Source organism: Castor canadensis, chromosome 14 (genome assembly GCF_047511655.1).
Source record: "Castor canadensis chromosome 14, mCasCan1.hap1v2, whole genome shotgun sequence".
Lineage (NCBI taxonomy): Eukaryota > Metazoa > Chordata > Mammalia > Rodentia > Castoridae > Castor > Castor canadensis.
Genome location: NC_133399.1, coordinates 95,611,550 through 95,682,078, shown reverse-complemented (window position 1 = coordinate 95,682,078; position 70,529 = coordinate 95,611,550). Strand labels below are relative to the sequence as shown.

Below are 70,529 nucleotides of genomic sequence, written 5' to 3'. Positions count from 1 at the left end.
GCAGCAGAGGTACACATTTTGTGGGGTTCTAGTGAGCCATCTGCTATTTTAATGTGGGCCTCAAAACTTGAACTCTTGGAACACATGAGGCAGTGGGGCAGCAGCAGCTGCAGAGGGACCTAGAGCTTGTGGCCAAAGGTGGTCATGTTTCTTCAGTATGGCCTCAAAAAGAAAGGAGATGGAGTCTACCGGCCAGCAGACCTGCTCAGCTCATCCTGTCGGGTTCCCCCAGGATGACAAGTACTTGAGACACTGCAGGGAGCACTTCTAGGTGCTCATGATCCATCAGTCACACCTTGTCCTCTGAGAGTCCTCTCAATTTCATGTCCGCTCCCCTTGGGAGAGGCAGCAACCAGCGTGAGGTACCTCCCCCATCTGTGAGCCTCATCATTGGTTTTATCAGCTTGTGATCATGGTGATAACCTCTTAAGAGGGAGCAAGTTTGACTCTTTTGTATGTTTTGAATTACTGAGAGGTTATTAAATATAAAATGACTTGGAAGACAAGAAAAAATTGAAATCTTTCAGCTGGGGATGTAATTCAGTAGTAGAGTGCTTGCCTAGCATGTTCAAGACCCTGGTGTGCCACCCCCCAGCACCTCAAAAAAAAAAAAAAAAAAACTAAAGGAAAATAAGAGAGGGAGGGAAGAAAAGGAAAAAGAAAACTGGTATCTTAGCTGGCCGCTGGTGACTCACACCTGTAATCCTAGCTACTCAGGAGGCAGAGATTAGGATTAGGAGGCTCTTGGTTCAAAACTAGCCCGGGGAAATAGTTTGAGACCCCATCTTGAAAATACCCAACATAAAAAAAGGACTGGTGGAGTGGCTCAAGTGTTAAAGAGCTTGCCTAGCAAGTGTGAGGCCCTGAGTTCAAACACCAGTGCTGCCAAAAAAAAAAAAAAGAAAAAGTTGGGAGTCAGTGGCTCATGCCTATAATCCTAGCTACTCAGGTTTTGTAATCCTAGTTACTCAGGAGGCAGGGATCAGGTTTGTAGTTCAAAGCCAGCCCAGGCAAATAGTTCAGGAGACCCTATCTTGAAAAGTCCATCACCAAAAAGGGCTAGTGTGCTCATGCCTGTAATCCTAGCCACTCAGGAGGCAGGGATCAGAAGGATCTCAGTTCGAAGCCAGCCTTAGTTGGTGACCCTATCGAAAAAAACACATCACAGGGGGCGGAGGGCAGGGGGAGAAATGACCCAAACATTGTATGCACATATGAATAAAAGCAAAAAAAAAAAACCACATCACATCACAAAAAAGCAATGGGAGTGGCTCAAGGCCCTGAGTTCAAACCCCAGTACTGCAAAAACAAATTTAAAAAATTATAGAAACTTTTTTTTTGGCTGTACTGGGCTTTGAACTCAGTGTCTCATGCTTCCTAGACAAGCACACTACCACTGAAGCCATGCTCCAGCCATAGAGAAACTTCTTAGATTAGCTAAATCTCCTTCAGAGTCTTGGCAGAACGCAGCAAGTGCAGTGGATGGCGGCATCGGGCATCACAGCTGGCCAGCGAGCCAAGCCAAGTGAAGGTCCCCGGGAGTACCAGCCAGCCAATATCTCCATAATCCTGCTCACAGTGACAAAGGGTCACACCTTGCATAGACAGCACGGACCCCCACCCACAAGATTATTACTCAAAGTGGTGGTTATGGTGAGAAGTGCAGGGAAAGAATCCTCCTTGGGGATGGGCTACAGGGTGGGACTGGGCAGTTTCCAACACAACCCGGGGACTGCTTGGTTTGTACCCGCACCTGCCCCATCCTGCCCACCCCATGCCTGAAGAGGCAATGCCCTGACTTTCTCATCAGCTTGCCCAGGTGTGGGGCAAGAGGGGAGCAGAGAAACAAGCCCTGAAAGATTCAACAGCCAGACAAGTGTAATCAAAATCTTTATTACAAGCTTCATTCCAAGCACACAGGAGAATACAGCCAGCCCCACAGAAAACAGTCACCCAGGCAGTTCTATCATTCCTCTCTGACAAGACTGATTGTCAGACATTTGGAAGAATACTTAATAGAGAAAAAAGGTACAAGTGTTTCTGTAAACTTACTAGAAAAGTTACACAAACAGGATCTGCTGATCAAATTATAAAATGAAACCTCTCCCAACTCATAATCCAGAAAAACGCCAAACCGACTAACCTGCTGGTCATGCTGTGAATTTGTGTCCTGCTCAACTTGCCAACACCCACTGTCTTGGTAAGGCAGCATAAAACGTTTAGAAGACAATTCATTATGCACTCCTAAGGACCATGAACCTGTGCCTCTTACTTCTACCTGCCAAAAATATCTCCCACTTTTAAATCTCTCCTGACTCTGAACAACTGCATAAGAAGAACTTGAATAGAGAATAGAGTATGGGCTCCTTGCATCTAATTTCACACTTTTAAGATCTTTTGAGATCATAAGAGTAGGGTGGGCCATTCGTCGATTTAATGTCAAATCTACCTGAAATGTGCTGATCATTTTTTGCAGACCAAAAAAATGTGGAGGGAGAGGGCAACTCTCATTTAATTGATAAGAAGAAACAGCTGGAGGTCTTATGTTTCTGTACCTGCTGTAAAGGTTTCTAACCCCTCCCAGCAAATCCAGATCTGTTTGCAAACACTTGTCTCTCATTTCACTCCATAGATTTTTCAGGGTGGATATGTGGCCTGAAATTTCACTTCTGTTTGCCTCTAGTTTTTCTTCCCCAACCTTCACTTTAGAAAGTAGCCTGGTCTTTACGGCAACTTGTTGCCTTCCCATGAAATGGTTAAATTGTCTGAATTCCAGTTGTAATTTCTTCCTCCAATTTCGAATCTTCAGCATCAGTTTGATGGATTTTGAAACTTGAAGTTCACACTCCATTTCAGCATTTTCTAATTGCTTCCTCAGGTGACACATATGGTTTTTCAGCTTCTTCTGGTAACTCGCTGCAGCTTTGCTAATAGGTATCAGGTCATGGTTGTAGTGATCAGAGACAGCCCTGCACTGGGGGCACAATAGCTCCAGGTCGTTCTCACAGAACAGGTCCAGAACCTCACTGTGCCTCTCACACAGAGGTTCCTTGATTGGAGTGGCCGGCAGCTGCATCACAATATCAACTATGTGACGTAATTGAGTGTTGGGCTTGACAGTGTCGAAGCAATGGTGGAGGCAGTCTGGGCAGGGCAAGATATCCTGGAGACCTTCCCAGCACTGCTGGATGCAGGAGCGACAGAAGTTGTGTCCACAGTCAATGGTCACCGGGTCACTCAGGTAATTCAGGCAGAAGGAGCAGCTGGCTTGCTGTTGGAGCTTGGCCAGGGAAGATGCAAAGGCCATCGTGCAGTGAGGATCTGTCTTGGAAGACCCTCAGTGGGTCTGTCCTCCAGGAACTCAGAAAGGAGGAGCTAGTGACTCCTTAGCGCTCTCTCTCCTGAAGTTTCTCAGGGTCCCCAGGAGGCTGTGACCCTACAGACCTGTGACTGCTTCTTTCCTTCAGCTCCAGAAGCAGGAGGGATGGCCTCAGGCACTGATTCTCGAAACTGAACCTTCCCACCAACTCAGGCTTGGTTATTCAGTCTTCTTCCTCTGGACATAGAAAACTTCCAGAATTCATGGAAATTAACAACTCTGTAGGAAATTCCACTGTGGGACACTCAGAGGATCAACTGACCACGCTTCTGCAACAGAAACAGAAAAAAAAAAAGTAACTAGAGTAGAGCAATGAAGAGCATATATATCAATCAGAAATGTAACTCTGGGCTGGGGGGGCATCTGCTTAGCAAGCACAAGGCCCTGAGTTCAAACTCCCAGTGCTGCTGCAAAAAAAAAAAAAAAAAAAAAAAGACCCCATTTCCAAAATAACCAGAGCAAAATGACCTAGTGGTGTGGCTCAAGTAGTAGAATGCTGGCCAGCTTTGCAAGCCTAAAGCCCTGAGCTCAAAATCCCAGTCCCACTAAAAAAAAAGTAGCTCTAAGGGGACTGAGGTTATAGAAATTAGATTCTGTGCCAGGTGTTTGACAGAGCTTCATTCAGCACTATGTATATTGGAGAGTGGTTCTGTACCTTACACACAAAGGCTTCTGCATTTACACATATGCATGCTTGAAAAAAGTTGAAAGGAAGGGCTTAGTGATAGAGGGCACACCTAACATAGACAAAGCCTAGGATGCTATCTCAGGATGAACATGCCAAAAAGAAAGGAAAAAACAAACAAAGCAAACAAAAAACCCAGCAGGGCTCAAGCCTGTAATCCCAGCTACTCAAGAGGCAGAGATCGGGAGGATCAAAGTTCAAAGCCAGCCCTGGGCGAAAAGTTTGGGAGACCCTATCTCAAAAAAGCCATCATAAAAATGGGCTAGTGAAGTGGCTCACGTGTAGGCCCAGAGTTCAAACCCCATACTGCCAAGAAACCAAACCAAAACAAAACAAAAAAACACTGCAGTGTGTGGAGGCAAATGTAATCTCAGCACTCTGGACACTGTAGGATTGGGAGTTCGAGGCTAGCATGGGCTACATAAGGAGACCCTGTCTCAAAAACAAGAAAAAGAAAGAAAGAAAGAAGAAGAAAAGGATGACACTGGACACAAGTGGCTCATGCCTGTAATGCTAGTTACTCAGATGGCAGAGATCAGAAGGATCTTAATTGGAAGCCAGTTAGGGCAAATACTTTGAGAGACCCTAACTTGAAAATACCCAACACAGAAAAGGACTGCTAGAATGACTCAAGTGTTAGAGAGCCTGTGCAGCAAGTGTGAGGCCCAAAGTTCAAACCCCAGTACTGCCAAAAAGAAAAAAAACTTTCTCATAGGCCAAATGCATGATGCACAGAATAAAACTGAAGATTAGAATTTTGATGTGAGTCTGGGGATGCAATTCAGTGCTAGAATGCTTGGCTAGAATAAAAGAGGCCATGAGCCAGAGATCAGGAGGGCTGTGATTCGAAGCCAGCCCAGGCAAATAGTTCCATGAGACCCTATCTCGAAAAACCCTTCATAAAATTAGGGCTGCTAGGGTGGTTCAAGGGAAGGCCCTGAGTTCAAGCCCCAGTTCTGCAAAAGAGAGAGAGAGAGAAAGAAATGGTTTGAACTAAATAAACTCTGTCCTACCAGACTCCACAAAAATCTAAATCCCATCATGGTGAACACACCCGTAATCCCAGCAGTCAGGAGGCTGAGGCAGGAGGATCAGAATTTCAATGTGAGAAAAACTTAGAAACTCACATCAACCAATCTTTGAGGTTATTAGCAAGCTACCATCCAGTAAAGATTTGTAGGCACAAGATCCTGACAAGGACAGGAGCATTCTTTTCAAACACTGACTCATTCTGACCTGGAAGCTGAGCAGATAAAGCAGAGCTTTCAGCTAACAGCCTGGGTGGAGGGAACAAAACAGCCCCCAGGGAATGTGTCCTGGTTTATGGCCCAAATTAAGATCTCAAGGTAGAGAGTGGGTGGAGTCCAGTGTTCAGTGACTTGAACGCTGGAAGAGGACCTTTTGGGTTTGATTGCTGAAAGGAGAGGGCAAGTGTGCAAGAACTGGGGAATCAGTGGATGACTGAAGGGACTTGCACAGCCAGGGGAATGTAAGTCATACAAACCAAGGGACAAGTGGACAATAAAGAAGCAGATCGTTTCAAATAATTCAGAGCTGGATCACCTGCCTAGCAAACTCCAAGCCCTGAGTTCAAACCAAAAATAAAATAAAATGAAATAATCCAGACAGGTGAGAGATGACCAGGAGAGACTATTCTTCATGCCTTAGCTGATTGGCAAAGGTTTAAAAGATTTTGAAAATAGGCAGTGGAGCAGGAGAGGGAAGATGGCAACAGGTGACAGCAGGGACTCAGAGCAACTCCACCAGGGCTGAAGTCCTGGTGCCTCCATTTTTGGAGCTGGGACCTGACTAGTCACAAAGGACTAAGAGGAGGGGAGATGTTCCCACTGCAGGCCTGGTACACAGAAGGTGCTCAGTGGTTTCTAGTAATACACATACTACTTGTCACCACTGCTGTCCTCTCCAAAGTTACAACCCATCCAGGGACGGCATCTGCCACTCCACGGGGTCTTGTCCAGTCAGCTCTCACGTGGATCTGATCATGGCCTCTCCCATAGTGCTTCTCTCAGCTCCAGTGTCCCTGCACACTGAGCTCCCTGCGGCTGTCACCTTCCTCCACCTTCTCTAGGCCCAGCTATCAGCAATCTCCTCCCCTCTCGCGTGCTGTCATCAGCTCCACATCATTTCTCACTCCCTCCTGACCCAGGCAGCCCTGACATCCAGGAGGAGTCAACTCCTCTACCAGAAGGTCTCACGTAAGTGAGGACAGTTTGATGAACAGTCCAGTCTGTTAGGACTGTTAGAAATTTACACATATTTCAAAGTGGCATTTTGGCATTCCCCAGTAACTGGGACCCCCATGTTAGGCTGGCCCATGAGTGAGGTGCTTAGCCAGCACCTAATAGACAAATGTTGCCCAGGTTCGCGAGTCTCTCTAAAACTGAATATCTGTAAGCAAGCTTGCTGGGTAGAGGACGGACACCCGCCCCCCCAAGGCCCCAAGGCTCTTGCCTTCATCACTACCTGGGTACAAGTCTCCCTTGCTGCCACATCCTGTAAGGTGAGTACACAGTGCCTTCAGACCAGCACCTGTGTGAGGATGGACAGATTTGAAAGTTGGTTCTTCTCTTTCCTTATCCCACCACCAGAACAGGGCAGGATCTGGGCAAATATACTTCAGCTTTAACTGTTACTTTACTTTGCTGGGCAATGGTCATGAAGATCCCGAAGCCATAATAAACAGCATGAGTTTAATTGAATTAATTTTTTCCTGGTGTTGTGGATCAAGCCCTGGACCTCTTCTGTGCTGAGCACACACTCTACCTTGGCATAGCCTTGAAAATAACTACATCCTGACTTTGAATCCCTTTCCAGTAAGATCTCTAGTCAGACACACTGCAGATACCCACCCACTTACCTGGAGCAGGAGGCGCTGAGAGGGTCTCGGAGGTGGGGCTCCCGGACAGGTCTGCAGAGCCAGTCTCGCACCACAGCGAGTACTCGGCGCCTGGCCTGGCCTTATATGCAGGGCCGGTGGCTCCTCCCTCAGAGGGCGGGGCCTGACAGTGACGGAAGGATGGGGGGGCAGGGGGTCGGGGGACGCGCCTGGGATCTCGTCAGGCCAGGTGGGTGGGTGTTGCTCAGATGATCTCATTACCGCCTTGAGACTCCCCATTTATCCTCTCATGGCTGATGAGGAAAATGAGGACCATAAAGGCTGACCTGACCTCTGCCCTCGCCCCCCGGGGATGTGCCTCCCCGCAGCCCACCGCACAAACCCTCCCTCAGCCTGCGGTTCCAGCCCTGTCGCGGTCCCTCGTCCCGCTGCCCCACATGGCTGGAAGGACTTGAATGGGCCCAGGGCGCACGTCTTTCCTTGCAGCTGGAACCTAAGGTGACAGCTTGCACCACTCCCTCTTCCTTCCTCAGCAGCCTGTGACCTTATGAAGGTCCACAGCATTTCGTGCTCACACCCCACAGGCGACCTTCATTCTAAACCTGAAAGGAAGGACAGTGGCGCATGGTGGCTCCCCACCAGAGTGACTGAAAAAAAAAAATCACAATTCAGGACAAAAGAAAAAAGCGGAGTGAAAAGCAAAAGAAGAGGGAAAAAAAAAAAAAAAAGACCCTACCTGACAACAAAAGGGGGGAAGGTTGGGGTTGTAGCTGAGTGCTAGAGGGCTTCCCTAGCATGGCCGGAAGCCCTGGCTTCAATCCCCAGCGTGGCAAGGAAACAATAAAATAAAATAAATAATTAAAATGAGCCCGACTGCTGGTAAAGCACAGTGGTAAAGTACTTGCCTAGATAGATAGATAGATAGATAGATAGATAGACAGACAGACAGACAGACAGATAGATAGTTAGTTCTGGGGATTTCACTCAGGTTTTGGAGCTTGCTATGCAAGTACTCTGCCACTTGAGCCCCACTCCCAGTCCTATCTCAGTCATTTAAACACAAGCCCTACCCAAAATACACTTGAGTGACTCACAGATCACAGATACATACACGACTGGTAGCAGTAGAACTAGCAGGAATGAAGGGCCATAATGAAAGAAAGTAAGCTGATTTTGCCAGAATCCATAAATATTTAATAACTTAACAAGTACATTAGTGTAATTATGTGGGTGGGGGAGAATGACAGTAGAGAATGTAATTAAAGGGAAAAACTAAACATTAAGAGATTAAATTCAACTGGGCACCCATGGCTCACGCCTGTAATCCTAGCTATTCAGGAGAACTGAGGTTGGAGGCCAGGCCAGGCAACTAGCCTGCAAGACCTTTCTTGAAAATACCCAACACAAAAAGGGCTGGCAGAGTACTGCCAGAGAGAGAGAAGAGAGATTAGTTTCATATACACGCATGTTTATTATTTCACTATTGACAATAACCAAACTGTGGAATCAGCCTAGGTGCCCATGAATAAATAAGTGGATACATAAAATGTGGTGTATATATGTAAGAGTTTTATTCCTGCCATAATGAAAAACAAAATTATGTCAGTGGCTGGAAAATGGGTGAAAGTGGAGATCATCAAGTGAAGTGAAAAGCCAGACTCAGAAAGACAAATATGGCTGGGAGCCAGTGGCTCATGCCTATAATCTTTTTTTTTTTTTTTCATTTTTCTTTTATTATTCATATGTGCATACAAGGCTTGGTTTATTTCTCCCCCCTGCCCCCACCCCCTCCCTTACCACCCACTCCGCCCCCTCCCGCTCCCCCCCTCACTACCCAGCAGAAACTATTTTGCCCTTATCTCTAATTTTGTTGTAGAGAGAGTATAAGCAATAATAGGAAGGAACAAGGGGTTTTGCTGGTTGAGATAAAGATAGCTATACAGGGTATTGACTCACATTGATTTCCTGTGCGTGGGTGTTACCTTCTAGGTTAATTCTTTTTAATCTAACCTTTTCTCTAGTACCTGGTCCCCTTTTCCTATTGGCCTCAGTTGCTTTAAGGTATCTGCTTTAGTTTCTCTGCATTAAGGGCAACAAATGCTAGCTAGTTTTTTAGTTTTTTAGGTGTCTTACCTATCCTCACCCCTCCCTTGTGTGCTCTCGCTTTTATCATGTGCTCATAGTCCAATCCCCTTGTTGTGTTTGCCCTTGATCTAATGTCTACATATGAGGGAGAACATACGATTTTTGGTTTTTTGAGCCAGGCTAACCTCACTCAGAATGATGTTCTCCAATTCCATCCATTTACCAGCGAATGTTATCATGCCTATAATCTTAGCTACTCAGGTTGGCAGAGATCAGGAGGATCACAGCTCAAAGCCAGCCCCGACAAATGGTTCAAGAGACCCTATCTCAAAAAAGCCCATCACAAAAAGGGCTGGCAGAGTGGCTCAAGGTGTAGTTCAAGCCCCAGTACCACAAAAAAAAAAAAAAAAAAAAAAAAGAAAAGAAAAAAGAAATGTCAATGGAGGTGGTAAATGAGTTCAAAATACGTTATATGTGTGTATGAAAATGTCATAATGAAGCCAGTAACTGTGGCTCACACATGTATCCTAGCTACCTAGGTGGATGAGATTGGGAGGATTGAGGTTTGAGGCCAGCCTGGGCAAATAGTTGTCAAGACCCCATCTCTAAAATAACCAGAGCAAAAAAAAAAAAAAAACGAGAGCAAAGAGCAAAGGACTGGAGATGTGGCTCGAATGGTAGAAAGCCTGCTATACACAAAAAAAAAAAAAAAAAAAAAAGGAAGAAAAAGAGACAATTGAACTTGAAGAAAACACCAGGCATTGCATATTATTTTCAAAACTATAGCAATTCAGATATTTAAATTGCATAATGGTGATTCTTAATATCCTAATCTTCCCTTACTAGTTGATTTTGTAGCTAGAATTCCCTGCCCCTTCTCCCCCCCCACCATTTTGTGGTGCTGGTGATTGAACTCAGGGCCTTGTGCATGTTAGGAAAACATTCTGCATGCACACATACACCACTTTTGGTTTGCTTGAGGGTACTGGAGCTGAACTCAGGGCCTCACACTAGCTAAGCAGGTGCTCTTACCGCTTAAGTCACTCCACCATCCCATTTATGTGAAGGGTTTTTCGAGTTAGGGTCTTGGTGAACTATTTGCCCAGGGCTGGCTTCAAATCCCAATCCTCCTGATCTCTGCCTCCTGAGTAGCTAGGATTACCGGCCTGAGCCTCCAGTGCCCAGAGAGCCCCACTTCTGATGCCAATTGTGAATCCACACCTCCTATGCTTCTGACCAGCCCCCTCTAACCTGTGAGTTCCCATGACCCCCTTGTGTCAGACAATTTGCTACAAGGGCTCACAGACCTGAGGGAATCATTTTATTTACATTTACCATTTGCTATAGAAAGCACAACAAAGGAACAGCCAGGTGGGAGATGTACTCAGGGCATTGTGTGGAAGGGCCGGTGTGTGCCTGGAGCTTCCATTTCCACCTGGGTGGGATACCCTCAATGTGTTCACCATCCCAAGAGCTCATCAAATACCATGGTTGAAGAGAGCCGGGTGCTCGTGGCTCACGCCTATAATCCTTGCTACTCAGGATGCAGAGATCAGGAGGATTGAGGTTCAAAGCCACTCCAGACAAACAGTTTGAGAGAACCTATCTCAAAAACACCCTTCACAAAAAAGGGCTGGTGGAGTGGCTAAGGTGTAGGCCCTGAGTTCAAACCCCAGTACACACACACAAACACACCCCAAAAATAGAGAAAGACTGTGTATATGTAGGAGCCAGTCATAGCTAGAAATCTGTAGTTCTGAAAGTAAGGACTTCTCAAATATTCAATGGAAGCAGAAAAGCTGAACCCTGATTAAATTGGAAGAGTTTCAGTGCAAGAGAAGGAGGTGGGAATGAAGGACAAGGAGCCAAATCTCCAACAGCCTCTACAAAATGTGCATCAGAGAAGAGGTTGGGAACAGTCCTCAGAAGCCAGTCACTGGAGTGTCCAATAGCACAAAGAAACTCTCTAAAGGCTTATAAACCTGAATGGAACCTGATGTCACCATGTTGGCGAGCCACCTGAGATTGTGTGTGTCTTCTGACCTGGATTGTGGGAGTCACACTTGCAGTCCAAGGACAGAAAGAGCTGTAACCGCTGGCAGGTGGACACAGGGCATTCGAGCTCCACTGCTGAGCCACACCCCCAGCCCTTGTCTCCCCATATATGAAAATCAAAAACAGGCAACCCCAGACTGTGATGGTTTTAGCTGCAGCCAGTATTTTTGGGGAGAGTGGCGGTATTGATGGAGAGTGACCAGGAGAGTAGTGTTTTATTTTCTGAACTGGATGGTGGACACAGAACTGTTCTCTTTATGTTCCTGCACTGAGCTATACAGAATTCTTGGTGTGTGCATTTTTTCTTTCTTTTTTAAAGTGGGACTGGGATTTGAACTCAGAACTTCATGCTTGCAAAGCAGGCGCACTGCTGCTTGAACCACACCTCCAGTCCATTTTCCTCTGGTTATTTTAGAGATTGGGTCTTTCAAACTATTTGCCTGGGCTAGCCTTGAACCACAATTCTCCCATTCTTGGCTTCCCAAGCAGCTAGAATTACAGGCGTGAACCACTGGTACCCAGCATGTGTGCATTTTTCTGAATTATGCATTCTTCAGTAAAAGTTTATTAACAAGTGGCAAAAGGACAGAAGAGACAGCATGTCCAAGCTGCAAAGGACCTGAACAGCACAGGAAACAGGTCTAAGAAATGGAAAAGTAAAAGAAAATAAGATTTTTCCAAGCAGAAATAAGAAGAGGGGCTGGGGCACGGCTCAAGTGGTAGAGGGCTTGTCTAGCAAGTATGAGGGCCTGAGTTCAAAACCCCAAGACTGCAAATTAAAAGAAAGAAAAGAAAAACTGGAGCCAGGTGCCGTAATCCTAGCTACTCAGTAGGCAGAGATCAGGAGGATAGCAGTTTGAAGCCAGCCCTACAGAGACCTTATCTAAAAAAAAAAAAAAAAAATACATAAAAGGGCTTGCAGAGTGGCTCAAGTGGTACAGTGCCTGCCAGCAGAGCGAGACCCTAAGTTCAAAGCCCAGTACCACCAAAAAAAAAAAAAAAAAAGGCTGGAAAGCTGGAGGTCTGGTGTCTCACACCTGTAATCCTAGCTACTTGGGATGCTGAGATCAGGAGGATGAAGGTTCTAGGCCAACCAAGGCAAATAGTTCCAGTGACCCACATCTCCAAACTAACCAGAGCAAAATGAACTGGAAGTGTGGCTTAAGAAGTAGAGCACCTGCTTTGCAAGTTTGAATCCCTGAGTTCAAATGCAAAAAAGCATATAAATAAATAAATACAGCTGGGTGCAGGTGGCTCATATCTGTAATCCTAGCTACTCAGGAGGCAGAAATCAGGAGGATTGGGGTTCAAAGCCAGCTGTAGGCAAATAGTTCATGAGATCCTATCTGGAAAAAAAAAAAAATCACAGAAAGGACTGGTGGCTGGCTCAAGTGGTAGAGCACCTGCCTAGCAAGTGTGAGGACATGAGTTCAAACCCCAGTGCCACAAATAAAGTGTGTGGCAGAAACAAGAAAAAGAGCAGAGGAAAACTCCAGAAACTAAAAGTAAAGTCCCTGGAAGTTGCTCCCTGGCTACAAATTGAATTAAGAAATCTGGGGGAAGGCGGAAGGAGGGGGAAGCAAGCTTTCCTGCGCTAGGCGAGGGTAACCTTTGACTCCGTTCCCGTTGAATACCTGCATTCCCTGTCATGAGTGCTGTCTCAGAGTCTGTAGGACATTTAAGAATAAACTTGGAATAGAGGTCTGTCGGAGCTCTCGAGGGGCTTGGGCGGGGGGGAGTGCAGGGACGAGGCGAGGTTGGGTGTCTGGGGACAGAGATGGGAGCCACCTGATGTTCAGTCATGAAACGCGTGTGCTTGTCCAGGAGATGGTGTCCTGCTACCACCTCAAACTTCTGCAGGTCGAGGTCCCCTGAAGCAAGACCTGTGACGGTCACAGCGCTGGGGAGATGTCCGCCCACCTCACGGCCCGTCGGATCCCGGCTGTGCCAACATGGTGTCTGCAGCCCCTTGCTGGGGAGAACCCCAGCAAAAGCAAGTGTAGTGTGGACGATCGTGGAGTCTTCTTCACGGATGCTGACCCTCAGCTCCTCCACGAAGCGACGCCTCTCCTCCACCACCCGCTGTCTTTGTCCACCTCCATGTCAACCCGGTCCAGAACAGGGCGAAGCTCCGCAGTCGTTTCCACCGAACGCCCGAAGGATGGCATCCAGTCGCTGCAGACCACCCGGAGTATCCGCATTAAGCTTCAAGGTCCGTCTCCTCCAAGGTGACAGCACTCCCTGGGCAAGGTCCTCACCATGCGCACTCACCTGGACGTGCAGCCCGCCAAGAGGAGAGCCAAACCACCTCTGTGCCAGCGGCCGATCCTCCCCGGCCAGAGCAGAGGCCTGGAGCTCCCCGCACCCAGTAGTAGACTGGCGTAATAGACTGGCGGCCCCGGCAGTCTTGCAGGAGCGCATCAAGCTTGAGGGGGACCGTCCTCCCTTCCTCACCGCCATCTGCGTCTACGCCTTGCATAGCACCAAGCAGCTCCGGGACGCGGCAGAAGACGCATCTCCCTCGTCAACCTGCTTGCGTCAGGCTCTGGAGCGTGCAGTCCAAAAAGCTGAAGCCAGAGCCCCACCACGTGGAAGCATGGCTTGTGACACTCTGGAGGAGGAGGACAGCGTGGGCACAGAGATGGAGATACTGCAGGGACCCTGTGGACCAGTGTGCAGCACACATTCCTCATAGACAGCTCAGGGTTGCTCTCCCTCTCTCTTTTTTTTTTACATCCCCCGGAGGGGTGCACCTTTCCTGGAGTTACTGCAATACCAGGTCGATGCATGGAGTGGACGGAGCAAGGTCCTATTCCATCTCCCTGTTCCAAAAATCCATTTAATATATTGTCCTCGGATAGAGGACGTATCAGATATTAAACTGATAAGAACAGGTAGATACTACACTTGATCTTAGCCAAAAGGCCGAGAAGCGATAGGGTTGCTCTCTTGTTCCTAAGACATATCCATCAGGTACTGGGACCTGATGCTGGGAGTTTCATCAACACTGGGATAGGACCTAGACATCAGCCCATACTTGGCGGGGGCTCCCACTCTGCACCGCCAGGCTGTGATCCTTCCATGGGACATATCCACTGAGGACTTAGGCAGAGCACCTGGCAAAGTTGGACTGGGTCAAATTCCACCCTAACTCAAACTCTTAGCCACAGGTCCTCAGTGGAGCGCCCAGCAGGGTGACTCAGTGCCACTCACCGCCACCCGGTGCCCTCCCTCCCCTTTTCTCCCAACTGTAAGTACTTGATGTATACTGGTGAGGACCAGCGTTTGAACCTATGGGACTTGGCCTCCGGGACCCTTTTTAAAGACAGGCCACGGGGGGTAGGGGATGGGGGAGGTGTCCCAAAGAGTGTATACACATGTGAGTAAATGTAAAAATGATTAAAAAAAAAAAAAGGCAGGTCACATGGTCAGCATAGCCAATCTAAGCTTGAGCACTGACAGCGGCCTGGTCCCTCTGCCTCGGTGGGTCTGGGGCCTCAGGTACATGTGCCTCTGTGCACTGGCCTAGTGCTCCCCAGGGCAGGCTCCGGGGCAGTCACACCTGGCAGGTGAGCAAGGTCTTGAGCACATGGTCACTGCCTGCAAACTCCCTCTGGTGACTGGAACCACACAAGAGAATCAGGAACAGTGATTTTACTTATTTTATTTGGTACAGGGCCTGAAGCTTACAAGGCAGGTGCTCTGCCCCTTGAGCCACTCAGCCAGCCCCTGGCTGTATTTTTCAAATGGTTCCAGCGGACTGTGGCTGCAGTCCTGGACATACTGAGTTGAATGGCTGACTATGAAAGAGCCCCTCTTTTCAACCCTGACACTCGAGCAGCCCCTGCACACACAGGGCTGTGCAGCTGACACCTGGACTTCAGGTGATAACTAGAGGTGGTGGCAAGTTCCCAGAGAAGCCATGAAACCTTATGAGCACAGCACCTTCCTATCTGCTCTTCTCCCTCCTGGTGGGTTGGCTCCAGCATTGTAAACATGAACCCTGTCGCCTGTGGGCAGACCCTCCCAGACAGAAGCAGGGAGAGCAACTAGGAAATAAAAGGGTGATTGTGGCAAAGTCTCTCCTTTTTCCTACAATAAAGAGTAAGGATTTTTAAAATTATGATAACCATAATTATTATTGAGAAGAGGAAATATAGCAGTAGCAGAGGACTTTCTCTGCTTTTCTTTCAGGTTTGCTTTTCTTTTCCAGCCACTGTCTGTGATCCATTTTGTGTGTGTGTGTGTGTGGGGGGGTGTTACTAGTGTTTGAACTCAGGGCTTCATTCTTACAAAGCAGGGCACTCTGCCTCTTGATCCATATCTCCAGTACTTGGGGGTTTTGTGTGTGTGTGTGTGTGTGTGTGTGTAGCTGGGATTTGAACTCAGAGCTTCACTCTCCAGAACTAGCACACTTTGGCTTGAGCAATGCCTCCAGTCCATTTGCCCTGGCTATTCTAGAGAAGGGGTCTTCCGAACTATTTGTCCGGGCTGAACTTGAATGGCCCAATCCCAGCCTCTCAAGCAGCTAGGATTACAGGTTTGAACTGCCTGCTTCTGGCTGATACTTGGTATTTCAATCTTCTGGAAATTCAGAGAATTTGGTGGCTCACTGTATCAGAAAAAAGGAAAGTCTCTGGTGTAGAGGGATCCCACCAGACAACATGTTTCTGTAAGTATGTGGGTGACTTCACTGCTGTTGCAGTGATGGAGGAAAGAGCCTTCTTTTGGCTGCACATCTATTGATAATAATTTTCTCCCCTAAAATGAGAGATCCTGATGGGCTGGGTGTCAGAGAGCTTGACAAGCATGTGTAAGTCCCTGGGTTTGATCTCTAGCACCAAAAAGAAATAGTCTTTACTCTCATTTCTTGCATGGGGAGCAAGAAGTGTTTCTTCCTCCCCTCCCCCCATTTCTCCCTATTTCATCCCATTTTACTAAAAATAAATCCTTGCTAAAACTTAAAAAGAAAAAGGAGAAAGATGGATGGATTGATACATAGCTGGTAGAGTGACTCAAGGTGTAGGCCCTACACCAGTACTGAAAAAAATAAAAACAGTAACTTGGAGTAAGTCAAAAGATAGATTTAGAAAATGTTGAGCTTCCAAATGACCACTCTAAGGCTGACGGAGTGGCTCAAGTGGTAGAGCATCTGCCTAGCAAGCAAGAAGTCCTGAGTTCAAACCCTGGTACCACCAAAAACAAAAAAAAAGGTAAAATCACAGAAAACAAATTACAACAACAACAAATAATAGACACACAAAACTGAGTTGATTTTTGGTTCATCATTGACCAGCTGTGTTGGCACTGGTGGGGACTCACTACCCTGTTCTTGACAAATGTCCAGACTGCAGATCCCATTGCCCTCTGGTTGCCCTGTCCCAGCTGACCACACAGTGTTGTTATTAACAGTGTGGACACTGGAGTAAGACTGTCGTAAACTGTAAGCCCAGGGACATGGCTCCCAGCATGTAACTGCCCTGTACCCCAACTTCCTCCACTAGATAACGGCAGAATGGATCAAATAGAAGGGTTGTGGAAAAACCTAAACCACTGAGACCACAGAAAGTGCTGTTTTCTACTAAAACAGGTTTTGCTACTTGTCAGGCCCAGGTTCACACAGCTGTGATTCAGCCAGGGAAGTGTCTCTTTTTTTCTTTTTTAAGATCAGGTACAGCTAGTCAAGCATCTGTAGCTCATGCCTATAATCCTAGTCACTTGGAAGGCTGAGATTGGGAGGATCAAGGTTTCAGGTCAGCCTGGACAAATAGTGTGTGAGAACCCATCTTTAGCCTCACAAAAATCCTGATTAGAGCAACTTAAATTGTACTTTTAAATTTTCACTTTGTCTTCATGAATCCTGTCTTCCCTATTTTTTTCTTTTTCACTTTTGTGGCCCCAGCACCTAGAACAGGGATTGATAATAAGAGACATTCAATTTGCTGCTAGAATAAATAGATGGCATTACTAGTATGTAATTTTTTTGGTTGGGGAGTGAACAATTCACTTGGTTTTGGGCCTCAGCTACAGCATGTCATGTAATAATTGTCAAGCACACCTTTGACCTTGACTGCATGAGACCATCACGTTCAGAGACCCACTTGAGGAATACATGGTTCTCACCTCTCTAATTCTAGGCTGTGGATAGAGATGCTAGTTCCCAAGAGAAGCCATTTTACAATGTGTACCATCATCCTATGAAATTTTAAGCTGTGGCCACCACCATGTACTTCAGGCTCCTGTCAAAAGAACAGCAGACCAAAGACAGCATCCCAGTGGGGGGATGTGACCTTGGTCCCGAGGAGGGAGGGCTGCTGTTACACCTGGTATGACAGCAGATACTGCTTATCCTCCCAATGTTCAATTCCTTATGCTGTCCAGACACAGGGCTGGACCTCCCAGATTGCTACTGCACCATGAGCATTTTTCCTTGATTTTCTCCTATTTGTTATCAAAAAGCATCCAATACTAGCAATGAACATCACACTGTAAGCAGCATAGAATCCTAGAGTATGCAGTGTTTCTTGATGAGCTCCCCCTGACAGGCTCCATGAGAGTACCACCTGGCATGTCATTAGTGGTTTCAGATCACAGTCCTTGGCTCTGTTGATTCTGAACCCATGGTGGGGAAAGCATGATAGACACAGACAAGAAGCAAGGAGCTGAGTTTTTAATGAACTTTCTTTCATGGAAGTCACACTTGTATACAGAAAGAGGTAGAATTCATTCATGTATGCCTTGATGAATTATCACAAAGAAAACAACTCAGAAATCACTGAGGTGTAAAGGAAATAGAAATCACCAGCATCCTCCCTCCCCCTCAAATCCTTCAGTGTCCAGTCTTAGGATCAAGATATTTATCCTAACAGCAATAAAAAGTGGTAAGTTTTTTAAGCAAAGGGGGGGGATGGATTTTTTTCTAAAAAAAAGAAAAGAAAAAAAATTCCTGAGCTGGTGGAGTAGCTCAACCCCTACCTAATAAGGGTGCTGTCCTGAGTTCAAAACCCAGTACTGTTAAAAACAAACAAATAGAAAAGCAGCACATGGGGTGGGGGGAGAAGAGTGGCACTGAATTAGGACAAAAGAACAGAGATTCAGGTGAGAAAAGCTGTCCTTATTTGGGAGATGGAATCCAGATTCGATGACGAAGTGTTTTCCACGTGGATGAAGGAATTAACACACTGTGAAATAGGATGGGTGCCTGCAATCCTAGCTGTACAGGAGGCAGAGATCAGGAGAATCAAAGCCAGCCCTAGGAAAATAGTTCTAAGACCCTATCTTAAAAAAACCCATCACACAAAAAAAGGGCTGGTAGAGTGGGTCAAGGTGTAAGCCCTGAGTTCATACCCCAGAACTGCAAAAAAAAAAAAAAGGTAAATCCTCATTTTCTGCAGAAATAAGCAGTTGTGTCAACTAATGTACAAAATAGAAAACAGAAAAATAGAGCAATCCACTGGAAAGGTAGGCAGGTGATAAACATGACATTTAAATAACAATTTAAACAGCTTTAAGTGATTAACTTCACTTAAAAACTATAGGTGATTTTAAAACAATTTTTTTTTCCTCTTTTTGAGACAGGGTTTCATTGGTAATACTGGTGGGTAGAAGTGGGGAAGAAACCTAAGTGGACATTGGATATGTGACAAGACTTTCTTCCAAGGAGACAAATTGGCCTGGAAGTCACAGTCCTCCTGTGTCTACCTTCCAAAGGCTGGGATTACAGTTGTGCACCACTATGCCCAGCTCAAGACAAAACATTTTATTGGATATGTTAAGTAATATAATTTGCAAATATTTTATCTTAGAATTTAAAACACTTGACAACTAGGTCATGGATATAGCTTGGTGTTACCAGAGACTAGCTTCCATGAGGCCCTGGTCTGATCCTTAGCACCTCAAAAAAAAAAATTTAAAAAGAAAAGCACTTCATACTAGTTCTGTAACATCTACAAAGCTGGCATTACAATCACGTTTGTTTGAATAGGGTCTCATTATGGAGCTCAGGCTGGCGGGGGAACTCGAAATCCTGCCTAGCCTCCTTAGTGATGGTATTAACACGCATGCACCACATCACACAGCTGCTATCATTTCTGTTTTGTTTGTGTTATTGCTCTTGTGTGTGTGTGTGTGTGTGTGTGTGAGAGTGAGACTGGGGTTTGAATGCATGGCTTTGTGCTTGCAAAGCAGGCTCTCTACTGCTTGAACCATACCTCCAGTCCCTTCTTTTTTGTTTTGTTTTTATAATTGACAAAAATGAAAGAAAAATCTACTCTGGTTTTCAGTGGTTAAACTTTAAAAAAAATTCAGAAATAATGAGATTAAATTTACTGGCTAAATTAGCCCTAAACACCGAACCAGAACTCACCATGTTATTTTCCATAATCAGGTACCGATAGGATTTTAAGAGGTTCAGGATCTATTCCCGTGTAGAAATAAGGCCAAATAGTTTTGGTAAAGGCATCATTAAATGTGTAAAGAAGAGATCTATCATTCACATTATAAAAAGAGACCTCACCCATTTCATAGTCTAGAAAAATGCCAACCTTACTGGGTCTCACTTCTGGCAGAAGCCGGGTTCTCCTAGGACCAAATGCAATGTAACCACTCTCAATGTATCGCCCGATGGCCCAGAAGTCACCCAGAACCGCAGGCTGGTTCCGCCAGTTCCTAGGAAGATGGTTTTGACACACACCCAGTGTCCACTTAGGTTTGTTCCCCACTGCTACCTCCCAGTAATGTCGCCCAGAATTAAAAGCCTTCAAACCTAGGACAGCAGGGCAGAGATAAAACCTCCGTGGGCTGTAATAAACATTTTGTCTTGTTCTTCTGTAATGCACCACCTTTCTATCTGCTGACACAGTGAGATGAGGATGTGCTGTGTCAAGGTCAAAAGTCATTTCAACTGGAAATTGCTTGATAATTCTATCCAAGCCAGAATACTGTGGGGGAAGACTGAAACTGTATTTCTTTAAGCTGAAAGAGAAGAGTTCAGGGCATTTTAAGCTTCGGTACCTGTTGCAGATACTCTTAACGCGTGTAAGCAGCGTCAGGTCTGACCTGGCACACTTGTCCTTGACTTCCTTCAGTAGACCTTTTAATGTGGAGGCATGGTCTGAAAGTGTGGCGACATTTTCATTAAGTTTTGTTAAAATGTCCATCTCTTCATCTTGCATCTCCTTAAGAATAGCCTCTTGCTTATTCTGTAAAAACAGTCTGTTTTGCTCAAATTCTGAATTTATTTCTTCTTTCCTATATTCTACCTTCTTTCTCAGCTCTTGGGTTTTGCTGCCTTGCATAATTATCACTTTTTCAACTCGTTCCAAGTTATTCTTCAGGGGCTCAATGCTGCCTTCTAGAATTTTCCTGTGATAAGGGGCAGCTTTCTTAATGGGGCAAATGTAGTGCTTCTCGTGTTCAGCAGAGAAGCTACACTGGGTGCATAGAACCTCCAGGTCCTTCACGCAGAAGAGGGTCAGGAATTGGTTGTGCTTCTCACACACAGGATTCTCTTCCTCCCTTTTCCTCTTGCTCCTTCTGACCTGGAGTAGTTTAGCAATTTCAGTCAGATTCTGGAGCTGGAGGTTCCTCTTGAAGTTTTTGGAAGCAAAGCCAAATCGACAGACAGGGCATGGGAAAGAATCAGTTAGATCCTTCCAGGATGTATGGAGGCAAGAGTAACAGAAGTTGTGCCCACAGTTAATGGTCACTGGGTCTTTGAAGTAATTCAGGCAGATGGGGCAGCCACACTCCTTCTGGAAGTCTTCCAGGGCTGTCTGAAACTCCATTGGGCTGTGGGCAATGCCCCCTTGGCAAGGCCAGTTCCTTGAGCTGAGGACCCAGCAAGGTGTGTCTATCCCTCCCAAGTCCTTAAAGAATGGCCAGCTGTAGGTTTCAATGGCCTGGCATGCAGATGGCAGTCACTGAAGTCTTGTTAAGTCCTCTGTGCCTTAACTCAGAGGACAAGAATTCAACCTTGTAGCTCTATCACAGATGAGCCCATGTGAACTGAAGTTTAATGACTTTCTTCAAGAAAGCAGTCACAGGCCTAATGGATCAATCATACCTGTGGGTGACAAAAGATTTCAATTTCAAAATGTCCTTGACTTGTGCTGGTGGAGTGGCTCAAGTGGTAGAACATGAGGCCCTGAGTTTAAACTGCTATACCACCACAACCACCACCAAAACAAAAAACAAACAAAAAAACCCTCGACTTGAAACTGCAATATCATCATTGATTTGAGTACGAGTACAAATCATCAATAACTGTAAAAATGATTGGGTAAAAAATCATAAGAAAATATGCTGTTCAATTTTAAACTATCATTCCAAGTTTTATATTTCAATTACAAAGAAATGCATACCTTTATAATGTAGAGTTCTAGAAAATACCACATAACCAATGATGGGAAAAATGGACAACCTGAAATGAGAAGAAAAACATTACTGCCTAGGGAGACATTCTGAAAAAAACAATGATTTTACCTGAATTTAATTATAAGGAATAATCATAAAACTCCAAATCATAGAAGATTCAATAACACAATGGTGTTGGACTGTATGAGATAATGGTGTTAAAAAAAAATGCAGGCAAGTTGTTCTAGAATAAAACTAAAGAAACAAGAATAACTCATGATTTTAGCTTGGATAATAGATTGGGCAAAACTACAATAAAATGGATGGTTTGGAGCTGGAAGCTGGTGGCTCATGCCTGTAATCCTGTAATCAGGAGGATTGAGGTTCAAAGCCAATCAGGACAAATAGTTTGAGAGACTCTATCTCGAAAAAACCCATCACAGAAAAGGGATGGCAGAGTGGCTCAAGATGTAGGCCCTGAGTACCAAAAAAAAAAAAAAAAAGGATCATATGGGATGATGCAGGAAATGTGGGTATATACTATTTATTAGATAATAGTATTAATATATCAAATATTAACTTCCTGAATGAGGCTGCAGTGTAGCTCAGTGGTAGAGCACTTACCTAACATGTGCAAGGCCTTGGGTTCAATCCCCAGCCCAGCAAAACAAAAAACAAAAATCTTCCTGATTTTGATAATAATATTTCAGCTACATTAAGAAAATGATCTTACCAGGGTGCTGGTGGCTCACACTTATAACCCTGCAGGAGCATGGGGTATGTGTGTGGGGGTTAAATAGCGGGAAAGCCAGGTTTGTGATTTGACACAGTAGAGGACAGCTATAGTCCCACCTCTCAAGAAGTTAAAGCAGGAGAACTACAAGTTTGAAGCCAAGCTGAGTTACACAGGAAGACACTGTCTCAAATTACCAACAATAATAATGATAAATAAATAATGATAAAAAGATGATAGGGACATGGCTCAAGTGATAGAGCACATGCCTAGCAGACCCAAGGTCCTGAGTTCAAACCTCATATCATAAAAAAAAAGTTAAAAAATCAGAGCTCTGGTGGCTCATACCTATAATCCTAGCCAATTGAGAGGCAAAGACCTTGAGGATTGCATTCAAGGCTGGCCTGGGCAAAAAGGTCCTAAGACATCATCTCAACCAGTAAAAAGCTTGGAGCCCAGTGCTGGTGGCTCACATCTGTAATCCTAGCTACTCAGGAGGAAGAGATCAGGAGGATCGTGGTTCAAAGCCAGCCAGAACAAATAGCTCACAAGACCCTATCTCGAAAACACCCACACAAAAAAGTACTAGTGGAGTGGCTCAAGGTTTGGGCCCTGAATTCAAACCCCAATACAGCATTAAAAAAAAAAAAAAAACAATGAGTGCATATATTAAAAAGATTGAAAGATCCCAAATCAATGACCTAATGATACATCTCAAACTCCTAGAAAAACAAGAACAAGCAAATCCCAAAACAAATAGAAGGAGAGAAATAATAAAAATAAGAGCTGAAATCAACGAAATAGAAACCAAAAAAACCATACAAAGAATTAATGAAACAAAAAGTTGGTTCTTTGAAAAAATAAACAAGATCGATAGACCCCTGGCAAACCTGACTAAAATGAGGAGAGAAAAAACCCAAATTAGTAGAATCAGGAATGCAAAAGGGGAGATAACAACAAACACCATGGAAGTCCAGGAAATCATCAGAGACTACTTTCAGAACCTATATTCAAATAAATTTGAAAATCTAAAAGAAATGGACAGATTTCTAGATACATATGATCATCCAAAACTGAACCAAGAGGAAATTAATCACCTGAATAGACCTATAACACAAAATGAAATTGAAGCAGCAATCAAGAGTCTCCCCAAAAAGAAAAGTCCAGGACCTGATGGATTCTCTGCTGAATTCTATCAGACCTTTAAAGAAGAACTGATACCAACCCTCCTTAAACTGTTCCATGAAATAGAAAGGGAAGGAAAACTGCCAAACACATTTTATGAAGCCACTATTACACTTATCCCAAAACCAGGCAAAGACACCTCCAAAAAGGAGAACTATAGGCCAATCTCCTTAATGAACATTGATGCAAAAATCCTCAACAAAATAATGGCAAATCGAATTCAGCAACACATCAAAAAGATTATTCACCACGACCAGGTAGGCTTCATCCCAGGGATGCAGGGGTGGTTCAACATACGAAAATCAATAAACGTAATAAACCACATTAACAGAAGCAAAGACAAAAACCACTTGATCATCTCAATAGATGCAGAAAAAGCCTTTGATAAGATCCAACATCATTTCATGATAAAAGCTCTAAGAAAACTAGGAATAGAAGGAAAGTTCCTCAACATTATAAAAGCTATATATGACAAACCTACAGCCAGCATTATACTTAACGGAGAAAAATTAAAACCATTCCCTCTAAAATCAGGAACCAGACAAGGATGCCCACTATCTCCACTCCTATTCAACATAGTACTGGAATTCCTAGCCAGAGCAATTAGGCAAGAAGAAGGAATAAAAGGAATACAAATAGGTAAAGAAACTGTCAAAATATCCCTATTTGCAGACGACATGATCCTATACCTTAAAGACCCAAAAAACTCTACTCAGAAGCTTCTAGACATCATCAATAGCTATAGCAAGGTAGCAGGATATAAAATCAACATAGAAAAATCATTAGCATTTCTATACACTAACAATGAGCAAACGGAAAAAGAATGTATGAAAACAATTCCATTTACAATAGCCTCAAAAAAAATCAAATACCTAGGTGTAAACCTAACAAAAGATGTGAAAGACCTCTACAAGGAAAACTATACACTTCTGAAGAAAGAGATTGAGGAAGACTATAGAAAGTGGAGAGATCTCCCATGCTCATGGATTGGTAGAATCAACATAGTAAAAATGTCTATACTCCCAAAAGTAATCTACATGTTTAATGCAATTCCCATCAAAATTCCAATGACATTCATCAAAGAGATTGAAAAATCTACTGTTAAATTTATATGGAAACACAAGAGGCCACGAATAGCCAAGGCAATACTCAGTCAAAAGAACAGCGCTGGAGGTATCACAATACCTGACTTCAAACTATATTACAAAGCAATAATAATAAAAACAGCATGGTACTGGCACAAAAACAGACATGAAGACCAGTGGAACAGAATAGAGGATCCAGATATGAAGCCACACAACTATAAGCAACTTATCTTTGACAAAGGAGCTAAAAATATACGATGGAGAAATAGCAGCCTCTTCAACAAAAACTGCTGGGAAAACTGGTTAGCAGTCTGCAAAAAACTGAAACTAGATCCATGTATATCACCCTATACCAAGATTAACTCAAAATGGATCAAGGATCTTAATATCAGACCCCAAACTCTTAAGTTGATACAAGAAAGAGTAGGAAATACTCTGGAGTTAGTAGGTATAGGTAAGAACTTTCTCAATGAAACCCCAGCAGCACAGCAACTAAGAGATAGCATAGATAAATGGGACCTCATAAAACTAAAAAGCTTCTGTTCATCAAAAGAAATGGTCTCTAAACTGAAGAGAACACCCACAGAGTGGGAGAAAATATTTGCCAACTATACATCAGACAAAGGACTGATAACCAGAATATACAGGGAACTTAAAAAACTAAATTCTCCCAAAACTAATGAACCAATAAAGAAATGGGCAGGTGAACTAAACAGAACTTTCTCAAAAGAAGAAATTCAAATGGCCAGAAAACACATGAAAAAATGCTCACCATCTCTAGCAATAAAGGAAATGCAAATTAAAACCACACTAAGATTCCACCTCACCCCTGTTAGAATAGCCATCATCAGCAACACCACCAACAACAGGTGTTGGCGAGGATGTGGGGAAAAAGGAACCCTCTTACACTGTTGGTGGGAATGTAGACTAGTACAACCACTCTGGAAAAAAATTTGGAGGCTACTTAAAAAGCTGGACATCGATCTACCATTTGATCCAGCAATACCACTCTTGGGGATATACCCAAAAGACTGTTACTCCAGAGGCACCTGCACATCCATGTTTATTGCGGCAATATTCACAATAGCCAAGTTATGGAAACAGCCAAGATGCCCCAGCACTGACGAATGGATTAAGAAAATGTGGTATCTATACACAATGGAATTTTATGCAGCCATGAAGAAGAACGAAATGTTATCATTCGCTGGTAAATGGATGGAATTGGAGAACAACATTCTGAGTGAGGTTAGCCTGGCCCAAAAGACCAAAAATCGTATGTTCTCCCTCATATGTGGACATTAGATCAAGGGCAAACACAACAAGGGGATTGGACTATGAGCACATGATAAAAGCGAGAGCACACAAGGGAGGGGTGAGGATAGGTAAGACACCTAAAAAACTAGCTAGCATTTGTTGCCCTTAATGCAGAGAAACTAAAGCAGATACCTTAAAGCAACTGAGGCCAATAGGAAAAGGGGACCAGGAACTAGAGAAAAGGTTAGATTAAAAAGAATTAACCTAGAAGGTAACACCCACGCACAGGAAATCAATGTGAGTCAATGCCCTGTATAGCTATCCTTATCTCAACCAGCAAAACCCCTTGTTCCTTCCTATTATTGCTTATACTCTCTCTACAACAAAATTAGAGATAAGGGCAAAATAGTTTCTGCTGGGTATTGAGGGGGGGAGCGGGAGGGGGTGGAGTGGGTGGTAAGGGAGGGGGTGGGGGCAGGGGGGAAAAATAAACCAAGCCTTGTATGCACATATGAATAATAAAAGAAAAATTAAAAAAAAAAAAAAAAAAAAAAAAAAACCAAAAACTCGGCATGGTAGTATGGGCCTGCTATGCCAGCTAAGCAAGAAGCTTACATAGGAGAATTGCAGTCCAGGGTGGGCTGGGCATAAAAAACCTAAAGCAGAGGTCTGGGATGAGGCTCAAGTATAGAGTGCCTGCCTAGCAAGCACAAGGCCCTGAGTTCAAACACCAGTACCTCCATGGGAAAAAAAATGACCTTCTGGTTAGAAAATCCTAAAGTTTAACTTACAAATGAAGCAATATTGGTCATTTTGTAAAGACCTCTACTATACTTAATATATCGTATACGCCTTGTAGGTTTTTTGTTTGTCTGTTTTTTGGGAGCAAAAAGAAAAAAAAAGTAACCTTCTGAGGTTGTGGCTCAAGTGGTAAAGTGCCTGCCTAGTAAGTGTGAGGCCCCGTGTTTAAACCCCACTACTGCCAAAAAAAAAAAAAAAACCTAAGAGTAATCTTCTGTGGCAAGGTTTACTCAGTCACTCATTTTCACACATTTCTTGGGGGCCCCCATAATTCCCAAGAGTCCCTGCTGTTTAGTCCCCTAAATATGCCAAGAATACAGTGCCCAAGTTTTGCTCTTTACCCAGGTCATTCTTCAGGCTCTTAAGGGTGTCATAAGCACCCTTAGAAGATGAGGTAAAATGTCATCGGGACAAAACAGGGTTGTCATAAAGGTATCCCCAATTCCAGGTTCACTGGTTATGATACAAGCTTTTGTTGTATACAGCATCTCTGAGGGTTCTTCCACCATCACCTCTGTGGGGCCTGGGATGGGTGGGGAATCTACACAAAGAATGTTCATGCAGCTGGCTGCAACAGGAAAAATAAAGACATCTCTTACCAAGGAATGTTGTCTTCTGCTAGCAGACAAGAAATATCAACAGGTAAACCTTTTCTTTTTGGCAAGACTAGGATTTGAACTCAGGGCTTCCTGCTTGCAAAAGCAGACACTGTACCACTTGAGCCACACCTCCAGTCCATTTTGCTTAGGTTATTTTGGAGGCCGGGTCTTGGGAACTATTTTCTCTGGGTTGGCCTCAAGCCATGATCCTCCCACACAGTCTCCCAAGTAGCTAGGATTACAGACAGGAGCTACCACACCTAGCCGATTTTTTTTCTTTTACATTTTGATATGTTTATTGATTCACAGGAATTTTGAAGAGTATAGAGGGGTTCTATTGTACCTTTCACGTAGTTTCTCCTGTTATTGACCTACAAGAGCAAGAAATAACATTGATGGAAGAAGGCATCACGTAATTTATGTAGACTCACATCTCCACCACCATGATCAAATTACAGAACTAGTCCCAGTACCTTCCTTGTGCTGTGATCTTAGAGCCTGTAAGTAGGGTAAAATCCCAACCCTGATTATTTGGAATTACTACCTGCAACTGTAAGTGTAGACTTTTAATTTATAAGAATGTAATTCACAAGAATTTATAAGGAAGTCATAACATTAACTGGTGAAAATAGCAGTATCATACTAAATCCTTAAATCCACCATCCTTTCCTGGTATTCACATAACAGTGTATAGCCTTCCAAACCTACATTGAAATTCTTCATCATATAGCGTTCTGTTCACCCTCTTAAATTGGAGAAAAAAATTAAGATTCTTACATCATATATGACAATGTAAACAGATACTACTCAATTAGGTAGTAGTCTCTAATTGTGTTTACTCAACACAGCCACTTAACTAGCAAAGTCATTCAGAAACTGAATTTCTCTGAACTCGAATTTCTAATTCAGAAAATTGGATGCATTACCTGAGAAACTGTATGGAAGGATGTTTGTCATAGTGTCTGACTCAAAACATGCTCAGCCAGGCATTGGTTGCTCAGGCCTGTTATCCTAGTTACTCAGGAGGTAGAGATCAGGAGAATTGAGGTTCAAAGCCAACCTGAGCAAATAGTTTGCAAAACCCTATCTTGAAAAAACCCATCATAAAAAGGGGGATAGGGGAGGCACTGAGGAGTGGCTCAAGGTGCAGGGCCTGAGTTCAAATCCCAGTACCACAAAAACAAACAAAAAAACCCAAAAAAAACACTGGTGGAGCTACTCAAGAAGTAGAGTGCCTTCCTAGCAAGTGTGAAGTACTGAGTTCAAACTCCAGTACTGCCAAAAGAAAAAAAAGAGAAGAAACAGAGGGCAGCCTGGGCTACAAAATGAGTTCAGGTCAATCTGGCCTATCTCAAAAAAAACCAAAAACTGGGAATGTAGCTAATAAGTGCAAGACCCTGAGTTCAAACCCTAGCACCAATTAAAAAAAAAATGACATCTGCTCATGACCATAATTTAGTAGAAAGTCACATAGATTCTAATTTTGAAAGAGCAGCAAGATATTCCATTTCTTAAATTACAGTATTTTTCAATTGTAAAGAATTATACAAAATGACAATGTGTCTTTCAATTTCTTATTAGCATATATTAGTTGTACTGGAGTTTCATGTGACATTTACATATGTGCTTACAATGTATCTTAAATTAAATTCACCCCTCCATTATTCTCCCCCATTCTCCTTTCCCCCATTCTTAGAACAATTTCAACAGGTTTCAGTGTTCTATTTTCATACACCTACATAAACCACATAGACCATATTCTCCCTCAATTCTTCTCACCTCCCAATCTAAGTTTACAGTGCAAACCATGCCTGGGAATTCTGAAATCAGAAGGAGCAATTATGTTGCTAGTAAAAAAATAAAATAAAATAAGCCTCACACTTAGGACTGGGGATGTGGCTCAAGTGGTAAAGCACCTGCCCTTTTTGTTTGTTTGTTTTGGTTTTTTCCTAGATAGGGTCTAGCAAACTATATGCCAGGACTGGCCTTGAACTGTGGCCCTCCTAATCTCTGCCTCCTGAATAGCTAGGATTACAGGCATGAGCCACTGGAGCCCAGATGGCTTTGTTATCTTTGACACACCCATCCCTCAATCACTTCTATAACTCTATGGCTTTTCAAACACAAACCTAATCCTATTACCTCCCAATTTCCAACCAACAATAGCTTTTCATTACTCCAGGAATAACAAGACTTGGATAGAGAATCTACCTAGCAAATGTGAGGCTGTAAACCCCGGTCCACCAAAAAATAAATAAAACTAAAATAACAAGGCTTATTGGACACCAACCATGTTTTCCTGGCTTCTGTACTTTGCATAGCATGCATGAGTTGCTAAGAACTCAGTAAGCATTAGGCTAACACGGCTGGGGGCCTAGCAAGGTCAAGGCCACGTTCAATCAAATCTCATACCTCCAACAAACGACCCATAAAAGATTATGCTAACAAATGAAGCCAGTGGAAGAGTCCCTGCTGTCAAGCTTCAACCACTGTTACTTGAGATGATACTTTACATAAATGAATATGAACCTTATCATTTGTCAAATGTAAGAAACTTCCTCTTTGCAAGATCCTTGTAATTAAATCTGCCAAGGTGGTGCTGGCATTGTAGAGTATATCTTCTCTAACACGGGCACTTCCCAACCTTCTAGAGGTGAAACCCAAGGCCTCACACACTAGGCCACTACATTCCAGTCCATCAGAACCTTCTCAAAAGGTTAATTAACATGATCCCACCACCTTAAATACCACTATAGGGGCTTGAGCTGAGGCCTGGGATCCTGTATTTCTTCTTTCTGTGTCTACCTCAAGTGATGGGATTACAGACATGCTCCACCATGCCTGGTTTGATCCTGTATTTTTTAGTGTCTATTAATTGTACAAAGGTTTCATTGTGTTATTTTCATACACGAATGATCAGATTCACTCTATTATTTTGTTCCCCTCCCCCTTTTTAAAATGATCTCAGTGGGTTTTATTTTGTTTTCATACATGGGTATGAAACCATATATTGATCCCTCCTTCACCCTCCCTACTCCGCTGGTACTCTCCAAACTGTTTCTCCCATTCTACACTCCTCACTTTTTTTTTTTCTAGTGGGACTGGGATTTGAACTGAGGGCTTCGTGCTTGTAAAGCAGGCGTTCTACCGCTTGAGCCATACTTCCAGTCCCTTTGCTCTGATTATTTTGGAGGTGGGATCTCACAGACTATTTGCCCAGGCTGACCTCAATCCGCGATCCTCCCGATATCAGCCTCTCAAGTGATGTGAGCCACCGACACCCGGCTCGTCTAGATTCCACATGAGAGGGAACACGTCTGGCTTATTTCACTTAACTTGATGATCTCCAGTTCCTTCCATTTTCCTGCAAACCACAGGATTTTACTCTACAAAGACAATACTGTAATTAAAAGACCAGAGTCTGAGGACACTCAGGTGTGGACAAGCCCTGACCTGGCCCCAAGTCTTCCCAGCAGATGCTCGGGGAACCCTGCTTCATTAAGCCCCCCTACCCGGCTCCCCCCAGCTAACCTGGAGCAGAAGGTCCGTGGCCAGGCCGAGGCTGCTCAGCACCCGAGAGCACCACTGGGCTCAGAACCCCCAACCCGCGGGCGGGGCGGCTATTCGGCCCGTGACGTGATTGGCCAGTCCCCCGGAAGTGGGCGGGGGAAATCCCGCGCATGCCCAGTGAGCCTGGGTGGAGGGGTACCTGTTTCCTAAGACAAGGGCTCTTGCCTGATGAGGACCCGGTGGGCTTCAGCTGGCCATTCAAATCCTATTGTCAGGGGCTGGGATGCAGCTCAGTGGTCGATCTGTGCTTGGATTCGGTCATCAGCGCACACACGCACAAATCTCGTGGTCAATCTTTGCAGATGTTTTCGTGTTTTGAAACAAGCTTTCCGCCGTCCTCTGCCTCTGCCTCTGCAAGGACAGGCCCGCAACACCACGCCAGCGCTCAGAGTCTTCTTACTTATTTGCATTCCTGCGGGCTCTACTTGAGAGTCAGAGCAGGGCAAGCCATACTCATCGCAGGCTGGTTTGAAAGCCTTGACCACGTCCTCCTCCCAGCTGGCAAAGGAGCGGAGAACTCCGTCTTGGGTCTGTTTCCCGAGCTGGGGTCACAAGATGGAGCAGCTGAAGGGAGCAGTGAGTTTTGAAATGCACGAGGAGCAGTCAGCTCTTTGAAATGCAAGAGGAGCAGTCCACTCTGAAGAAGAGGGAACAAAAGACAAGTCTTTCACACCCGGTGCAGAAGATGCCCTCGGAGAGGACATGGGGGTTGCGAACAGTGATCCAGCCCTTGGTGGGGAGGGAGGGGGGTCTGCCCTGTCCTGTAAAACTATGTTCCACCTCATCAATTTAGGCTCACTGAAGCCTCTCCTGATGAGTGAAGGTTTTGTTTGTTTTTGTTTTTTGACAGCCCTTGGGGGCCTCCTGCTTGCTAGGCAGATGCTCTGGCGCTGAGCCAAGTCGCCAGCCCAATTTGGTTTTTGAGACAGGGTTTCACCTTGTAGCCCAGGTTGGTCTCCAATCAGTCCTCCTGCTTCTGCCTCCTGAGTGCTGGGATTACAGCTGTGCCCCACAAAACTCAACCCCATTTTTTTAATAAGGTATATATTTTATTTTTAAGGATCATATCCGGGTAACTGGTCTATCTATCACCTCATACTTTTATCATTTATTTGTGTTGGGAACACTCAAAATAACTTCTACAGCAGGGTGTGGTCATCCATGCCTGTAATCCCAGCACTCATATGATTTAGGCCGGAGGATAGTGAGTTTAAGGCAAGCCTGGACTAGAGGGTAAAACCCTGTCTCAAAAAAAGTCGGGGGGAGGGGCTAAGGGGGGGGAGAGATGACCCAAACAATGTATACACATATGAATAAATGTATAAACAATAAAAAAAAAGTAAATCACTACTAGCTATCTTAACATAGTCAATTAATTGTTGTAAAGATAGTTACTTGTTTTTTCTTTTGTTTTTAGTGAGACTGGGGTTTGAACTCAGGGCTTTGCGCTTGCAGAGCAAGTGCTCTACCATGAGCCACACCCCCAGTCCATTTTGCTCTGGTTATCTTGAACATGGGGGACTCAAGAACTATCTGTGTGGGCTGGCCTTGCACCTCAAACCTCCCGATCTCAGCCCTCCAAATAGCTAGTTTTACAGGCCTGTGCCACCATCGACCAGCAACCATAGTTATGTTACTGGAAATTATTCCTCCTCTCCAATTGCACCCAGGTGCCTTATGGGTACCATCTTTTTCCCATGCCTCCTTCCCACCTATGATTTATTCTGTAAATATTAGTGTTTTTCAATGCCTCATGTACCAAATTATGAGTTAAGCCTCTCCCCAAGTACTAAGGCTTCAGCTTTGAAGATTTTACCCTCTAGTTTGCCTCCTAAAATTCACCTTAAAAGTCACGCTTGTGCCGGGTGCGGGTGACTCACGTCTGTAATCCTAATTACTCGGGAGGATCGCTTTTGAAGCCAGCCCAGGGCAAATAGTTTTGAGATCCTATCCCGGAAAATACCGCCTCTAGCCAATGACTAGCACAGTTGGGACCCCAATGCCCCAGCCACCAGCTCCAAGTCGGGATGAGAGGATTGATGGAGGAGCTGGAGGAGGCACAGGGGAACACGGAGGTGGCCACAAAGCAACACTTGGGAGCTGGCCCAGTGGCTGCAGGGGATCTGGAGGCTCAGAGATCAGAGAGTGGGTCACACGGGACGGATGTCCTCCATCAGCGTTTTAATGATTTAATGGGAACCCTGAGTGAGTGGTTGGTGACCCCTTTGCAAGAGTTGAACACCATTGTACAGGAGACCGTTAAAACACACCATGACTGCTAGAAGCTCACAGAGCATGGAGTTAACACTGCAGAGGACCTAACTGGAGCCGAGATCACCAGCATTCTTGGTATAGGATAACAGAATAAGAAATAGGCACATGTAGCTCACGCCTATAATCCTAGCTACTCAGGAGGCAGAGATCAGGAGGATTACAGTTTGAAGCCAAGCCAACCCAGGCAAATTAATAGCATCTGGCCCACCAAGGCAGATGGAACTTCTACAGGCATCCCCAGCAATGGTGTAAGGCAGATGAGGAGTTCTGAGTTTGAGTTCAGCCTAGGCTGCAATAGCCAGACTCTGCCTCAAAAGAAAGTGTTTTCTCACTTTTTCAATATTTGTAGATATGACAATCATTGTCTATTAATAAATTTAGGATTATAAAATTGTGATGTATTTATCTTTTAATTCCTTTTAAGTTTTAGTGGAATTTTTTACTTTATTTGTTTTGAAACAGAGACTTGTAGTGTAACTCAGGCTGACCTTGAACTTGAAATCTTCCTGCCTCAACCTCCAAGTTCAGGGATGACAGCCCTGTGCCATCACAGCCAGCTGAAATATAACTCCCCCTCACCCCTCAGTACTGGGGATTGAATCCAGGACCTGGAGCATGGTAGGCAAGCATTCAACCACTTGAGTCACATCTCTAACACATAGCTTTTTCTTTTCTTTCTTTCTTTCTTTTTTTTTTTTCCAGTACTGGCTTTTGAACTCAGAGTCTACACCTTGAGCCACTCCACCAGTCCTTTTTGGTGAGGGATTTTTTCCAGATAGGGTCTCTTGAACTTTTTTCCTAGGCTGGTCTAGAACCATGATACTCCAGATCTCTGCCTTCTGAGTAGCTAGGATTATAGATATGAGCCACCAGCACCCAACCTGTGAAGGGTTTTTAGAGATAGGGTCTCAGGAACTATTTGCCCAGGCTGGCTTTGAACCCAGATCCTCCTGATCTCTGCCTCCTGTAACTGGCACCCAGATCTTTTATTTTTTTTAAACATTCTTTCAAATGAGAATCAGTAGGGTTGGGAGTTTAGCTCATTGGTGGAGGGCTTGCCTGGCACATATCTGATGGAGCCTGGGCAGAGAGTTAGGAAACCTGATGGCTGAGAACCATGACTTGAATGGAGATCAGGAATCACATCCTAGACTGCTGACTTCAACAGAATGGCTTGTGACAAACAGCAGGGTCTTGCTAACCTGAAGCCCATGTGCCCACAGAAAATAATGGCTCCAGTCTGATTATCCAAGGTCACTCCCTCCCCCAACCCCACCTGATTTGTGTGAGGAGTTGATGATACATTTAGCCCAGTCTCTGAAAGTTAATGACACATAACCCAGTTTTCCAGGTCTGATGGCCCCCATTTCTACAAACCCCCAATAGAAGCTTAAAGTCTTGTGACTGCCAGAGCATTCCCTCCTATGTCTGCCCACCATTCCAAGGAAGGATGCGCTTCTGCTGTGCTTTTTTTGGGTGGGAGGGGAAGAGCAGTCATTCTACCCCTTCATTCTGTTCTGGTTATTTCGGAGATGGGGTTTTGCAAACTGTTTGCCAAGGCTGACTTGAAACCACAGTTCTCCTGATCTCAGCCTCCCAAGTAGCTAGGATTACAGGTCTGAGCCACAGGCATCCGGTACTGCTTTGCTTTTTGTTTTCTTTGCATTAGTAAACCTACTCCAACACTCATGTGGGCACAGCAGAACTCCCTTGTGTAGCTGCCTACAACTTCTCTCAGTGTCCTAATGTTTTTATTTTTATTTATTTATTTTTGCAGTACTGGGGTTTGAACTCAGGGCTTCACCTTGAGCTACTCCACCAGCCCTATTTTTATGAAGGGTTTTTCCACATAGAGTCTCACAGAACTATTTGTCCAGGCTAGCTTCGAACCACAATCCTCCTGATCTCTGCCTCCTGAGTAGCTGGGATTATAGGCGTGAGCCACCAATGCCTAGCAATTTTGTGTGTGTGTGATATTGGCATTTGAACTCAGAGCTTTGCTCTTATGAGGCAGTTGCTTTACTGCTTGAGTGAATCCTCCAGCCCACTAATAAACTTCTTGCTTCTCCTACTTGCTTGTCTTGGTAAATTCTTCTACTGACTCAGGGAACTGAAATCTCCAACAGTATCAGCCCTGGGTTCCATCCACAGCACTGCAAAATAAAAAATAAAAAACCAATTTCTTCATATTATAATATTTTTCAAGCATACATAAATACACTATATAGAATTTCCCATTTGCCTTTGTATTCTCCATTTCTATAAATTCACTACACTAAGTAATAAATTCCATGCTTTCCAAAATAGTAAAGAAAAAGGGTTTTTTACTTTCTGTAATGCTGGATACAGAAAAGCCCATTAATGCAAGAAAGTGTTTAGATCACTATTTGAAAAACTAGTTCTGGGCATTGTGGTACACATCTGTAATCTCAGCACACAGGAGGTTAAGCAAGAGAATCCAGAGTTCAAGGACTGGACTAGGGGTGTGCCTCAAATAGTAGAGAGCTTTAGGTCCCTGAGTTCAATCCCTAATACGTGTAAAAGAAAGAGAGATGCCAGGCATTGCTGACTTCTTCGCCACCAATCCTAGCTACGTAGGAGGCAGAAATCAGGAGGATTGAGGTTCAAAACCAGCCAGTGTAAATAGTTCTTAAGACCCTATCTCAAAAATGCACAACACGAAAAAAGGGCTGGAGGGATGGCTCAAGAGGCAGAGCACCTGCCTGGCAAGCGTAAGGACCTGAGTTCAAACCCAAGAGCAGCAAAAAAAAAAAAAAAAGACAGAGACAGTTATAGAGAAAGCCATCCTTGTCTACATAAGGGGATCCTGTCTTTTTGTACAAATTATTTTTACAATTATATTTGTTTTTTGTTTGTTTGTTTCTATAGTACTGGGATTTGAACTCAGTGCCTCATGCTTGCTTGACAGGCTCTCAACCATTTGAACCACTCCACCAGCCAGCCCTCTTGTCATGATTACATGTATAATCAAAACATATTGCTTGCTTGCTTTTTAAAATATTTTTAATACTATGTATTACTTGTACAGGGGTTTTCATTGAAGCATTTACATATGTACTTACAATGTATCTTAATTAGATTCACCACCTCCATCTCCCCTCCTCCCTGCATTGCCTTTTTGTTATTGTTCTGAAACAGGGTTTCACTATGTAGCCCAGGCTGACCTTGACCTTGAAATTCTCCTGCCTCAGCCTCTCAAGTGCTAGGATTACAGGTATATACAACCACACTCAGCTCATTGCATACTTTTGTTGCATTGCATTATGTCAAATTGCCATCATTTTAGAAAATGCTTATATTTGGAAGCCTATCTTGTGTATTGTTTGTAATTTCTGATATTTAAGAGTTTTATTTTGTATTCCTTTCTCATTTTATTTTTTATTTTGTATTATTATTATTATTATTATTAATTTTTTGGTGGTACTTGTGTTTAAACTCAGGGCCTCAGGCTTGCTGGTCAGGTGCTCTACCACTTAAGCCACACAGCCAGTCCTTTTTCTTGTGTGTTGGGTATTTTTGAGATAGGGTCTCATGAACTGTTTGCCTGCTCGGGCTTCAAACCTCCATCCTCCTGAACTCTGCCTCCTGAGTAGTTAGAATTACAGGCATGAGCCTGCTCAATCAGTTGAATTTTAAATATGCATTGCTGAGGGGTTGGAGAGGAAGCTCAGTGGAGGGGTGTCCCCCAGCACCAAAAATTAAGAAATAAATGAATGACTGCACATTGCTGATTTTTTTTTTTTTGATAAATTAACAATGTTCTTCAAAAGCTCCAAGGTTAGCAAAGTATTTCTTTTTGCTACTGGGGGAAGTTATTCACATTAAATTACATTGTTTTACCTGTTTAATGATTTCCTTATTTTGGAGAACTCAACAGTTCATTGTATAATGTCATTATTAATTTGCACAAGGCTCATATCTCAGGAGGAATTCTTTTTTCTTTTTTTTTTTTTTTGCCATGGCGGCACTGTGGTTTTGAACTTAGGACCTCACACTTCCTAGGCAGCCACTCTGCCAGCCTGTATCTAAATTTTTAGTTTTCCCCTCTGTCCTTACTCTGTACTTATTTTCTCCCACCCAGGAGCTCACACTAATACATTTCATAAATAATTTTAAATATGTATGCATTCTGAAAAGGTATGAAATGTTGCTTCTTGTCACTATAGCTGCTTAAAAACTGCTACTATTTATTTCTACTGCTTATTTATCTATATAATATCACTTAGGATTCATCCAAGTATATTTTGTGAATAAGGCCATGTTTTTAAATTAATGATATACAGGAATATTGTATTTACAGCACCAAATGCATCATGTATTAGATTTCATTTGCAAAAATCACTTTGTATGGTTTTGTTTGTTTCTGCAGCACTGGGGTTTGAATTCAGGGCCTACACCTTGAGCCACTCTACCAGCCCTGTTTTGTATTGGGTTTTTTTGAGATAGTGTCTCATGAACTATTTACCCCGCTGGCTTCAAACCATGGTCCTCTTGATTTCCTGATCCTGAGTAGACAGGATTATAGGCATGAGCCACCATCACCTGGCACTTTGTATGGTTTCTACAATGGGCCAGTATTTACAAATAGGAATATATTTCATTTTAGCGCTTTGATTTTTATCAGTGGTAGAGTGCTTTCCTATTATGCATAAGGCCCTGAGTTCAACAACCAGCACCACAAAAAGCAGGGGGGTATATTTCAGCAACAAAGATAATTACTATGGGAAAGTAGAGTATTGGAAATTACTCTAGGCTAGGGCATGGCTCAAGTGGTAGAGCGCCTGCCTAGTGATCGAGAGGCCCTGAGTTCAAACCCTAGTACTGCCAAAAAAAGGAAAGAAAGGTTCAAGGTCTAGATTCTGAGTTCAAACCCCAATACCAAAACAAAACAGAATAATAACTCAATTTATAAAATGTGCATTGTTTATAGTTTTGAAAATAATATGTTTCCTCATTTTCTTCTTCATGTTCAGTTTTCTCTTACTGTTTTTTGTTTTTTGGTGGGACTGGGATTTGCACTCAGGGCTCCACCCTTGAGCTGTACCTCCAGTCCATTTTGCTCTAGTTATTTGCTTTTGTTGTTTTGTTTTTTATTGGTACTGGGGTTTGATCTCAGAGCCTCACTCTTGCTAGGCAGGCTCACTCATAAACTATTTGCAAACCAAATTCCTCCTGATCTCAACCTTTTTCATAGCTAGGATTGCAGGTGTCAGCCTCTGGCTAGATTATTTATTTGTGAGACAGGGTGTCACAAATTATTTACCCTCGCTGACCTCGAATGGAGATCCTCTGATCTCAAGCTCTCAAGTAGTTAGGATTAAACCGAATCGCCTAACATTTAGTGTTTTCTCATGCTTTTTTTTTCTGTCTACACTGGGAGTTTAACACAGGGCTTCCTGCTTGTTAGGCAGGCACTCAACACTTGAATCATTCCTCCAGCCCTAGTTTTCCACTTAAAATTCATTCTCTACTCCCATCTTCCCCCACAAACACACTCACACTGATGTACTTGATAAGTTTTTAAACATGTATGAGACCTGGGGGCATGGCTCAAGTGGTAGAGTGTTTGTCTCGCAAGCAGGAGGCCATGAGTTCAAACCCCAGAACCACAAAAAAATAACAAGTATGTGTGGATTCTTGTAAAATCTGAAAGCTTACTTTCTCTCATCATGGCAACTTCATTCAACTGCTACCAGTCGTGTATGTATCTGTGATCTGTGAGTCACTCAAGTGTATTTTGGGTAGGGCTTGTGTTTAAATGACTGAGATAGGACTGGGAGTGGGGCTCAAGTGGCAGAGTACTTGCATAGCAAGCTCCAAAACCTGAGTGAAATCCCCAGAACTAACTATATCTATCTGTCTGTCTGTCTGTCTGTCTGTCTATCTATCATCTATCTATCTATCTATCTAGGCAAGTACTTTACCACTGTGCTTTACCAGCAGTCGGGCTCATTTTAATTATTTATTTTATTGTTTCCTTGCCACACTGGGGATTGAAGCCAGGGCTTCCGGCCATGCTAGGGAAGCCCTCTAGCACTCAGCTACAACCCCAACCTTCCCCCCTTTTGTTGTCAGGTAGGGTCTTTTTTTTTTTTCCCCTCTTCTTTTGCTTTTCACTCCGCTTTTTTCTTTTGTCCTGAATTGTGATTTTTTTTTTTCAGTCACTCTGGTGGGGAGCCACCATGCGCCACTGTCCTTCCTTTCAGGTTTAGAATGAAGGTCGCCTGTGGGGTGTGAGCACGAAATGCTGTGGACCTTCATAAGGTCACAGGCTGCTGAGGAAGGAAGAGGGAGTGGTGCAAGCTGTCACCTTAGGTTCCAGCTGCAAGGAAAGACGTGCGCCCTGGGCCCATTCAAGTCCTTCCAGCCATGTGGGGCAGCGGGACGCGGGACCGCGACAGGGCTGGAACCGCAGGCTGAGGGAGGGTTTGTGCGGTGGGCTGCGGGGAGGCACATCCCCGGGGGGCGAGGGCAGAGGTCAGGTCAGCCTTTATGGTCCTCATTTTCCTCATCAGCCATGAGAGGATAAATGGGGAGTCTCAAGGCGGTAATGAGATCATCTGAGCAACACCCACCCACCTGGCCTGACGAGATCCCAGGCGCGTCCCCCGACCCCCTGCCCCCCCATCCTTCCGTCACTGTCAGGCCCCGCCCTCTGAGGGAGGAGCCACCGGCCCTGCATATAAGGCCAGGCCAGGCGCCGAGTACTCGCTGTGGTGCGAGACTGGCTCTGCAGACCTGTCCGGGAGCCCCACCTCCGAGACCCTCTCAGAGCCTCCTGCTCCAGGTAAGTGGACAGATGGGTCCGGGTCCGGGTGGTGCCTACTGTGTGCAGGTGCAGTCAGATAGGTGCAGGCACCCACGGATGGGTTGAGAGCTTTGGAGAGGACAGTAGTGGTGACAAGTAGTCTGTGTTACTAGAAATCACTGAGTGCCTTCCGTATACCAGGCCTGCTTCTGGGAACATCTTCCCTTCTCAGTAAGCCCTTTGTGCCAGAAATGTAGGCTCCAGGACTTCAGTCCTGGCCAGTTGCCTATGAGTCCCTGCTTTCACCCTGTTGCCGTCCTCCCTCTCCTGCTTTACTGACTGTCTTCAAAATCTTAAATCTTTGCCAATCAGCTGAAACACAAAGAACAATTTCTCTTATTATTATTATTATTTTACTGTTTCTGCATTATTAAATAGATTTGTTTTTATAGCAGGCCATTTGTTTCTGAATTTAAATTCACTCAAATAACAGACTCCATCTGGGCGTTGTAGTGCACACCCGTAATCTCAGTTACTTGTGAGGAAGAGACAGAAGGATCAAGATTAAACCCAGAGGATTCCCAGGAAAAGCTAGGGATATCTTATGTGAAAAACAAACTAAAAGCCAAGGGACTGGGAGTGTGGCTCTTTGGTGGAGCACTTGCCTAGCAAGTGTGAGGCTGAGGCCCTAAGTTCACTTCCTAGTACCGCAGGAGTAAAAGAAAAGAAGCAGACTCAAAGGGCTAGCTATTTTTAATTCCTGTGTTTAGTGTGTGGCAATTTGCTGATTTCAATGTATAACTTGTTGTGTTTACAAGGACAGCCACATGGGATGCTCTAAACGCTGACTTTTGTTTCCTCCATCATGAAATTCTTCTGGTAGCTCTCCTCAGCATTTTAGTCTCTCAGCTTCTGTTTCACAATTAGTAACTTCTTTCGAGCTATGATTCTTCTCAGGTCTATAACTCCCACCTATTCATGGACATAGTTTGATAAACCCATCATTTACGAAGTTGGGTGAAAAATGAGTATGTTTGTAGAATAGGAAATTAGTGCTGTCAGAACTATCTGTGATTTAAGCCAAAAAGTGCTTAAAATTGAAATGCTTCATGTTGGGATATTTGCCCTGGTGTACCTGATTTTCTTTCTGCTCTCTCCCTCCCCACTTCCCCACCTCTTTTTTTTTTTTATGGGACTGAGGCTTGAACTCAGGGCTTCACATTTGCAAAGCAGGTGCTCTACCACTTGAGTTCACATCTCCAGTCCATTTTGCTCTGGCTGTGTGTGTGTGTGTGTGTGTGTGTGGTTTCTGCTCTGTTAGTTTGGAGATGGGGTCTTGCAAACTATTCACCAGGACAGACCTGGAACCACAGTCTTCTCAGTCTGAGCCTCCCAAGTAGCTACGATTGTAACCAATCCTAGTTGAGTATGTTGTGTACTTTCTCCGGGTTCTCTGGTATGTTTGAACCTAGGGACAGAGAGGTAGTCCTACAGTCCACACGTTTTACAGTTCCCTGCTGCCCTGTGTCGTTTGCTGGGGTGTAGATGGGTTGTTGAGGGGAGAAAAGAATCAGTGGTTGCCATAAAGGTGGCACTGAGGAGGGAAGTCCTTTATTATTATTATTATTATTATTATTATTTACAACTCATTTATTTTTATTTACTTTTTGCCAGCATTGGGGTTTGAACCTCATGAAGCTTTGCTAGGTAGGTGCTCTACCAGCTAGGATTACAGGAGTGAGCTACAAGCACCTGGCTCATGGAAGCATTTTAAATGATGGAATATTTTTCTCATTCCAGGCACTTGAAAGTGGTTCAGTTGCTGAGCTTGACTTCATATTCTCTGCACTTGCTGCTAGCTCTGGAACCAATCTGTGGACTAGCTGCAGGTGGTTGCAGAGCTCCTGGGTACCAGCCTGTCATTGAGGACAATAACTTCACAGAGAACATCAAGACCACTCTTACCTGACGGTGAGAGCTGAGGGCAATCTCCCTGTCACTGGTGAGAAGCCTCAAGCCAGCCTTCTGAAGAAAGCCACCCTAGTTCAGCCCTATGGAGGTGACAGCAGCCTTGGTAAGACTTCAGACTGAATCCAAGTGTCCCATCTGTCTGGAAGAACTGACAGACCCCATCACCACTGAATGTGGACACAACTTCTGTCAGTCTTGCATCCAACGGTTCTGTGCCAATCTTCAGATCATGTTCCCCTGTCCTGTCTGTCGTCACCGATGTAAAGAGGGCCACACCAAGAGCAACACCCAGCTGGGAAGGATGATCGAAATGGTCAAGCAACTCCACATCAACTTAAGCAGCAGCCAGGAGACGCAGAAGGAAATACCCTTGTGTGAGAAGCACAATGAGGGCCTGACCCTTTTCTGTGAGGAGGATCTGGAGCTGCTGTGTCCTCTGTGCATTCAGCTTCCTGCCCATCAGCGCCACCATCCCAGGCTCATCAAAGAGGCTGCCTTGTATCACAGGGAAATGCTGTACAGTTACATGGAGTCTCTGAACAAGCAAGTGGAAGACACTGAGAGGTTATTAGTCGCCCAGGACAGAAAAAAATTACAACTGAGAAAGAAGATGAAAATCCAGAGTCAGAAACTATTCTCTCAGTTTGATTACATGAAACGGTTTGTAGAATGTGAGCAACAGGCAGTTCTGTCAAGATTAGCGAAAGAAGAGGGCCAAGTAGAGCAGAAGCTTGAAGCCAACAAGAGAGCATATGCAAGCCACATTTCCACCATGGAAGGTCTTCTAACAGAGATGGTGGAGAAGAGTGTGATGCCAGAAGTGAGACTGCTGACACATATCAAGAGCGTCTTTCACAAGGTTCAAAGTCTGAAGCCCCCAGCTGTCTTCTCATTCCAGCTAAAGAAAGAAGGGTGCAGGCTCCCTCCACAGTTTTCAGCTTTGCAGAAAATTCAACAGAAGTTTAGAAAAGATGTCACACTGGATCCTGAAACAGCACATCCTAATCTTCTCATCTCAGAGGATAAAAAATGCGTGACATTCCTGCAGAAAGAGCAAAGCCTTCATGGGAAACCAATGCCGTTCATGGGTTATCCAGCCGTTCTGGGTTCTGAGAGATTCAGTTCTGGCCGGCATTACTGGGAGGTCCAAGTGGATGACAAGCCTGAATGGATGGTGGGGGTTTGTAAGGACTTCCTTTCCAGGGAAGGAGCCTGGCCCCTGTCAGGACTGAACAGATGCTGGACAGTTCAGCTCCAGCATGGTGAGTATGTGGCTCAAGGCACGGTTCCTGTGACTCTTTGCTTAACAGAAAAGCCCAGAAGGATTGGCATTTACCTGGACTATGAATTGGGTGAGATTTCCTTTTACAATTTGAATGACACATCTCACATCCATACTTTCATGGATACCTTTTTTGAAACACTGAAGCCTTATTTCTGTGTGGGATGTGATTCAAAGCCACTAACTATCTGTTCAGTAACAGACTCTGAAGGATGAACTGTGGCATTTCTTAATTTTTTTTCCTTTCTTTTATGGCCAGTAAGTAAACTTTTGTTCAAATGTCAGGGAATGAAGCCTCAGTTTTTTAGCTTGTTTTTGTTTTTTGGTTAGGCAAATGGCCTAGCTACTTTTCCAGCCTTTGACAGTTATGAAATCAAATGAGATGGTTTATATCCACAACCAACCATGTATATGGATGGGTTCTGCATTCACAGAATCATCCTAAGGGGATCAAAACTACTCCAAAGTCAAAGTTACATTGTTATGTGCTCTATAGTTGACCTAATATGGTCCTTGGAACCGGCTCCAAGGTGTCATGCCAGTGGGTGTCAGCACTGAGCACAGGCAGTGGAGTCACCTGTGAACAGATGTATTCAGCCATATCAACAAACAAAGGAAGGTAACTTGAAAAGGTGACATTGTCACTGGTTGCTTTGACAGTATGCAGTGTTAGGTAATGGATTCTAGAAAGATGGGCGATACTATGGTTTTTAGGGGAGAGGAATATAAAGTGTTACTACTTTCTGGGAAAAATTCCTGTTCCATTGATTTAAATTTAAATAGAGTTTTGGTTGTAATTCAGTGTCTTCCTTGAAGAATTTGCAAGGAATTTTCCTATTAGCCTTTGATTTCGTGTCAAAATTAAAAATAGAAAAGGTTGAGAGTGGTTTAATAAATTATACTCTACTTCCATGATACACTGTGATGCTGAAAGATAAAGAGTACTGAATGTGTATGGACTTAATAGGATTATGCAAATGTTAACTGTTTCATGTCGATGAATTTATGGTTCAGTAATACTAAATCTGTGTTGAAGAACACATTAACTCTATATCTTGTAACTTTGTATGAATTTAAAAATATTATATGATACTTAAAAGTTTTACAGAAATAAGCATGATATGGTTTCACTATCTTTATAACTAACAGATTGTTTCTGGACTGGGAGGGTGAGAGGGTTTAACTTTATACATATGTACAAGCATGTCTTTAAAAAAATTTAAATCTTAGCTGGGCACAAGTGGCTCACACATATAGTCCTAGCTACTTAGGAGGCAGAGATCAGGAGACTTGTGGTTCAAAGCCAACCCTGGCAAGTAGCTCATGAGACCCTATTTCAAAACACCCAACAAAAAAGGGCTGGAGGTGTGGCTCAGGTGGTAGAATGTCTGCTTTGCAAGCATGAAGGCCAGAGTTCAAGCCCCAGGCCCACCAAAAAGCAAAAAAAGAAAGAAAAAAAAGGGCTGGTGGAATGATTTAAGGTATATTCAAAAAAAATTAAGGTGGATTCAAAAAAAAATTTTTTTAAATTTTATTCTGCTTTTTGCTGGTACCAGTGTTTGAACTCAGGACTTTCACCTTAAGCCACTCCACCAGCACTTTTTTATGGGTTTTTTGGAGATAGGGTGTCAGGAACTATTTCCCCAAGGGTGGTTTTGAACCAAAATCCTCCTTATCTCCTCCTCCTGAGTAGCTAGGATTATAGGCGTGAGCCACTGGCACCCAGCATTAAAAAAAAAAAAAAAAAAAAAAACAATGAGAAACAAAACAAAACATGAGATGTAATGCAAATTGGATGTTTATTTATTTATGTGGATGGTACTGGAATTTAAACTCAGGGCCTCAGACTTGCTAGGCAGGCACTGTTACAGCCTGAGCCACTCCTCCAGCCCTGGCTTTTTGCTTTTTTGGGAGGGACAAGGTCTTCTTATGTGTCCTAGGCTGGCCTCATACATCTGATGGATTTCTCTTCATGCTATAAAAAGTATGTTTTCTTTTTCTTTTTGGAGGTACCAGGGTTTGAACTTAGGGTCTTACACTTTGTTAGGCAGGCACTCTACCACTTGAGCCACTCAATCAGCCCTGTTTTTCTATTGGGTATTTTTGAGATAGGCTCTTATGAACTGTCTGCCCAGGCTGGCTTCAAACTGTGATCCTCCTGATCTCTCTGCCTCCTGAATAGCTAGAATTACAGGCATGAGTCACCAAGTTTAAAACCATTTATCCATTAAAAAAAAATAAAGACAAGCTGGGCATGATAGTGCACTTAATCCCAGTAGTCAGGAGGCTGGGGCAGGAGGGTCATGAGTTCCAGGCCAGCTTGGCTTACATAATAAGTAAGACCCTGTCTCAAAAAAACCAAGTCAAGAGCTGGAGGTGTGGTTCAAGCAGTAGGCTGCCCGCTCTGTAAGCACAAAGCCCTGCATTCAAATCCCAGTACCACCACCACCACCACCAACAAGCCAAATCAAACCAAAACAATATATCTCCATGGTTTGGGTTATAGCTCAATGTAAAGTGATTGCCTGGAACATGTGGGCCCTGAGTTCAATCCTTCGCATTGCGAATATTTCATAGAGATTGTCTGATGGAGAAAGATTATATGATGAAAAAGCACACTATTTTCAAGCTGGGCAGGGCGGCACACTTTTAACCCCCAGCACTCAGAAGGCTGAGGCAGGAGGATCGCTGAGCTGGAGGGCAGCCTCGGCTACAGAGTGAGACCCTGTCTCAAAACAATGGCTTGCATCAGCTGGAGGTATGGCTCAAGCGTAGTGTGCTTGTCTAGCTAGCAAAAGGTCAGGGGGATAAAGGAGAATGATTGGGGTGGGGTGTGAATTTAACTAAGTTATATTGCAAGCACTTTTGTAAATATCACAATGTATCCCCAGTATGTCAGTAATATAATAAAGATTTTCTTTTAAAAAGGCCCCTTAATCACCAGTACCAAAGGTGAAAAAATACCATTTGCATATCATTATAGGACAAAAACATATACAATACAATATCCAATTATACTAATACACCCCTTACAATGTCAAAGACAAGCTCCAGGTATTACAGCAGTGAAAATATTGTGTTCAGAAACTACCAACAGTGAGGGGCAGAGCTGAGCTCCATTCCAGGAAGAACAGAGATGATTAGGCTTTTATTTTTATTTATACATTGCCTGGGTTGGCCTTGGACTCCAGGGCTTCTCCCTCAGCCTCCTGAGTAACTGGGTTTACAGGTACTCAACACCAAACCGGCGGCCCTGTGATGGGGTGTTTTAAAAAGAAAATGAGAGTTGAGGGGATGAACTGGAGCTCATAAAGAAAGGAAAGTGAAAAAATTACACAGTGTTGGTCAATTAAAAGTGGGGAGACCAGTGATTTCTCTTATCTGGCAGTCATGGGGGTTAGCTTTCTATCCTTCTAGAAAGACTGGAAGATGTAGACCCTATCCTCAGGCTGATAATATTTCAAAAGAATGGTGTTCTTGTCCTTGACGACACTTCCAGATTGCAGGATATATATACAGTCATCCCAGCTATCCATGGGGAATTGGTTCAAGACCCCTATCAATACTCAGATCCACAGCTGCATGAATCCCTCATAGACAATGATACAGCAAAAGAAATGAAATGACAAGGGCTGGTGGAGTTTCTCAAGTGGTAGAGCATCTGCCTAGCAAGCGTGAAGCCTTGCAAACCTCAGTACCACCAAAATAAATAAATTAGTTAGTAGCCATAGTATTTGCATATAACTTTGGCACATCTTTCTGTATACTGTAAATCATCTCTAGATTTATGATTTATAAATTTAAATGACATGCAAATAGTCGTACTGTATTATAAATAATGACAAGGAAAAAAGTCTAAACGTTCGGTACAGGCACAACCACCTTACTAACTATATATACATGTCAGCAACAATGTAACCTCCCCCCTAAATATATTCCATCTAAGGTTGGTTGAATTTGTGAATTCAGAACCCACAGATACAAAGGGGTGATTATCTACATCAAAGAGACAAAGGAAGGATTTCTCTTTTTTTTTTTTCCTGTTGGTGGGAATGGGATTTGAGCTCAGGACCTCCCACTTGCAAAGCAGGCACTCAATCACTTGAGCCACACCTTCAACCCATTTCACTCTGATTATTTTGGAGATGGAAGTCTATCAAACTATCTCCCCACGCTGGCCTCAAACCTCAATCCTCTTGATCTCAACCTCCCAAGTAGCTAGGATTATAAGCAAGAGCCCCAGCACCCAGCTTCCCCTTCCTTCCTTCCTTCCTTCCCATTTTGTTATTTTTTTATTCTTATTTTTTGCTTTTGTTCTTTTCTCTTTTTTTCAGTATTGGGGAATCTAACCCATGCTTTGTGCATGCTAGAAAAGCATTCTGCCACTGAGCTGTCCCCCATCCCCTGCCCACAATTGTAAACTTTCCTAAGTAAATGCTCTAAACAAAAATGGGACAGGAATTTGATATCAGGTGTTGTCTAGAACAAACTGAATTCTCTTGAACGTGTTGAGCTTTTCTCAGACAGAAATTCAGGGAGGCTGGGAAGCCCCAGGAACAAGGTCTTTGCTGTAAACCATGTTAGAATGCTCACAGATGGAGATATGGCTTAAGTAGTAGAGCACCTGCCTAGTAAGGGCAAAGCCTTGAGTTCACACTCCAGGACCCCATGGTTCACACCTGTAATCCTAGCTACTTAGATCATGAGACCCTACCTGGAAAAAAAAACTCACAAAAAAAGGACTGTGGAGTGGCTCAAGGGGTAGCCCCTGAGTTCAAGCCCCAGTACCACAAAAAAAAAAAAAAAAAAAAACAAGTGCTCAGGTAGGTGGAGCACAGTGGTACAAATGTAATCCTAGTACCCAGGTGGAAGGAAGATGTCTGGAGTTCAAGGCCAGCCTGGAGTACTTAGGGAGACTTTGTCTCAAAAAAAACAAAAACAAAAACCCAAACCCCAAAAACATTTAGCATGCCTGGCACTGGTGAAGTGGCTCATGCCTGTAATCCTAGCTACTCAGGAGCCAGAGATCAGGAGGATATCTGTTCAAAGCCAGCCATGGCAAATAGTTCTGAGAGACCCTATCTCAAAAAAGCCCTTCACAAGAAAGGGCTGGTGGAGTGGCTCAAGGTGAAGACCCCAAGTTCAAGCACCAGTACTTAAAAAAAAAAAAAAAAAAAAATCTAGCATGCCTGAGGCCCTGGGTTAAATCCTGAGTACTGAAAAAAAAAAAAAAAAAAACTTGAACAAAACAAAAAGAGTGGTGAAGTCTCTCAGTGCAGTGAAGAAAGCGTTCTTGTGGAAAGTTTTTAACATTTTCACCACACAGAGAAAATTGTCAGAATAAATATGAGAGTATGATTGCCTCTGATTCCCGTTTTATGTGTGTTCGGGCAGTTTCACAGATGTTCCTGTGACAATGTTAATACTAATTCCACATAACTTCTGTGTATTTATGAGGCACTTTACATGTATTTTTTTATTTGTTATTTATTTATTTTTGCTGTACTGGAGTTGAACTCAGGGCCTACACCTTGCACCACTCCACCAAGCCCTTTTTTGCGAGGGTTTTTTTTCAAGATAGGGTTTTGCAAACTATTTGTCCAGGCTGGCTTCGAACCCATGATCCTCTTGATCTCTGGCTCCTAAGTAGCCAGGATTACACCCTTTAAAAATGAAATGTAGGGCTGGGATGTAGCTCGGTGGTACAGCACTTGCCTCGCATTCGTGAGGCCCTGGGTTTGATCCCAGCACCAAAAAAGAAAAGACAAAAAAAAAAAAAGAAATGTAATTCCAATTTCATTAAACAACCTTTCTGTTCAAATTTCCAAAGCTGTCTCACTTTTTTTTTTCTTCCAGTGCTGGGCATCAAACTCAGAGGCATTCCTAAGTGCTCAATAATTGATTTTTTTAAAGAAAGGACTCATGTAACCCAGACTGGCCTTGAACTTTCAATCCTTCCCATCTCTGCCTTTCCCCATCTGTCCTGGGGCTCAGACTCACTTTTAGAACCAGGAACCTTACTCTGTCCTTAAAACCTCTTTGGGGAAAGTTTTTCCTTTATCCATAGGGTGGGGGGGGGGGGTTAAACCTAAATAAAATTTGTCAACAACTGGGAGGAAGAAGAATTGAGATAAAGTTACCTACTTTCAGAGATGCAAATTAAACCCCAAATCCATTTTACTTTGATCTCAGGCCCTGGGCTAATTACTTAGAAGAACAGTAATTGGTGTTTCTCTTTCATAGCTCCCACCTTGGAGGCAGCCCGGCTCAACCTGGGCACTCCGCTGAAATGGTTCTCATTTATCCTTAGTTCCTTCTAAACTTTCTCTTCCCTCAGGAATGTGATCCTGCCCTCCAGGCTCTTTGGCACGTGGGCATTCCTCTCCTTACTACTTTGGGTCCTTGCTTTCTCAGGGTTTGTCCTTGGCTAGTGACCTCAATGTGTCCTTCTGCCTCTGTAGAAGCAAAATGCACTCCCTGCAGTAACATCCCACCTGACAGCACTTATCCTAGAAGGAGGAGGAGAGGAAAGGTCAGAGTCTAGCCCAGGGCAGGGGCTTCCAAGAGTGTTCGCAGAGGGTACACCAGAATTCAGGGACACTGTGGAGGCGGAGACAACAGGACTTGCTGGTGATTTAGGTGGGGAGTGAAGGAACGAGATAAATCAGAGATGCCTAGTACCTGAGGAATTTTGCCCTAGCAACAAAACAGAGTTCCACTGACTGAGATGGAAAAGAGGGGGTGGGGGTGGGAGGAGCGGGTTCCTGGCAGTACGTAGGAAATCTAGAGCAGAAAAATCTAGGTCCTGTTTTGGACTTGTGAATCTGGGGAGGACAGCTCGCAAGGCAAGCGGATGCCGCCAGTAGATTGCTGCAATCAGAAGATATGATCAGGAAATAACCAAGCTGCTCACACCTGACGTCTTTGTTTTTGTTTTTGTTTTTGTTTTCCGGTACTGGGGCCTAAACTGAAGGCCTTCACCTTGAGCCACTCCAGCAGCCCTTTTTTGTGAAAGGTTATTTTCGAGTTGGGTCTCATGAACTATTCGCCAGGCTGGCTTCGAACCCGATCCTCCTGACCTTTGCCTCCTGAGTAGCTAGGATTATTGGCGTGAGCCACCGGGCGCCCAGCCACATTTAACTTCTTGAAGGTGCTAAGAAGGGAAGATGCCTTGTAGAGTGTGAAAGGGGATCTGGGGGGCTGAGGTGTAGCTCAGGGATAGAGCTCTCGCTAAGCATGCACTAGGCCCTACATTCGATCCCCAGCACCAAAAAAAAAAAAAAATCCCTTACAGAAGAACCCGCCCCCACCTCTCTCTCTTTCCCTCCCCGGAGGCGTGCCCCATCTTGCTGGGTGGAGTCCTCACAGTCACAATTTCCACATAAATGCGTATTTACCGCTCAGTGTGTGGCGTTTTCTACTGACAGTGGACTGCCTAGGGCCACCTGCTCCAGGTAAGGGGAGCCGGGATGAAGTGGGTTCTGGAGGCTGAAACCAGCGCCCCCTGAGCGCCTTCTTTGTCTGAGGGCGAGATCTCACCTCTTAGAGCTCAGTGGAATCCAAGGAACCTGGGCTACTTAGAACCTGTGCCCTTGGTTGTGGTTCCTGGTCCCTATAACGGCCTTGTCCCAAAGTCACCTGGATGCTTGCTAAAGAGAGTTTACTTTGTCCTTGGAAATGGACTGTTACCTGTGTCTGATCTGAGGGTGAGTGTGGGGTCTTCTTCTAGGATGTTGAGGTGAGGAATGGCTTGTGTTCAGAGGTGATGGAGAGGCAGGATTTAGAACCCCTATACTGGGTGCTAATAACCCTAGTGCTTGGGTTCTTGAGGGATTTATATAACTCGTTAGCTTGCTCACAGGGGACAGACTAAGATCCAGAGAGGCCAGTAGCTCATCCAAGGTCACACACCTTATAAGGGAACACTGAAAATCGAACTCAGCAAATATTTAAGATTCAAGCAGTGCCTATTAGGTGACAGGCCTCCAGCTGGTTGCTTAAGAATCTAATAGTGAGACAGAAGGTTACTGTTTGGTGGTTAGTGGGGAAGACCCAGGAGGTGTAAGCCTAGAAATAGATCAGGAGGCCCTGGGGACATGTGACATTGGAAGGAAGAGGAGGAGTTAAGGGAGGAGGCAGAACTTGGGTTTTGTTGAACTCTGAGCCAGTTTTGTGCAGACTTCCTGGAGTCAGAGGAGTATACATTTAATTTGGAAGAGTTTCTTTTTTTTTGAAGTTCAAACCAGTGCTGAAGAGACCATTTTTCATACAGTCTTGGAATATTAATGTTGTGATGCTACAGGGCAAAGCCTGTAATTCTGGGTGGATACTGAAACACCCCTTTCTAAAAAGGGGGGCTGGTGTGGCTCAAGTGGTAGAACGCCTGTCTAACAAGCATGAAGTCCTGGGTTCAAACTCCAGTACCGCCAGTAAGTAAATAAATAAAAAATAAAAAGGGTGAGGAAAAGAGACTTTATTTCTACAGGGAAACTTCTACTTCAAAAACCTCAAAACAGTATATTGCCAGTTTTTCAATAATACCAATACTATGAGCACCAAAGGGTAATTTAAATTTTCTAAGAACTTCCAATTCTTTTAATTTTTACTTTTGTGGGGTTTGAACTCAGGACTTAACACTTGCTAGGCTGGTGCTCTACCGCTTGAACAACCTGCCAACCCTCTTGTCCCCTTTGCTGCTGGGCTGGCCTCGCACATGATAGACAAGTGCTCTGCCACTGAGCTACCTCCCAGTTCAGAGTTCAGAATTAGAAATTTTTAGACCATTATTGTTCTGTGCCTTTCCATAAATGTGGGCTTCTGTGCTCCTTTTTCTACATTGGAGGTGTGTTCAGTTTCTGTCTATTTATTTTACGTTCTCTTTTTTTTTAAACTGCTGGGAAAACCACTTATTATATTATTATTGTTTTGTTGGGTTTGCTGCAGGGGTGGGACTTGAACCCGGGTGCTCAGGCACGGGAGGCACACACTCTGCTGCTGAACTACAGCATCAGCTATTTTATGTTCTTGGAATATATCCTTTTAGTGGCAATAACTCCAGCTCCCAACCCATTTTTTTTTTTAATTTTTTTTTTTTTATGCTGGGAGTGGGTTTCTGATCTTGCTAGGCAAGCACACGCCCACTTAGCCACACCCCTCCCCAAACCAGAAACACCTGACTTTATTAAGCTCAAAAATGGATAGCGTTTTCCCATAAATTCTGTAGTCATCTTTTGTGGTATTGGGGTTTTGGACTCACGCTTGCTAGGCAGGTGCTCTACCACTTGAGCCACTTCCAGGCCCTCTCTACCCCGCCCTGCTTTTTTATTAAGTGTAATTTTTATTTACTTTTCCTGAGGAGGGGTTTTAATCTCATTTTTTTTCCTATATAATTTAGGAAATTATACTGGGGATACATTTTATTTACAAAAGTTCTTACAGTTGAACTCACCCCCTCCATCATTCTCCTTTATCTCCCCTCCCCACATTCCTGTAACAGTCTCAACAGGTCTTTTTTTATTTTTCATTTAATCACATGTGCATACATTGTTTGGGTCATTTCTCCACCCTGCCTCCCTCCCCCACCCTTCCCTCCTCCTCCCCCAGTTCCAGGCAGGTCCTGTTCTGCCCTTATCAGTAATTTTGTTGAAGAAATGACATAAGCATAATAAGGGAGACAATTACTCAGCCATGAAGAAGAATGAAATCTTATCATTTGTAGATAAATGGATGGAACTAGAGAACATTCTGAGTGAGGTCAGCCAGGCTTAGAAGACCAAAAATCATATGTTCTCCCTCAAATGCAGACTTTAGATCTAGGGCAAATACAGCAATGTGGTTGGACTTGGATCACATGACAAGGGGAGAGCACACACAGGAGATATAGGAATAGGTAGCAAACCCAAAACATGAAAGCGTTTGATGTCCCCACTCCAGAGGAACTAATACAGAAACTTTAAAACGAGAGAGGTTATCATGAGCAGGGGATCAGGAACCAGTGTAAAGATCACTGAGTTAGAGTTGAATCAACATGGGTGGTTACACATGGGTACAGGAAAGCAACAGTAGGAATCTCTCTGTATAGCTGTCCTTAACACAACTAGCAAAAACAGGTCTCATTTTTCCATTTTCAACATGAGTACATAATATTTTCCTCATTCACCCTCCTACACCCTTATGTCCTCTCATCTCCCACCAGTACCAGCCTCCAGAGATGACCTTGTTTTACCCTTCCTGTTCTCTGTTTTTGACAGACACATTTTTGTTTAAGATACAGGGAGTTTCTTTGTGGCATTTCCATGTATAGATGTATTATAACCCAAATTGGTTCATCCCTTCTATTTCTCTCCTTTCTACCTTAGTTTCCTTATGGTGATTTCAACAGGTTTGAAAAAAAAAAAAGTCTTCTATTTGTCTTGACAAAAGTTTTAGTGAGATTTTCACCTTATTTACCTGATTCCAAGAGTTTGGAGCCACTGGCTAGGAATGCGATTTGGTGACAGTGGCTGCTTAGCATGCAGGAGGCCATGGGCTTGATTTTAGCACCACCAAAACAACTGCAAGAACGTCCACAAGTTTGGGCAATAAGGTAAATCTCTCCAAGTTACCTTACAGAGATATTTCACCAAGGCTGTATTCTAGCTTGTGTGTCTGTTCACACCAGAGCTGTGTCCTTCCTACAGCCCCAGCCACCCCAACTATCACCATGGGTGTCTGTGGTGCCAAGTGGGTATAATACAAGCATGGTAATCACAGGGGCATTTGTAAGGATGTCTGAGTTTTGACTAGAATGATAGTGGGAAGATCATGTGAGGTAAACAGGTGGGCCTTTTTGTTTGTTTGCTTTTGTTTGTTTTTTGTCCTAAGAAATTTCTTCTTGCCTACAGCGACTCTGAACTCCTAGAGGCTGGAAGAGTAGCTTTCCAACTGAGCTGTGTCTGGCTGCAGACCCACAAAAGGACCTCTTGGTAGTTGGAATTGAAGAATAAGGATTTTAACAGCTGTCACCACTGTGAAAAACAAGGGGACTTCAGTGAGACCCTCCCTGTCTTCAGGAAGTACGGTGACATCTAAGGACAATCTGCTTGTCACTGCAGAGAAGCCTACAGCCAACCTTCTTGAAGAAAGCCACCTCACTCTCAGCCAGATGGAGGTGACAGCAGCCTTGGCAAGACTTCAGGCCGAATCCAAGTGTCCCATCTGTCTGGATGACCTGACAGACCCTGTCACCATTGAATGTGGACACAACTTCTGTCGCTCCTGCATCCAACAGACCTGGGCAGATCTGCAGGAAATGTTCCCTTGTCCTGTCTGTCGTCACCCCTGTGAAGAGGGCTACTTCAGGAGCAACACCCAGCTGGGAAGAATGATCGAAATTGCCAAGCAACTCCACATCAGCAGGGGTAAGAGGAAGAGGCAGGAAAAGACAAACCTGTGTGAGAAGCACAAAGAGGTCCTGACCCTTTTCTGTGAGGAGGACCTGGAGCTGCTGTGTCCCCTGTGCACCAGGCTCTCTGATCACCAGCTCCATCATGTGATGACCATTGAGAAGGCTGCCTCTCATCACAGGGTCAAGCTCCGTAGTTACATCAAACCCCTGAAGAAGCAGCTGCAAAGTGTTCAACAATTAATAACCATCCAAAACAAGAAACCCCTGGAGCTGAGAGAGAAGGTAGAAAAGCAGAGGCAGAAATTATTGTCTGAATTTAAATATCTGAACCAATTTTTAGAACAGGAACAGCAGGCAGCTTTCTCCAGGTTAGCAGCAGAAGAGAAAAACATTGAACAGAAACTCAGAGAAAATATAGCAGACTTTTCGAACTATGTTCACACACTCAAAAGCCTGCTGAGCAAGGTGGCAGAGCATAGGGTGCTGTCGGAAGTGGAGTTGCTCTCAGAAATTAAACATTTCTACAAGAAATCCGATAGTGAGGTTAGCCCACCAATCTTTTCAGTTCATTTAAGGAGAGAAGCCTGCAATTTTCCTCCCCAGTTTTCTGCCCTGCAAAGAATTATAAGGGAATTTAATGAAGATGTCATTCTAGATCCTGAAACAGCCCATCCTAACCTGCTTGTGTCCAAGAATAAAACATGCGTGAGATATTCAAAGAGAAAGCAAAAGGTTTCTAATCTTTCAAAAAGGTTTACAGCCCACCCTGTTGTTCTGGGTTCCCCAGATTTTGAGTCTGGAAGACATTTCTGGGAGGTGCAAGTGGGGGACAAGGCTGAGTGGGCAATCGGCATCTGCAAAGGCTACCTGTCCTCAAGAGCCCGACGTTCATCGATCCCGCAGGGGTGCTGGAGGCTCGTGCTGCGCGACAGTGGCTATGAAGCCCCTGGTGCTGATCCCGCCCCTCTGCAGCTGGAAGTGAGAGCTAGAAGAGTCGGCATGTTCCTGGACTACGAGCTGGGGGAGCTGTCCTTTTACTGCATGCCCGAGAAGTCTCACATCTGCACATTCAGGGACACTTTCTTTGGACCTCTTCGGCCTTATTTCTATGTAGGACCTGATTCAGAACCCCTTAAAATCCGTGCAGAAACAAACAGTGAGTGAACGCCCCCCTCACCAATTTGGGGGGGATGCTAAGCACATTTTATACCACCTCAGTTCTACCCCCATCTCACTTTTTTTTTTTTCTTGCCCTACTGGGGTTTGAACTGACAGCTTCATGCTTGCTAGGCAAGTGCTGTATGCTTGAGCCACTCCACCAGCCCTTAGTTTTAAACTTTAAATCTTTGAAATGGACTTCTTATAGGTGGTATGGAGGATCTAATTCCATTTATTTAATAGTGTTTTCCTCCAACTTGAAAATTTCTACTTGAAGATATTTTAGTTCCTGTATAATCTCAGAAACATCTTAAAATACTTATTAAAAGGAGCTTGGATTCATAGAAGCAGAGCTCTAAAAAATTGAAAGTTAAAAAATGTTTCGAGAATATTTTTATACATAACCATCAATGGTCCCTTTTCCCATTATTTTAAATTTTTCTCCCACCTTTGTTCCTGGGGATTGAACCCAAGGGCCTTTCATGTGCCAGGCAAGCATTCCACCACTGAGACAACATCTCAGCCCTTTTTTACTTGACAGAGAGGTGATCACCAAATTGCCCAGGCAGGACTCCTGCATGTAATCCTCCCGGCTTAACCTCCCAACTACGTAGGATTGATTACAGCTGTGAACCACCATGCCTGGCTAAAATTTGTTCTTTTGGGGGAGGGGAGCAAAGTGGGGAGTAGTACTGGAGTTTGAACTCCAGTCTTGAGGTAGCTTAAAACTGTCTCTTAAAATAGGGGAAGGGAAGAGGTTGAATGTTTACAGATCTACTGTTAGATAGCAAGAAGTAGATAGCAAGAAGTACTGGAGTAGCCTGCTGTTGCACTGTCGGGGGATGGTAGATAATGATAATATACTGTATATTTCAAAATGCTAGAAGAAAGGATTTTGAATGTTTTCACCATAATGAAATAACAAATAAAATGATAAATGTTTGATATGTTTAACCTTATGTAAACATTGTATAATGTATACACTGTACTCAGTGAATGTGAACAATTTTTATGCCTTTATCAGTTAAATATAATTAAAAGAAACAGGTAGAAGGGAGGGATAAAGGAGAATGGTGGAGGGAGTGAATTCAAGTATGATATATTCAATATATTGTGAGAATTTTTGTAAATGCCACAGTGTACCCCCGCCCAGCAAAGACAACAACAAAAACCCTGGTTCTTGTTTGGGTTTTATAGTTTTCCGTTTCTTTTCTTTTCTTTTTTTTTGCTTTGTTTTGGTGGGCCTGGGGTTTGAACTCAGGACTTGGAGATTACAGAGCTGCCATTCCTACCATTTGGTCTAAGCCTCCAGTCCATTTTGCTCTGTTTTTTTTTTTTTAATCTTGTATTGTCATATCGTTAAACTGGGCGTACATTGACATTTATAAAAATTCTTATCACAGTTGAATTCACCCCTCCCTCATTCTTCATTATCCTCCCCCATTCCTGGAGTGGTTTCAACAGGTCATTTTTTCATTTCACACATGAGTACATAATATTTCCACATATTCACCCTCTCGTACCCTTTCCTTACATCCTACCCCCTCCCACTGGTACCAAGCCCCCAGGCAGAACCAGTTTTGCCTTCCTGTTGTTGGTTTTCGTGAAAAAAAAAAAAAAAAGACATTTTTGTTTAAGAACAAACAAAATGTACAGGGAGTTTCATTGTGACATTTCCATGTACATATGTATTATAACCTGAATTGTTTCATCTCATCCCCTCTACTTTTTCTCCTTTTTTATCTTAGTCCTCTTAGGGTGATTTTAATAGGTTTAAAAAATTCTGTATTCATTCTTGTATAGAAAGTACAACAGGCCAGGCACTGGTGGCTTATGCCTGCAATCCTAGCTACTCAGGAGGCAGAGATCAGGAGGACTGAAGTTCAAAGCCAGCCTGGGCAGATAGTTCTTGAGACCCTATCTCAAAAACCCATCACAAAAATGGGCTGGTGGAGTGGCTCAAGGTGTAGGCCCCAGTACTGCGAGGATAAAAGTGCATCAACTATATTCACCTTCTTCCTTATTTTGGAGGTGGGAGGGGTCTCATGAACTATTTACCTGGGCTGGCTTCAAACCTTGATCCTCCCGATATCAGCCTCACAAGTAACTGGGATTACAGGCCTGAGCCACTGGCACCAGGCTTCACTACTGCTCTCTGATAATTTTTAAAATTTCCAGATTCTGGAAAAAAAAATCCCTCCAGATATATAATCATTCCAAATGTGATATTAAGACTTTCTCCTTTATCCAGTTATATTGATGGACACTTCAAGAACAGTAGATAACCGATTATGAGATATTTGTTTTACCTTTTTTTTTTAATTTAAAACTTTTTGGTGGTACTGGGCTTGAACTTAGTACGTCACACTTGCTAGGCAGGCACTCTTATCACTTGGGCCCTCCCCAAACCCTGTTTTGTATTGGGTATTTTCGAGATACGGTCATGAAAACTACTTGCCTTGGGCTGGCTTCGAACCATGGTCCTGCCAATGTCTGCCTTCTGGGTAGCTAGGATTACAGGTGAGTCACCTGTGCCCGGCAAGGCTGGATTTGAGCTTTGAGATTGTGTGAGTCATTTTCCACTCTAATTTTGAAGTCATTGAATGCCTTTGCCAGTATTTTAGCTTTGAGGGAAATAATATGAAGAAAATAGTGCTTACATTCTAGTCAGGGGAGAGAACTAAATAAGTACATTATATAGTACGGGGGAGAGGGGTTATCTCCCAGCAGAGCAAGGGAGATAGAAAGGGCTAAGTGTACCAGAGACTTTGAGACAGGGTCTCACTAGGAAGCCCAGACCTGGCCATGAACTCTTGATCCTCTTGCCTCAGTCTTCAAAGTGCTGGTATTATAGCGGCGTACCATCATACCAAGCAAGAGTGCAGTGTTTTTTCTTTAGGTAGTACTGGGGTTTGAACTCAGGGCATCACACTTGCTAGGCAGGTGCTCTACCACTTGAGCCACTCCACCAGCTCTTTTTTTGTGTGTGTGTGTGTTGGGTATTTTCAAGATAGAGTCTATTTGCAAACCATGATCCTCCCCATCTCTGCCTCCTGAGTAGTTAGGATTTCCAGGCGTGAGCCACTGACGCCCAGCTATAGTTTTGACTGATTGATTCGTGGTGTTGAAGACGGAATGCAGGTCCTTGCACAGGCCTGGCAAGCGCTCTACTGCTGAGCTACATCCTCAGCACTAAGGCTGCAGTTTTCAATCCTGTCTAGAGCAGGGCTCCCTGGGAAAGTGACTGTCACAGACGTGACAGAGGTAAAGCATACATGGGAGCTGATCATTCCAGACAAAGGGAACAAGTACAGAGGTCCTGTGTGGAGAATGTGCTCGCAATCAAAACCAGCATGACTGAGGCCAGAGGAGGAAATGGAGTGGAGGTGGGAGGAGATTTTCCAGGGCCCTGACTGCCATCATCGTGCCTAAGGCTTTTACTCAGTGTCACAGGGAGCCATTAGAATGACACATTCGTTTACGTGTGGGAGTTGGTGACTAGAATCAGAAAGACCACTTTAAAAAGGATCAAGGGCTAGGGATGTAGCTTGGTGACAGAGTGCTTGCCTAGCATGCATGGGGCCTTGGGTTTGGTCCCAAGCACTGGAAAACAAATTAAAAAAACTTACAATACCGTAGGTGAAGGTGGTGGCCAGAGGAATGGCTTCAGGGGTCCTGAGAAGTGGCTGGCCTTTGGATCTATTTTAAAGGCAAGTCAGCATGATTTGCTGGTGGGTTGTAGTGAGTAGGGTGTGAGAGGAGGAGGAGCTACCGTTAGGAAGACAGAGGAGGCCTGGAAGGATAGATCAGTTTTGGTTATGCTATACTTAAGGCAACTTTTATTTATGTTTAATTTATTGTTTATTCGTATGTGCATAAAATGTTTGGGTCATTTCTCTTTCCCTCCCCCCACTTCCAGGCAGAACCTATTCTGCCCTTATCTCTAATTTTGTTGAAGAGACTGTAAAAACAGTAATAAGAAAGACAAAGTGTTTTTGCTCGTTAAGGATAGCTATACAGAGAGATTCTTACCATTGCTTCCATGTACAAGTGTGTCACATTCTAAGTTGATTCTTCTCGAACTGACCTTTTCTGTAGTTCCTTAAGGCAACTTTTAGATACACAAGTAGAGATCTCAGAGGCAGGTGGTTTATATCTTCAGCCTAATACTCTCCCGACAGAGCTATTTCTGCAGGCAAGGCAGGTGGTTTATGAGTACAGAGTTGAGGCAGGAACACTGGGGAGATACATATTTGGAAGTTGTCAACTTGTAGACTGTATTAATCCAAGAGACTGTGAAAGTCACCAAGAGGGTGAATGTGGATGGAAAAAAAAAAAGCAGCCCAGGCATTGAGCCCTGATCATCAACACTGAGAAGGAAAGGAGCCTGTGAAGTAGACAGGACAAGAAGCCAGTGCGACTGGGTGCTAGTGCTTCATGTCTGTAATCCTAGCTACTCAGGAGGCAGAGATCAGGATTGAGGTTCGAGGCCAGTCAGGACAAACAGTTCACAAGACCCTATCTCAAAAAAACCTATCACAAAAAAAAGTTGGCAGAGTGGCTCAAACAGTTAAGAGTGCCTGCCTAGCAAGTGTGAGGTCCTGAGTTCAAACCCCAGTGCCACAAAAAAAAAAAAAAAAAAAACCCACTGGCTTCTTGGATGAAAACCGGGGCATGATGGTGTCCTGGATGCCAAAATGAAGAAAATCAGAGCCAGTGGGAAGGTCGCCTGAGCCTAGGAGTTTGAGAACAGCCCAAGTTGACAGCCCGAGCCTGTTTTACAGACATATACACAGGGGATCAAATCTTTTGCATGACAGACAACTGTTTCTGAACTTCAATAAATGAAATCACAACACACACACACACACACACACACACACACACACACACACAAGCAAATGAATAAAAAGAAAATAACCCAGAGTCAAATGTGGGGATGCGGAAGTAAGTTACTGGTAACCTTGACAAGGACAGGTTCTTTTGGAGAAGATGAAAACCCAGGCTGAATAGAGAATAGGGGACTCGAGCTAGGTTCTTTATGTTAAATGAAAGTTTTCCTTAGGAAACATAGGGAATATTCTGAGATTTTAAGATTCGGTATTGTCATATTTTCATTGCTTCCTCTACATTATCAGATGGTTACTGCTTTTGAGATTTATAAAAGCACTTCTGCCTAGACTGTGAGATCGCTTGACATATATGGCATGGACAGGCTTGTAAAGGACATACTTTTCTTTTCCAATAGAAAAAGCCCCTTCTGTAAAAAAGGACATAATTAATCTCATTTACCATTTGATTGAGTACAAAGCATAGAAGTTAAACTTTTTTCATGATTTGTTTTTTTTTGAAATGGGGTTTCACTTTGCAGCCCTGACCTGGAAACTTAAGATCCTCCTGTCACCACATCTGGTTTCTACCGTGTTAAATAGCTACAGCCATAAGAAACCACAGATGTGATCAAAGGAATGCATCCCTTGCCTGTCTAGTTATATCCAATAAAGACCTATACAATTATGTACAGCTTTTTAAATCAAATTTGATTATCATCTCAGGACTACAGCCTGCATGATCAATCACAAATATCCCCTCTCCTCATATTAAGCAAAGGAAAAGCCTAAGGTAGGATAAAGGTGCTGACAGAAAACTGATAAATTAAAAGGGCACTCCAGAGAAAATGGAGAAATAATGCCTTCTACTCATAAAAATACTTCATTTTTATCTCAAGAATAAGATACGGCAGGGTTGGTGGTACATGCCTATAATCCAGCACTCAGGAGGCTGAGGCTGGAGAATCCAGAGTTTGAATCCAGCCTGGCCTGTCTTAAAACCCAAAACCAAACCAAAACAGAAAGTATGAGGTATATTCTGGCTGAGGAGGCAGCTCAATGGTAGAGCAATTGCCCAGCAAGGCCCTGGGTTTGGTCCCCAACCATACACAGACACACAAAAATTACATGTTTAATATTGCTATATAAATTGATATATAACATTTTATTCTTACAAGTATATTCCAATACTAAGACAAGAATCTTTTAAAATATTTAGACAGATTTTAAGCCACAAAGTTTCCATTTCTACAAATAAGCTTATTGATTCTATGAAGGTGTAATCAATGCAGAAATATATGGCAACTTTTTTTTTACACCTCTTCCCCCCCCCCTTTTTTTTTTGGTAGTACTGGGGTTTGAACTCAGGGTTTCAAGCTTGAGAGGCAGGGTCTCTACCACTTGAGCCACGCCTCTAGCCCATTTAGCTCTGGTTATTTTGGAAATAGGATCTTGCTTTTTGCCCAGTCTGGCTTTGAACCACCATTCTCTCCATCTCAGGCTCCCAAGTAGTTAGGATTACAGACATGAGCCTCTGGCCCTGGCAGTGTGTTGCTTTTTTTTTTTTTTTTGGCGTTGCTGAGGTTTGAACCCAGGGCCTCATGCTTGCTAGGCAGCACTCTGCCACTTGAGCCACTGCCACATGGCGACTTCTTGAAGGGCAAAATAAAGAGAAAGGTGTAAGTTCTTTTCTGAAGTTTCCAGCTTTTGACAATGGAATATGCTAGCAGTATCACAGGCATCAATCGTATTGGTTCTGGTGATCTTCCTATCTCATTTCTGAAGAACAGAACACTGCAGAGTTTGCACAGTGACTCCTTGGTGAGATCTTGGTCCTACAGTGAGGAACTCTACAAAGCTGTCATGGCGGGACCCTGGATCAAGCCCCACACTGAAGGGGATAAAAAGCTCTATGGCCTCAGCTTCATACAGTACCACACGAGCATATGACATGCCCCTTAAGGCTGTGCAGAAACATTAACCACAAGCAAAAATGATTTTTCTCATCCGTTTAATAGTGGAATTTATTTGTTTAAAACCCTATTTAAAATAGATGGTCATGTGAGACTTCCGTTACAGAGAGCCAAATTATTATTATATTTTTTTCACAAAGAGCCAAATTATTACAGGGTTCTTAAACCGTACTTTTGATCCTAGGAAAACCCAAGAGTTAAATTATTTAAAAATGTACAAAACAGACATTCTCCTCAAGTCATCTATGAAGCCTCAAGGCTTCTACAAAGCTTTTCCAGTGATCCACAAGCCCCACCTTCTGAAGAGCCACACAGATTGAGAATCAAGTTCAGGCCCCCTGACACAAAAGGCTACTCAGCAAAGGCTGCATGTCCCTGGGGCAGCTCGGCAGGCGATCAGTTAGTCTGAAGTCACTCTGAACTCAGGAGCTGTGCTCACGCGTGTGAGCCTAGGTCAGAGCAGGTGAGCGCCAGCAACCTCTTACTCAACAGGGCGTTGTGTCGCTTCAGATACACTATTATGTCTCCTTGCTTTTCAACAATTTCTTCCAGGCTTGAAATAGACCTGCACAAATCAAGATAGGAACAGGTCACAGGTAGTCACCAATACGTCTATTTTGCTCTGGTTATCTGGGAGATAGGGTCTTGTGAACTATTTGCCTGGGCTGGCCTTGAATCTCAATCCTCCTGATCTCAACCTCACAAATGGCTAGGATTATAGCATGAGCCAAGAGCACCCAGATTGACTTTTACTCTTAAAGAACACCTATTTTATACATTTCAATTTGAAACTTTAAAAACTTTCATGACTTAAAAACTTAAACAAGGCCATTATCACTTTATTTAAGAAGCGTCCTAATTTGTTAGCGTATGACCACTCATGAATCTAAGTGATTGATTTAATGACATCTGAAAGCTGGGCACCTGTAATCCTATTTACCGAGGAGTCAGAGATCAAGAAGATCATGGTTTGAAGCCAGCCAGGGCATATAGTTTGAGACACTATCTTGAAAATACCCAAAATAAAACAGGGCTGGTGGAGTGGCTCCAGTGGTAGAGCGCCTGCCTAGCAAGCATGAGGCCCTGAGTTCAACCTCCAGCACCACCAAAAATAAATACATAAATAAATAAATGGCATTTGAAGAGACAAGACAAACTTTGCTCCCTAATTAATTGATAATTTAGGATTAAAACAGACAACTTTAACCATGAGAAACATTTCTGTAGATTCGTGGCTTTTTTTTTTCTTTTTGCATGTCGCACAAAGTAAAAACAGCACAGAAGGGTATAAAATAAAAAACAGACATAACTCCTCACACAACTGCTGGTAAGTAATGGCCCTCAAGTGTTTGAGTTTCCTTTCACTAGTTTTAGGATTGGGAATAATGGCAGTACTATGCACACAATTATGTACCATGTGAACAGCAAAGGTTCACACTGATGATCAATGTGGGGACGGCCTTAAGCTCTGGGAAAAAAAGTCTAAACCCCATTCCTGACTCTGCCACTCCACAGGCTTCATGACCTTAGGAAGTTACCTAAACTCTCTAGCCTTAGATTCAATATAGCAAAAATTTAGCACTTAACACGGGCAAAACACCCCACCCTATCTTCTTTCCCCCAAGTTAGGCTACTCACTGAAAAAACACTGCTTTATGAAGGGTTTTGGGTTATATTTTTAAACTAGTATCAGCACTGCATCAATTTATGAGGTCCCTAAACAACATGCTTCCATGTGAGTCCCATATCAATTACCATCCAATTCTGACTTGCCATACCACCAGCCCCTTTTGCTTGTTATTTTTCTAATAGTCTTGTGTGTTTTGCCCGGGCTGGCCTTGGACCATGATCATCCTACTTACACCTTTTGCATAGCTGGGATTACAGATATGAAACCACACCTGTAATAACCTCAGATGGTATTTTTTTTAATTTAAAGATCTTAATTGGCTTTATGTATTTATTAATTTTTTTTGAGACAGGGTCTAGCTATGTGGCTCAGGCTGGCCTCCAACCTTAGATCCTCATGCCTCAGCCTCCCTAGTACTGGGATTGCAGGTGTGTACCACCATGCCCAGCTTGGTTTAGATAGTATTAAGAACTAAACAGTGTTCCATATTACTTAGATCCAGTGTTTATTTATTTTTGTTTTTATTATTGTTATACTGGGGGTACATTGTAACATTTACTAATGTTCTTACAATACATCATAGTTGAATTCACTCCCTCCATCATTCTCCTTTATCCCTCTCCCCACATTCCTGGAATAGTTTCAAAAGGTCTCATTTTTCCATTTTCATACATATGTACATAATATTTTTCACCATATTCACCTTCCTACACCCTTGCCTTATATCCTAGACCCAAATGCAGACATGATCCACATAACGACGAAAAGAGATCACGGCCTAAGCTTTAGGCACAGCTACCTTGAGGAATCTGAAAAGGGAAGAAGAGCAAAACCAAAAGGAGGTAGATGACAACTAAGTCATGACAGCATTGTACCAGAGCCCAGTAAGAAAGTATTTCAACAAAAAGCCAAGACCTTCCTAGACCCACCGCCAGAGAGGGAAGTACAAGACTAAGAGTCAGTCATATGGTATTTGGCAAAGTAGAGGTCACTGTCCTAGGTAGACATGGGAGTGGGGAGGTGAGTAAGGAGACTCTTGCATACCCTGGAAAGAGATGTTTATGACAGTGGAAGCGGTGAGCAGCACTGTAGATATTTGGGAGAAAGACTCAATGGATTTGCTGATGGATTACTGACTGGATGAGGGTGTGGTGAAGGAGTCAAGGATGAGACTCATTTTTTGGCTTGAGCAACCTGTTGAATGGTGATGCCACTTACAGAAGTAGGGGAATGGATAGATTGGGTAGGGAGAAGGCCCCATACTGTATGTGTTAAGTTTGAGGCACCTACCTTAGATATCCAAGGGGTGATGCTGATGGATAATGAGCAGTAAGACAGAAATATGAGCCCCAGAGCAAATTCACAGTTGGAGATACGGGTTTGGGAGTCATCAACTTACTTATGGGGTCAATTTCTTTCTTTATAACCACTTAACTCTTGGACTGGGGGATGTAATTCAAGTGGTGAGCACCTGCCTAGCATTCGCCAGGCCATGAGTTCAAACCTCAGTACCGCCAAAAACAAAACAAAACCCTGCAACAAAAAGAGCCATGTCTGGAGAGCTGACATATAACCACTTAATTCTCACTTTCAACACTTTTTAAAGTTGTTTCTTCTGTATTTATCTCCACATTTATAACGAACAAGATTACATTCTTTTTTCCCCCCAAACTTTATTAGCTATCCTCCAGACTTCCTACAAGATACTTAGATTTAGTTGGTTTTGTTGTGATTTTCCTCAACTTCACACATATACACACTCATGTCCCCTTTCTTGTATTTTTTCAATCCAGTAATTAATATATTACAATTCTGGGTTTAAAAAAATCACTATTTAGAATCTACATTATCACTAACTAAACATTATCCACAGTTAAGCCATGTAGGGGTCTACTATCATATTTCACGTACAGACTTTTTTTGGTTGTACGGGGTTTGAACTCAGCATCGCACTTGCTAGGCAGGTGCTCTACGACTTGGGCTGGGTCTCAGTCTTTCTACTTCTTTTGAGACAGGTTTCACTATGGAGTCCAGGATGGCTTTGAACTCATATCCTGATTTTTTTTTTTTGGTAGTACTGGGGATTGAACCCAAAACTTGTTCATGATAGGCAAGTGCTCTACCACTGAACTACATTCCCAGCCCTTTTAAAAAAGATCTACTTTGGGACAAAGGCTTGTTAAGTCAACGTGAACTTGCGATCCTCTTTTCTCAGCCTCTGAAGTAGATGGGATAACAAGTGTGGACCACCACACCTGACAGGAAAAAATGTTAATTCTCTTTCTCCAGTCTAATTTATTCCCCACCTAAACCTTACCTGAATCCAGTCTCTGAGGTAATACTGCTGGGGTAAGCATAGAGCTTTTCTTCTTCAAGTACATCTGGCTGTGGTTTGGCTCTATTAAACCTTCCAATTTTCACTAAAATAATAAAGTCATTATTAGTCAGATTATTTAATTCTGGACAAATTCCCATTTTTATTTATTCAAATTACATTCATTGGCTGCTCCTTTCAAATAAATTAATAGGCAGGAAATTGCTTCATGAAGTGAATAAACAGGTGTGTTCATAGGTATACTTCAGGCATTTCAAAGTTGGTACACCAGTACCAAACCCGGGGGGTACCGAGGTTATTGTCACTAGACAGATAATAATAATAGCAGCTGGAATTTATTGTGCCTGCAACACAGGAGACACAGCTTGACTATTTAATTTTTTTTTTTTTGGTAGTATTGGGGTTTGAACTCAGGGCTTCACATTTGGTAGGTAAGTTCTTCCTCCTGAGCCATTCTGCCAGTGCTGTTTTGTGCTGGGTTTTTTGGAGAAAGGGTGTTGAGAATTACTTCCTCTGGCTGGCTTCAAACCATGATTTCCTGATCTCTGCCTCCCAAGTAGTTAGTACTACAGGCGTGCACCACCAGTGCCTGGCTTGACTATTTCAGTTGAATGACCTCATTCAGTTCTCACAACCAGCCCATGAGCAGGTGCTGTTTTACTCTGATTTTATACACAAACAAGTAAAGTGAAGCCTTTTAGCTAGGCTTCTAATCTAGGTCTCAAGACCTCAAAGTTCCTGCCACTGACACTACTTGTGAGAGGCTTCTTCCACGTCAGGTAAGTTTCAAGTTACAGGATCTATGTGCACACTCGTTCCATGTATGTACTCCTTTCTGTGAAAGGGTAATATTCCCTCGTGCGGGTAGAATGCATTTTGTCCATTTCTTTATCACTTTACCCTAACAACATTTAAGTTGTGTCTATTTTTTGGCCATTATGAATAACACTGCCTTGAATACGTATGCTCATGTTTCTGTGTAGACCTATGACTCCAGATCACTTGGATATATACCTAATACTAAAGGCTGACCACAGGGAAACCCTGTGCTCCCTTTAGGGGAAACTGCCAGCTTCCATATATGATTCTGATGAATCCTATGTGAACCTCAGCTGAAAGCTAGGCTGAAGAGCTTAAGTTTAGAGATAAAGAGTAAGGTAAAGAGATTAGGGGATTTGCAGAGCGTTCCCAGAAAGGACCAGGAAAGAAGTAGGCAGTACAGTGCAACAGAACAAAGTGTGGAAATACACAGAAGTCCCTGACTTTCATCTAGTGACCAGGAAAGTCAGAAATAAGAAGTACTTTAAGACTTCAAATGGAACTGGGCACAAAGCATGGGGTCCTGCAGCTGTTAGGCTAGAGAAAACAGAGACCATGAGGCTTCATTGCTGATAGGTCTGGGAAAACATTCAGCCAAGGAGGATAAAACAGGGCAGCCAGAGAGGCAGATAGGAAGCCAAGAGAACACAGTATGTATTTTAAGGACAGAGTGGCCAATTGTGCCCAACATGCAGTTGTTTATGTGTTCATATCTTATTCTTCTAAAATCTTATTTTCCTAAAATGGTGTCCCACCCTAGAAATCCTCCCTCCCTTCCTTCCTCCCTCCCTCTCTCTCTCAGCCCATCTCTCTCTTTTCACAGTCAGATTTTGTTGGTTGACATGGGTTTTTCTCTCTGGGCCAGCCTCCAACTTTGATCCTCCTGAATAGCCAGGATTACAGGCATGAGCCACTGGGCCCAATGTTCTCTCTCTAGACAGGACCTCACTATGTAGTCAGGCTGATCTCAAACTCATGATTATGCTCAGATTCCTGAGTGGTGGGATTATAGGGTAGGCTACCACACCTAGTTTATAATGTCTAAATAAATGAAGAAACTTGGAACATGTTCATCTCTTTCTTTTTGGTGATAATGGGATTTGAACTCAGGGCTAAATGCTTGCAAGGCAGGCACTCTACCACTTAAGCCACTCTGCCAGCCCTGTTTTATATTGGGTATTTGACATAGGGTCTCAAGAACTATTTTCCGGAGCTGGCTTTGAACCACTATCCTCCTGATTTGTGCCCCCTGAGTAGCTAGGATTGCAATCAACCACCAGTGCTCAGCTTTTGGAACATTTCATCTCTTAGACACAGAAGGTTCTTGAACTGGGGAAGAAGGAACAAGCAAATAGTTATAAAGTAAAAACTCAGTCAGAAATAAAAACTGTACCCATAATATGACAAAATAAAAATATCCACCTTTCAGATTCATCTTTGTAGTTTTGAAAATAAATTGGATGCATGCAGTTTTCGGAAAGAACAAGAATCTTTCAGAAGTCCTTTGCATGGTAAGCCAAAAAATCAATGTTCAGTGAGAAGATGCCCTTTTCTTTTTTAGAGATAAACTACCTCCTACAATGCAAATAAATTAGCCAAGTTTAGGTTAGAATTAGTACATCAAACCGTATCGTATCGACAGACAAGTACACATGTCAGGGAACCAACCTTAAATTTTCTATGACATACTGGTCAAAGCAGCATGTCCCTAGAAGTCACTCTCTCAATCTCCCCTATGACAGCCTAGAATCCATTACAAAAAGTCTGCCTGTGGGGCTGCAGTGTAGCTCAGGGATGGAGTGCTTGCAAAGCATGTAAGAGGTCCTGGTGCCACAAAAATAAGTTAATCAATTAGCTAATTAACAGGCTGTTCAATTCTATGCTCAAGCATAACCTGCTGACCCCATTTACAGCACTGAACAGACATCATAGAACAGAAATTATCTCAGTCAACAGGAATGATCAACATGCACTCACGAAACAGGTCACTGACCTAACTGAGCTGCTTCTTAAAGCTGAAAAATACTCTTAGTTTAAAAGCTAGGGTCTCCTTCTGTTCTGTAAAAGTTAACTAGGTATTCCCCATATTTTTTTCTTTTTTAAGGGTAAGGTACAAATATAATCTTATACTTAACTGGGCTAATAGCTAGCTGATAAATACAGATCAACTTATAAACTCATTAAGAATGTGACCTCAAGGCTAGAGATGTAGCTTAAGTGGTAGAGCTTCTATCCAGTAAGTGAGGCCCTGAGTTCAAACCCCAGGATCCTCCTCATCCATAGAGAAAGTTACCTCATATTTACAAACCAGTCACTCCATTCCTGTTTTAAATGCCTTTCCCTCAGGCCCACATGACTTCTTCCTTGATAGAGAAATCATTTTTTCAAAATGGGCTTCTGTCACAAAACAACTTGTCAGTTCAATGCCTATAAGTTAGCTGCTATCAATAGAGAGATGTGACTGCCTGTTAATACTGGAGCAAGAGTGAAATCTAGATGCATCAATTTCTTTTTTCTCTTTTGAAGCAGGGTCTCACATCAGGTAACACAGGTTGGCCTGGAATTTGTTAAATAGCCTAGTCTGGCCTCAAACTCACAATCCTTCTGTTTTTGTCTCCCATGTGCTAGGATTACAAAAGTGTAGCACCATGCCCAGTTAAACTGTTTCTGTTAAAGGGTCCTCCAATACTGTTTTGCTTTTAATGTATCTAAAGCCTGCTTAATTTTACTACTGGTACATTTCAGAAATAGAGAGCTAAATGCAATTTTGTGTCTAGTTTTGATATTTACTTATTTTGTATTTTTAAAAATGGGTTTGTTTCATTTAATTTAATTATTATTGGTTTACTAATAGGGTCCCAATGAGTAGCCCAGTCTGGCCTCAAACTTGCAATCCTCTTGCTTCAAGCCTCTAGAGTGCTATGATTACAGGTGTGCACGACCATGCCTGGTTTTGTTTTTAATTTAAATGCTGAATTTACATTTCAGTTGCTTTTGGGGAAGCAAAATTTGTGAGGTTTTTTGTTTATTTTTGTTAAAAGGCTTCACTTTAGTTGATCGAATTTATTTAAGACACACAGAAAAGGGAATCCCTGGCAGTGGTTTTATTTTCCTGATGGTTTGAAATTAGACAAATCTGGTCAACAATGAAAGATACAGGTGCTGAACAGGTTCTCAGCTAAACAGGAAAACTTACTGGTCGCTAAAGTAATGGACTCCCTGTCAAACTGAGAGGAAGGGAAGCAGGGCAAGGCCTTAAGTCAGCGGTAATTCTCACCTGCATACGGGAGCAGCCAGGCCAGGAAACAGATCAGTTCCAGGACCAGGGTGGCCAGAATGAGGACAAGGTACACAGTGCTGAAGTCTGGGAAAGAATGCTGTATGCACAACACCAGGAGAAGTATGGCATTGCCTGCAAAGAAACGTGAAATGCTGAGTGAAATGAGAAATGTGTATTTGGGC

General features: G+C 43.4%; 5 protein-coding genes and 1 non-coding gene across 10 annotated transcripts in view; 2 read left to right on the top strand and 4 right to left on the bottom strand.

The window, feature by feature from the left end:
* Positions 1–1,920: 1,920 nt before the first annotated feature.
* LOC109698610 (tripartite motif-containing protein 75-like) lies at positions 1,921–3,636 on the bottom strand. The gene has a single exon (XM_074053448.1). It carries the CDS (start codon positions 3,305–3,307, stop codon positions 1,967–1,969), a length of 1,341 nt encoding a protein of 446 aa, XP_073909549.1. The 5' UTR covers positions 3,308–3,636; the 3' UTR covers positions 1,921–1,966.
* A 10,167-nt stretch (positions 3,637–13,803) lies between these two features.
* On the bottom strand, positions 13,804–13,998 carry LOC141416971 (U2 spliceosomal RNA). Its single transcript, XR_012441615.1, has one exon. It is a non-coding gene; the product is annotated as a U2 spliceosomal RNA (small nuclear RNA).
* A 3,718-nt stretch (positions 13,999–17,716) lies between these two features.
* Positions 17,717–30,710, bottom strand: LOC109698611 (tripartite motif-containing protein 60-like). 5 transcript variants are annotated; one of them, XM_074055048.1, is made up of 5 exons: positions 30,603–30,702; positions 27,415–27,442; positions 26,814–27,040; positions 21,423–21,481; positions 17,717–21,124 (listed from the first exon to the last, which is right to left on the bottom strand). In XM_074055048.1, exon 5 carries the CDS (start codon positions 20,844–20,846, stop codon positions 19,431–19,433), a length of 1,416 nt encoding a protein of 471 aa, XP_073911149.1. In that variant the 5' UTR covers positions 20,847–21,124; positions 21,423–21,481; positions 26,814–27,040; positions 27,415–27,442; positions 30,603–30,702; the 3' UTR covers positions 17,717–19,430. The 5 variants fall into 5 exon arrangements, with proteins under 5 accessions (XP_073911149.1, XP_073911148.1, XP_073911145.1 ...); XM_074055047.1 differs by lacking the exon at positions 30,603–30,702 and adding an exon at positions 30,298–30,573; XM_074055044.1 differs by lacking the exon at positions 26,814–27,040 and having other exon boundaries at positions 30,603–30,710.
* An 8,901-nt stretch (positions 30,711–39,611) lies between these two features.
* Positions 39,612–43,923, top strand: LOC109676376 (tripartite motif-containing protein 75-like). The gene is made up of 2 exons (XM_074053447.1): positions 39,612–39,723; positions 41,485–43,923. The coding sequence occupies exon 2, from the start codon at positions 41,738–41,740 to the stop codon at positions 43,151–43,153; it is 1,416 nt and encodes a 471-aa protein (XP_073909548.1). The 5' UTR covers positions 39,612–39,723; positions 41,485–41,737; the 3' UTR covers positions 43,154–43,923.
* A 6,411-nt stretch (positions 43,924–50,334) lies between these two features.
* On the top strand, positions 50,335–56,927 carry Trim75 (tripartite motif containing 75). Its single transcript, XM_020182948.2, has 2 exons — positions 50,335–50,391; positions 53,821–56,927. The coding sequence occupies exon 2, from the start codon at positions 54,081–54,083 to the stop codon at positions 55,485–55,487; it is 1,407 nt and encodes a 468-aa protein (XP_020038537.2). The 5' UTR covers positions 50,335–50,391; positions 53,821–54,080; the 3' UTR covers positions 55,488–56,927.
* Positions 56,928–62,304: 5,377 nt separating this feature from the next.
* Positions 62,305–70,529, bottom strand: part of Tmem192 (transmembrane protein 192) — a 24,975-nt gene continuing 16,750 nt past the window's right edge. The window contains exons 4-6 of the mRNA XM_020182951.2: positions 70,345–70,479; positions 66,231–66,333; positions 62,305–62,848 (exon numbers count right to left, since the gene is read on the bottom strand). Coding sequence (XP_020038540.2) covers positions 62,719–62,848; positions 66,231–66,333; positions 70,345–70,479 — 368 coding nt within the window. The 3' untranslated portion in view covers positions 62,305–62,718. The remainder of the gene's footprint in view (positions 62,849–66,230; positions 66,334–70,344; positions 70,480–70,529) is intronic.

What these genes read in the sequence shown, in the direction of transcription:
- LOC109698610 (XM_074053448.1), bottom strand. Translation starts at nt 3,307, where the DNA reads ATGGCCTTTGCATCTTCCCTGGCCAAGCTCCAACAGCAAGCCAGCTGC.
- LOC109698611 (XM_074055044.1), bottom strand. Translation starts at nt 20,846, where the DNA reads ATGGAGTTTCAGACAGCCCTGGAAGACTTCCAGAAGGAGTGTGGCTGC.
- LOC109676376 (XM_074053447.1), top strand. Translation starts at nt 41,738, where the DNA reads ATGGAGGTGACAGCAGCCTTGGTAAGACTTCAGACTGAATCCAAGTGT.
- Trim75 (XM_020182948.2), top strand. Translation starts at nt 54,081, where the DNA reads ATGGAGGTGACAGCAGCCTTGGCAAGACTTCAGGCCGAATCCAAGTGT.